At 44.7% G+C, this 72,089-nt stretch overlaps 2 protein-coding genes across 2 annotated transcripts; one reads left to right on the plus strand and one right to left on the minus strand.

Annotated features, from left to right (window-relative positions):
* Positions 1-2,800: 2,800 nt before the first annotated feature.
* LOC147898487 (uncharacterized) lies at positions 2,801-54,796 on the plus strand. Its single transcript, XM_087379630.1, has 4 exons — positions 2,801-2,919; positions 40,699-40,770; positions 40,934-41,134; positions 54,197-54,796. Exons 3-4 carry the CDS (start codon positions 40,964-40,966, stop codon positions 54,596-54,598), a joined length of 573 nt encoding a protein of 190 aa, XP_087235756.1. The 5' UTR covers positions 2,801-2,919; positions 40,699-40,770; positions 40,934-40,963; the 3' UTR covers positions 54,599-54,796.
* LOC147898488 (uncharacterized) lies at positions 9,095-11,659 on the minus strand. The gene is made up of 5 exons (XM_087379182.1): positions 10,829-11,659; positions 10,633-10,685; positions 10,268-10,498; positions 9,599-10,106; positions 9,095-9,481 (listed from the first exon to the last, which is right to left on the minus strand). The coding sequence occupies exons 1-5, from the start codon at positions 11,657-11,659 to the stop codon at positions 9,095-9,097; spliced, it is 2,010 nt and encodes a 669-aa protein (XP_087235308.1).
* Positions 54,797-72,089: the final 17,293 nt, after the last annotated feature.

Below are 72,089 nucleotides of genomic sequence, written 5' to 3' on the forward strand. Positions count from 1 at the left end.
GCCCCCATGCATCCTGGAGACTCAAGGCAAGAGCCTCTATAATTGGCTTCCATCTCAAGACCCCCCATAGCATCAATTGTTGCCTTAAGAACAATGTGAAAAGCAAGAGCTAATTAAGACAAAGAATCGGTATCTTGATTGACTTTCACAATAGAGTAGATAGACATGTACGTCCCTATCATTCACATGTACAAAATCATTGGTCTTTAGTACTTATAATTTGTAATTTTGATTTATCTCAATAATCCCATTAATTTAATGTATTTAGCAGATTCCCTAAGCCAAATGCTAATGGTTAATGAATTGAGTTTTACTCGATTCCAAAATGACCTAGAGTGGTGAAAAGGAAAACATGATTTTGATCCTCACTATTTTAAAATATGGAAAGCAGTTATGAGGAGGGATCCAACAAGTGAGGAGCTTTCATTGAGGAGTCACATGGAAATGGTGGCACTTCACAGGTTGGTGATATAGGAATCAAGTGGAAAAAATATAGAATTGAAGATGGCTACCAGCTCTACAAGGTTAGAGTATGTGTCCTAGATAATAATGACATTGGGCACCAAATTTTTTTTGTGTGTCACGATAGTACGAGTGTTGGATACCCGAGAATTCAGGATGAGCATGTGCTTTTAAAGAGGCAATTCTTTTGGCCTAGAATAGATAAGGGCATCCAAGATTACGTATTAAATTTCCAAAAATGTTAGGTGAAGGTAGGAGGCTCCTACATCCCTTGGAGATTCCATCTGGCAAATGGGAAAGTATCTCCATAGAACTTATTGTTGGATTACCTAGGATATAGAGGGGGCACGACTCTCTGTGGGTACTTGTGGATCGGTTGACCAAGATGGCTAACTTTATTCCAACTAGTCAAGAGGTTAAAACTCCAAAATTGCAAGGCTATTTATGAAGCATATCTATAGGTTGTATGGGCTACCATCTAGTATTATTAGTGATCAGGATAGCAAATTTAATAACCATGTTTGGAGGGTTGTGTCCATGAGGTTGGAAACTACTTTGAATATGAGTACCATGGATTATCCATAGAGAGTGATGATTAAACTGGAAGGGTCAATCAGGTCATTGAGCATATGCTTGGAGCATTTGTAAGTAAACAACAAACAACAAACTAATTGGCAATAGTATTTGCCCATATTAGAATTTGCATATAATATTACCAAGCATTCACCTATATGTTTTAGTCCAATCATGAGGATGTATGGATTTCAACCTAGAACCCCAATTGTGGTGGAACTAAAAAAAGAGAAGATTCAATTGTCCAAAGGCTTTCTTGAGGACATGAATCAAATGCTTAAATTAGCTAAAGATAGCATTAGAAAGGCTCACTATAGAGCAAGAAGTTATGGAAACCCACATCGTAGAAGGTTGGAGTTTGAAGTAAATGAGAAAGGCTATCTTAGGGTGCCTGAATCTTCAAAATCCTCAAAGATAGGTAAATGCCCAAAGTGGTCTCCTAGCTAAAGTGGGCCATTCATAATACCTAAGAGAATTGGAGATCTTGCTTACATATCAACCTTACTAGAGGGGCATAGAGTACATCCAGTTTTTCATATGAGTAGGCAAAAAAAGAAATTAGGAGATAATAACAATTCTCATTGGAAATGAAATCCTAGTAGAACTCATTGAGCCTACTACTATACCATATGAAGCATAAAGAATTTTAGATAGGTAAGAAAAAAGAACTAGACACAATATATATCAAGAATTTCTAGCTAAGTGGATAGATAGATCTGCAGATAGTTCAACATGGGAAAGGGTAAGCAATCTCCACAGGAGGTTTCCCAATTTTGTTTTTGAGGACGTAAACCATTCGTAAGGAGAATGGGAATATTACGTTAGCCATAATCACAAAAACCACTTCTTGGTTATGGTGAGGCGAGAAATGGGAGGGCTTGATATAGCACTTGCATTTTAGCGGTGCCTAGAGGGCTTGGGTCTAGGGTCACACCCCTAAGCCCAGGTATTACTGAGGAAGTACAAACGGAGCCCATGGGGCTCTTGTGGTGAGGCCCCTTGAGGGACACATGATGGCAAATGAGGAGGCCATTTTGCAAGTGTTGAGCTAGGGGGGAGACTTTTAGAGAGAACTCCAAGGTGCAAGGAGAGAGAAAGGAATAACAAGAAAGACGGCTCTCTTTCTCAGCAAGCAAGCTGGTTCTCTTGTGAGCTCAAGGTAGGGTGGTTCATGGCAAAGGAGCCCTCTTTGGTAGCTTTTGTAATGTCTTGGAAGAGACCTTGAAATAATTTTTGAAGAGTCTTTAAGATTCCAAGGGCTTTAAAGTGCCAAGATTCCAAGGGCTTTAAAGTGCCCTGATTCCAAGGGCTTTAAAGTGTGCCTTGAAATCTTTGTGTAGAGGGTTAATGAGAAGAATTTTTTTTTGCGGGGGAAATCCAAAATTGTATTAAAAGAAAAAGGAACTTTACATGAAAGGAAAAGCTGACTGCCTTGAATAAAGACAAGATCAGTACATGACATTTACATCCAAACAGAACTTATAGTTCTGAAGGTCTCATTCTTATGACCAAAATGCTGAAGAGTCCTCTTAACATCTTGAACTACTTCAAGCGCTATTTGTCTTTCGACTTAGACTCTTTTGAAAACTAAGTCATTCCGGTACTTCCAAATATATATTTAGCGAGGATTAATGAGAAGGATTCTTCCAAATATTAGCTAGGATTAATGAGAAGGATTTATAGAGGCGTTAAAATGTGGCTTTTAAACTATTGAAAGATATTTATATTGAGCGTGTGTGCATTGTTATAGTATTCATTTTCTGATCCTAAACGTTCAAATGCACTGCAACCAAAGCTTTGTGGGGTAGAAACTGTAGAAGCCTTCCTCCCCCTAGGCATACACTAACATTCTTTCAAGCTTTCCAGTTCCTCCAAGCATTTCTGGTTCGTACCGAGTTTCTCCTTCAGATCTTAGCTTTGCTCATTTATTTCTGTTTGTTTATTAGATTAGCGCTTGTTTCTCACAAATCATTCTTCCTTTTCGCTTGAAAATTTATCGGTTTGCGTCCCGCACAGCAGACTACGTGCTTGACTCCGCTCCTTTCTCCACATTTTTCATCGTTCTAAGGGTGCATCATACACTGAATTTCCGTGGCGCTGCCAATGCGATCGTCCTGCTCTAACGTAGGAGACAAACTTGTGCACGATAAGGCTTCCCTGCATGCTCGACGCAAATGGGTACTTGAGAGCAAAATTTTAGCAGCTCTTGCGGGATTGCGGGGGATGAATAGAATCAGCACTACATTTTCTAGACTTACATTTCAAAAATCTACCCTTGTGTGGTCGTGTCGGCTGCGGACGACTGTAGGCATCCCGTGTGTTAAATACCAAGAAGTAACGAAAGAACGTAAAGCTGCAGGCTAGCCTGTTTTCTTGGAGCTCCATAATATAGTAACCATAAACACAGTTTTTGGATTTTGAGTTTCAGTTTTCAGTTTTTGAGTTTTTGAGTTTGAGCTCTTGAGCTCTTGAGCTTAGCATAGCACTCAGAAAGGGCCCTAGCGCTCTTTGCTTCAGTGCACAGAGGCTTGTATGTGTTTCTTCTCCTGATGTACTTTGTCCCATAGGCCTGTCAGGCCTTCCGAGGACGTTAATGTATCTTTCTTTCTTTCTTTCTCTCTCTCTCATGAGTGAAATTTAGATAGGTAATACATACACAGTGTGATTGATGGACCAAGGCAGCTAAATCTCCATATTAAAAAAGGAGTGTTGCCCAAGAGAGAGAAAGTGAGATGTTGCCGTTTGGATCTATAACTATAGCATCTGCAATGGAGTAGCAGATGTTGGAAAACTGCCATGAACTGCCACTTGTCCGCACGTGAGCACCGGGTACGGGGGGCCCAGTCCCCGCCTCCTAGCCACACAAGCTCCTCACACTCTAGATGAGCTAGCTTGGATGTGAGGAGGGTCTTCCATCAAGGCCATACATCCTCTGTCATTAGCTACCTTTGTCACCGTGCCTTAATCCCCATTTGTCATGTGTCATTGTGCGTGCCAATCTGCTAATATTTTCATCATTCATATAGACAAAAAGGTGCCACGAGGGGGTTAGGACAACACACAAAGGCCCCAAAGGCCCATATTCCAGTACCCCCCATGGTCCAAACACCACGAGTAGACAACTTGACCAACCAAGGCACCAACCAATGCTGAACATACACAAGACCATATCAACCAATCAACACTGACCGCAATTCACTTAGAGCCAGGCAAGTCAAACAGGTGCCACAAGACAAGTCATAGTAATCATCATTCAGGTCGCAGCCAAATCCCCCTAAACAGGCACTGCAGACAAAGCACACACGAGGGCAGTCTTCTTCCGCGAAATGTGTAGTCGCCTATCCATTTTACACAGCGGGCTGCTGCATGTTGGAAAAGTCACCTCCCCATCTGCAAGCCCCCATATGAGTAGAGCATGGGGGAGGTGTACTTAGGGTTAGGGCTGCCGCATGGGCAGCATATTGGCTGCCACGTGGGCTGTATGCAAACATAGAATAGAGAAGAGAGGGGACTGTCACATGGGCAGCAAATAGGCTGCCATGTGGGCAGCAGTCCTCAGATCTGGGTCCCTTTGGAGGCCCGGGACTGTACGGATTTGCCACACGGCTGTTTGGGAGCCTGCAGCAATAGTACGGAGCAGGGGAACTTGTAGTACGGGCCTAGGACAAGTGTCCAGACTCCAGAGGCAAGAGTGGGTCCAGGGACAGAAGGTGCACAGGTGGCAGCCTATTTGGAGCAGATCAGGGCGAGAAAAGGGCCCTGGATCAGGTCGGCCAGGAAGACAAAGGCATGGCCCAGGTGGGCAGTGCCCTTGCCCTTATATAGGGCCCAACCAACACATGGACAGGAGGTCCTAGCTTTGATCTAGCACAGATGTTCAAGCGGGCTGTGTGCCACGGTTTCCCACCTGCTTGGAGAACTACCCCTATTGTACTGATACACAAAGCCGGAGACCCTATGGAGACTGAGAACTACTGTACCCTCATGATTGGTCATACTCTGGCTAAGATTTGTGGATCAGTTTTAGAGAGGGAGCTCAGTAGCCACAAAGAGGCTCAAGGAAAGCAAACACTAGGGTAGGCAGGATTCCAGAGACCACTCTATCCTAGACCACATTTTCACTCTGAGGGCTATCTTTGAGGAGGCGAGGTCCAGACACCAAAAGGTCTACACATGCTTTGTAGAATTTCGGAAGGCTTTTGAGCAGCTTCACTTATCGAGACGAGCCAGTGGAGATAGTGCAGTCCTACACCTATTTAGGAGCAGTCTTTACATGACCCCTTTTCACTATGACACATACCGCCCATGCATGACTCACACGGGGGTGAGGTGCTCTAGCCCGATTGGAGACACAGTGCTTCCAGGCACACTTTTAGGATCCATCCATAACACCGATATACATGGTTCACCCAGTGTGGGCTAAGTCCACGGAAAAACAGCTAGTCCTGCGTTTTACTTCCCTAGTAAGCGAGAAGATACAAGATACAACCAGTATATCCAATGCTCTCCTACTATGTGAGCCACACCCTTATCTTACGATTCTTAACATGCAACTCGTCGGCCCCCCTTGGAACCCCCCGGTGACAATCCTAGGGGAGGCATTGCCCTCCCTACACCTTCATAGAATGGGTATAAACACGCTTGGGTCTAAAGCATGACTAAAGACAACCTCTGAAAAAGAAAGAAAAAAGGCTCCAAATACAACATTCACTTCCATGACTAGGTTTGCATTGGGCTCTATCTGATTGAGATGCAATAACACAGAGACACACTATTGCGACATATCAGAGAGCAGCACGAGGTGACTGCGCCACAGGATACTAAGGCAGACCGAGCACAAAGACATGTCACAGATTTTTATGCATTTGAGTCAGCTCCAGGACACAATGGGGTGGAGGACGAGGAGTTAGCTGATATGAGGGTAGTATGGATCAGTAGAGAGAGCCAACACGACGCAGAGACCATACACGAGACGGAGAGTGACCAAGGCACATACGATTGAGGTCCGGCCTATCTCAGCTCTCCTCAGAGGGGACGCCTATCTCAGCTCTCCTCAGAGGGGACCGTCAGAGATGAGGCGTCACTCTTGAAATAGCCCATTTGTTCCAGAGATTGAGGCGGCCACGTCCTCTACCATAGCGCCAGATTGCTCGATAGATGCAGATTTTTCGCAGCCCATTAGAGAGCCACTACGGTGTTGGGTTTCGGCTTTTGAGTCTTAGCTTTTAGTTTGTATTTGAGTTTTGTTTGAGCTCTTGAGCTCTTTAGCTTAGCATAGCACTTAGTAAGGGCCCTAGCGCGCCCTTTACTTCAGCCCTTTGAGGATTGTACAAGTTATTTTCGCTTGTTGTACTTTGTCCCATAGGCCCGCGAGGCCTCTTGAGGACGTTAATATATCTTCCTTTTCTTTCTCTCTCTCATACTAGAGATGCTTGGCGGCCTTCATCCAGGAGGCTATCCAACATAGGGAGGGTTACTCAGGGCACATAGGCGAGACCAAGGTAACAAAGCCAGAATCCACTTAGAGCATGATGACCAAGTTTTTCCAGCCAGATAGCACCAAATAGCAGGACTCACAAAGATGACGTCTGTGAGGACCCAAGCCAGAGATACATTAGACTTGCCAGCGGATTGAGGAATAGACCAAATTAGGAGACCTTCCCTCCATGCTCATCAGACTTGAGACTTGACCTAAAGGAGTGAGTAGCACTTGTTTGCCGCCGTAGGGCTATATCCACGAGACCATAGCGGACCACACATGTCAACAGCCGCAGCGCTCTATCACAGGTTTCATGCCATCACAATTACCTCACACATCGACAACCCCTTTTAGGGTTGACGTGCCTGCTAGCTCTCGTCCTCTCCATGAGCTTGGGGAGTTTTCTCCCAATGTATGGATGCTATTATGATCATGATTATGGTTTTCTTTTGTATTCGTCGTGGGTGTTGTTACCCTCTTAGTGGGTCCACCCCTTAGCTCATTGTATCAGTTTCTTTTAGTCTCATAGACCCTTTGGTCTTTCGAAGAATTTTAATAAAATCTCTCTCTCTCTCTCTCTCTCTCTCTCTCTCTCTCTCTCTCTCCCCCTCTCTCTCATCCGGTTCCATGATGCCCATGCACGGCTTTCGGCTTTACGTCGTAGGTCAGCCTTACGAGACCATCCAGCAATCTCCATGGACGAGGACCTCACTCCACTATAGGTTGAGGAGAGGCGTTTCCTGCTGCAGAAGCAGGATCAGGTCTTCCTCAGCAGAGGGGCTCCAGAGACACCTTGACGCACTACAGTCCTTTTGTGAGTCTCATGATTTGAAGGTCAACTTGGGTAAAACCAAGGTTATGATCGTCAATACATCTCGACTTGTCGCATATGGCGTGGCTCTCTTGTCTTCCTCAGCAGAGGGGCTCCAGAGACACCTTGACGCACTACAGTCCTTTTGTGAGTCTCATGATTTGAAGGTCAACTTGGGTAAAACCAAGGTTATGATCTTCAATACATCTCGACTTGTCATGTGCGATGAGCATTTCACATTTGATGAGTCCCCTGTTGAGGTAGTTTCATCATTCACTTATCTGGGGGTCGTCTTTTCCGGACCCACCTTCACCATGAGACCCGCGATGTAGGCGCGCCTGAGCAGAGGATATGCTTCATTGGCTAGACTAGAGAGACAGTGCTTCCGTTCTCATTTTCGGGATCCACGGACCAAAGGGTTGCTTTTTGACTCCTTGGTCCGCCCTGCAGGGATGTATGGCAGCCCATGCTGGGGGCCAGATTTGTCGGATATAGAGTGGGCCAGGGTGGAGCGGCTACAGGTTCTCATGTTATCACGGATGATTTGTGGTAAGCCATCTGTCCCTCATCAGATCAATCGGGCGGGCGGAGTTTGGGTCACCCCCATTACAGCTAGATGCTGCATTTCAAGTAATTACATATTTGTACTGAGTTAGGGGGTATGGGGATTACACATTCGGGTGTAGCAGGATACCATGGCTAGCACTGTCCTCTTCTATGGCACTTGCAGTAGGGGGAGATCAGAGGTGTTGGTATGCACGCACAGAGAGATGGTTTGCAGGACTAGGGCTCCACATGGACAGACTACCTCCTCTCCAGTACAGCATGGACGCTCCTTTCTCTCCCCTCCTATCACACGAGGTCAACCAGGTTATCCGTGAGGATCTACTACAGCTACACACATTCTGGACTTGGTTTGGCCCGAGTGATCTTCCAGTGAAGATGAGGTTCTACAGAGATCACTTCCTGCATATCACAGTGGAGGGTTTCATTGATCCGCCAGGATACACACAGATTCACCTACCCCACTCGCTGAGGATCTCCCTTGGGCAATTCCGGGTCTCTTCACACAGACTTCGTATGGAGAGCGGCCAAGTAGAGCGGTTACCTAGGGAGAGGTGCATATGCACACTATGTGACATGTAGGAGGTTGAGACCATAGTTTGGAAACGTTTGCAAACGTTTGAAAATTTTTCCAAACGTGTTTCGACCTGAAATTTTCCCTAGGGGTATATTTTACTAAAAAAAATATGCCTACTATATAAATACACATTCCTAGGACCTAAAATGCATGATTTCATGCACTAATGGCACCCAAAACACTGAGGAACATAGAGCAACAATTATGAACTGGAATTGTGAGCCCAAGAATTTGAAAAGCAACAATTATGAACTGGAAAGCAAGTTTGGTAACTGCCAACAATGTGTAACATCATACATGTAACAAGATACTACCCTGATTCCTCCTACTTACAAGTTACATATACACATGATAATATAGAACTTAGAAGGTTCAAGGTGAAACTTGAAAGCCTAAAAGCAATTTAGTAAAACATAATTCAAGTTTGAGTCAAAACAACTTACATAAAAGTTTGAAAACAAGCCAAACTCCAATGCCCATAGCTCAAGGCTAAAGCCATGAGTCATGGGTCATAACTTATTAAAGTTTTAAGTTTGAAATACCAAGTTCAAGCATTGATAAAATGACCACAATAGTTATAGAACTTCAGAGTTTCAACTTGCTACTCACTAGACTCTCGAGGCTACACTTAAGCTACATCTACATTGAACATTCTATGATCTAAATCTAAGTCTATGTAGCTGCTAGCACTAAGTGTAGATTCTAGGTCTGCACTCCATGATGCCTCAGGTGTCTGTAGCAATGTCTTCAACAGCCTCCTCGTCATCCACCTCGTCCTCTGATGAAGCCTTGCTTTCGCTGGAGCCATCCTCATCACTGCCATTAGGAGCTGCAGCCCACTCCCTCCAACCCCACCTTCTGAAGTTGCAGCCCCAGGCTGTACCCTGCTGCGTGCTCTTGTGTGTGGGCCATGCTGCAATATCTCCTCGTACAACTGGGCATAGATGTCCAGCTCCTCTTGTGGAATGTCAGATATAGTGGGGGCCTTGTCTATGTCCACCGTATCAGGATCAACCTACAAATCCAAGCTTCTGGAGGTGATTTTTGATGAAAAGTTAACTCAAGACTGATTACTCATTGCTGAAAATACAAAATTAAGAATATAACAAATTGCATGCAGCATACTACATACCTGCATTGGCTCTTTCAAGCCTTTAAACTTGCTCAAGAGACGCAAGTTGCTATTAGCAAAAATTAGCCTTTCCAATTGAGCCGAGGAAAGGCGGTTTCTCTTTTTGGTGTGAAACAATGCCCACGTGCTCCAATTTCTCTCACAAGCTGCAGCAGTGCAATCTTGTGAAAGAACCCTCATAGCAATACGCCTCAAAGTAGGAGTTGATCCTCTATACTTCTCCCACCAAGACACAGGATGAAGCTGCGTGTCTCGAACCCTCGCAGTGGCTCTCCCAAAAGTCAAGCTAGAATTGCGAAACACCAACAACTCATCCTCTAGTTTCCTGATAAGTTCAGTGTTCCCCTTAGAAATACGATCTATGCAGGCATTAAAACCTGAATTCAGCTCCTCATCAATGTATTGCTCCTCAGACCTCCACAATGGATGCAATACATTGGCAACTGCATGTATTGGTTTGTGAAACCAATTCCACCTGCTCTCCCAAATGTCTCTAATCTGCTCAATCCTGAAATATTCAGATTTGACAAACCCAAATGGTCATGAATCATTCTATGATTCTAGAATCTGAATTCTGAGTTCTAAGACCTGGCAAGTTATATCATAGGGCAGAAAATAAAGTTTGTAGCTGAAGGTTGGAGCCTAAGAGAGAAGACATTCCACACTTACCTTTCAGGGGATAATGTCCTGTTGTTGTTGATGCTTCTCCCAATTCTGTCCATGAATTCATGCAACAAGCCCAAAGTTGAGCCCTCTCGATCTGTCAATCGAAGGACACAAAAAATCGGCTTCAAAGCAACCACAAGTGTAGCAGCATCATCCCAAAAGCTCTGTCCCATCACTATGTGTGTAAATGCAAGAGCCTTGGGTTTATCATGATCCTCCCAAGCCATCCACTCTCTAGATACAACAGTGCGAAGCAAGCCATCATGCACTCTAATCAGCCCCTCTAATACAATGCACATATAGGCAAAGCGTGTTTGTGGAGGCTTGAATAACTCAAGGTCATTGTTAGCTCTATACATAGCCAACACCTTAGGCTTCTTTGTGACAAATCAGACCAAGGCACGAGCTGTGTCCATAAGCCCTGACACCCAATCCAAATTACCCACATCCTCAATCAGAAAATCCAAGCAATGGGCTGCACATGGGCTCCATACGATATGTGGGAACTCCTCCTCAAATCATTCTGCCCATTGACACACAATTATTTGCATTATCTGTTATTACTTGTATCACATTATTCTTGCCAACATCCAAGATTGCCTGCTTTATGTGACGGAAATTAAACTCCCCCGTGATACTTACACCTGGCCCTGAAGCATCAACAGCACGCAAGAAAGTAGTGCCCTTGCAGCATGACACCAAAATGTTAATAACATGTCTCTTCCTCACATCACTCCACCCATCAGATAGGATGCTGCAACCATACTTTGCCCAAGCCTCCTTTATGGGCTGCAATTCTGCATGCACAAGATCTACCTCCTCCAATTCCTTAGTGCGCAAGGCCTCACAGGTAGGGCCCTCCCACTCCTCACCAATGCGAGAGATGGCTCTCACCATGCGCCTCCATTGTGGAGTTTTGGCAACATGAAAAGGCAATTTGCATTGATAAAATGTCATCCGTATCTCCCGACGAGCTTGCTTCTTGTAGACACCTCTCATTGACTTCTTATTGTTCAGCTGTTCCATTTTTCCTCCTACAAGATGTGCTGGTTGTGCATCAGTACCCTGAACAGCACCCTGAAAAGAGGAGCTTCCATGCTTCTGCCTTGCCCTCTTCTGAGTACCACCTACTGCTTCAATTTCTTCGCTGCTCTCTTGAGCTTCATTGGCATGGACTGCAGCTTGAAGTTCAAAGCTATGTGCCACTTCTGGTGGCACTTGCTTGCAAACTTCAACTCCCTTTGCTTTTGTACCTCCCAAATGTGCCTTGATATGCTGCACACCTCCACCAAATTCCAGCCCGCAATAGTTGCAAACCATGCGCTTTATCCCTGAAGTGCCATAGGAGCCCACAACAGTCACGTGGCTCCAAGTTGCATCACGTTGTCTGCCCATTGCACAAGGGGAAGAGACTCCGAGAGAGAGAGAGAGAGAGAGAGAGAGAGAGAGAGAGCTCTCAGCTAGCACAGACAAGTCCTCGAAAAATGGTCGTACAATTGCCCATACGGTGAACGTACAGCCTATATTTGGCTGCAATCAATGAGCCCCCAAATAGATTAGCTGCTACCATAAGCAACCTGCAAAGCATGAATGAAAGTACAAGACAAGTCTTGACTCACGAGAATGAGAGGTCAAGGCGGCGTGCTTGCGTAGGACGTACGGCTGTACGGGGAGTACGGACGTATGGACGATGGGGATTGAGGGCTGCAAGGAACGTACGGATGGAGTATGGACGTACGGTTGGGGGATTTCCAGCAACGCGTGATGGCGACACCTACTTCGATTGTTTTGATGCAAATAGGGCCGAAATATGACCTTAGGGCCTTTTGCCCCAAAAACCACAATTAAAAAAATGCGTTTTTTATTTCCAAACGTTTGGCAACGTTTCAAAAAATAAAAAACGCGTTTCATTGCAACTATGGTTGAGACAGAGGAGCACTTTATCTTCAGGTGTCTTGTTTACTATGAGATCTGAGGGCGTTTCTACTGCCTCTTCAGAGATAGTTATGGGATGTTGGCCCATGTCCTCTCCTACCCAGACCAGCGATGCTTCGCTGGTTTCATTCATGAGATGCTCAGACACCGCGATAGGATACTCCGAGCACGGAGACAGGAGCAGCCTTCTCCCTTGACTGATACCTCTCAGAGCTCTATCACGGAGTTCTTTCAGCCAGATCACATAGACTCCCTCGAGGCGAGACCCCGACTCGGAGCCTGTGACCCGGAGCCTGTGACCCGACAGTTCAGACAGAGGGTTGACTCACAGATCACACTTGGGGACATCCCCTCCTTGTTTAGAGTCGGAGCCCGACCGACGGGGGTCACAGTGGCCTTGGTTAGACTCAGAGCTACGACCAGGAGACGTACTAGGACTGCACCCTTGAGGGGGCGACATCGTTTAATTGCTGACCTCATGCCTCCACTTCCACAGCCTCATACATCCTGATGTCCTGTTGCTGACGACGACGACGATGATGATGATGATGATGATGGTTATGGTGATGCCGACAATGATGCTGAGATGGATATATATAGTCGGGATATGACTATGTTGTACTTAGGACTTAGTATTGCCATTTTGCATTTTTTTGCATTCTGCATTGGTATATATGCTAGTTTAGTAGCTCCACTACCACAGCTCATTGTATCAGGTTTTTCACAGTCTCATAGACCCATCGGTCTTCCGAAGACTTTAATAAACTTTCTTTTTCTTTCTTTCTCTCTCTCTCTCTCTCTCTCTCTCTCTCTCTCTCTCTCTCTCTCGCTCGCTCTCCTCAGCCTCTTATAGATGTGTAATATCAATTTCTTTCGTTCTTTCTTCTTTCTCTTTCCCCCTTACTCTTACTTCCCTCTTTTGTTCTATCCCTTTTTCTACATCTTCCCCATCCCCATCCCCCTATTTTACAAGTGGGAGGATGTCAAAAAGCCCTCCATCCTCCATGTTTTTCTCCCTTATTGGTTCGATTTTCCATCCGTCCCTGTTCGTTGCTGTGAGCTCCTCTTCTTGAGGCTAGAGAGGCTGAATTAGTGAAGGTGATTGCATTTTGAGAGGCGGATGAGGAGAAAGACTATTTGATGTGAGGTTGAGGTCGAAATGGGGGCGGGGCAGTCTGCTTGCCTTTGCTCTTCCTGCCTTGGCCCTTGTGGTGTTATTTGAGGGCAGCATCTTTGTGGGGGGAGGGGAGGTGCCAAGAGAGAGAGAGAGAGAGAGAGAGAGAGAGAGAGAGAGAGAGAGAACGAAAGAAAGAAAGAGTTATTACCGTCTACAAGGGCAAAATGGCCAAGTATGAATACGATATGAGGAAGAAAACCCTGTATAGGGGAACTAGAGGTGTCTATCGGACCCCTCAAATGTAAATGGGACCCTCATGTTAGTGTTATTCATCTCTATCTAGGGAGTGAGGGCTTCTATGGGTGTGCCCGCCCAAAGAGAGGTGGAGCCATTTTCATCCTTTCTCAGTGTATTTCTAGGAGGGGCTCTAGCTAGGGTGCATTACCAGGGTTAGAGGCTGAGTTGCAAGGCTTAGTTTAAGCTGGTATAGGCCTTAGTTTGGGGCTAGTTAGAGGCAAGTTATGGGCTGGTTTGGGACCCTAACCAGGGTTGGGTCATCCGAACATACCAGGTTGGGTTTAATTGATCAGAATAGGTCAGTTGGGTCAGTTGGGTCAAGTTGGCCACATCCTGCCCCTATATATTGGGCTATTTTCCCCTGGTCTTTGTACAGCTCTTGGGCAGTCTCGTGCAGAGTCTCTAGCAGTTCCTGGACTGTTGTGCACGGTCCAGCCCTATAGTTGTTTGGCCAGAGTAAGGCACAGTTGCTTACCTCAGTTTGGACTGTACCTAGGTGCAGTTCCAGCTTGGAGTTGTATAGTTTGTAGGTGCAGTTCAGCCTCTACCACGAGAGTTCGGAGGTCCAGTCCTACCTCAGTTTGCAATCCACCAGTGGCGCAGTTTTGCCCTGGTGTTGTGATTATTCTTTGGAGGTTTTCTCGGCAGTACATGCAGAGTTTTCTTTGTATAACCATGTGCAGTCCATTCTTATATTCCACCGCAGTTTGACACGGTATCAGAGCTTTAGGCTGACTCTAAGATATTGTCGCCGCCCGTGCCCCACCCACCCTTTACTACATCGTGCTTGGATGAAACCATTGCCTGTGTCTTGTAAAGTCTCATCCATTGTGCATGTAAGAAATCCTAGATTTACTATATTTAGAAATGTGCTAAGGAACAGGAAAGAGACTGAGATAGCAGAGAACAAGGAATAATTGTATTGCTTAAATGTCTGTAGGGTAGATGATATGTCATCCATACAATTGGGCCTCTCTTATATAGAGAGTGAAGAGTCACACATGAAAAGGTGTGTACTCCAAAGGGTATGTGCATGAAGAGGTGTGTACCCCTTGTGAAGGGTGTGACCCTTGATGAGAGGGTACATTACAATAGGAATGTCTCTTCATTAGAATGTCTCTTGTGAAGGGTTATGCCTCATTAGGAAGTGTCCCGTCGAAAGGGCATACCCTTCCACAAGTGTCCATTCATTAAACCATCCATAAGTCTAGAAAGAGAAAGGAATACGTCACAGATCGTGACATCCCCTCCCACTCAAAAGAAGACCTTGGTGGAGATAATGAACTGATGTAGAAAATATCATGGTAGATGCTGAAAATACTGCTGTAAAAGATCAGGGTACTGCTGTAAGTCTTCATCAGACTGCCAAGTAGCGTCGGAGTCGTCCAGATCTCGCCAAAGAACAAGGAATTCCATGATAAGTCGATGTCGAGTCTCTCGCTGTCGATGGTCCAGAATACGCTCAGGAATAAGGAGAACATAATTGTCTTCGATTTCTGGGACATAATCACCTGCAGGAGGAACTGCTTCATCGCTTGGAATGTACGTCTTTAGCCAAGAAATATGAAATGTTGGATGGATTTTACCCCATGATGGTGGTAATTCCAATTTGTAACTTAAAGGTGAATTTTTCTTGACGATCCGGAAAGGTCCATAGTATCTTGGTCGCAACTTAGGAAACACAGACTTAACCGTCTTATAGCGATGTGGGGCTACAAATAATAGCACCATGTCACCAGTGTTAAATTCCAGGTGACGTCTATGTTTGTTGGCAGACCGTTGATACCGCTCTTGCGCTTTTCGCATATGATCCCTGACTTGCAGTAGAATGTCTTGCATTTCTTGAACCAGTTGATCAGCTAGGGCCACTCGATGTTGAAGTACAAAATTTGTTGGTACAATCGGAGTGTGTCCATAAGCTGCTTGGAATGGAGTCATGCTGATGGCACTATGGAAAGAGTTATTATAAGCAAACTCAAGGAGTGGTAGATACTCTTCCCAGGCTGCGAGGCGTGACTGAACATAATGTCGAAGCATTTCTTCCAGAACTTGGTTGACTCTTTCAGTCTGGCCATCTGATTCTGGGTGGTAAGCTGAACTGAACAGTAGAGTTGTACCCAAAGATTCAAAGAGTGAAATCTAGAAGTGACTGGTAAACTTAGGATCTCTGTCGGATATGATATTCTTGGGTAATCCATGGTGTCGGAAGATGTGTTGTATAAAGAGTTTGGCTATGTCCGGGGCCTGTGCACTGCTTTTGCAAGCAACAAAGTGTGCCATTTTGGACAAGCGATCAACAATTACCATAATCTGAGTATTACCTTTGGAGGATCGTGGTAGTGTTGTAATGAAATCCATGGAAATACTTTCCCACCTTTCAGTTGGAATTGGAAGAGGCTGAAGAAGTCCTGTTGGAAGTCGTCGACTTGCTTTCATTTGTTGACATGATAAGCAAGATGTAACCATTTTGATGACATCGCTTTTCATCTGAGGCCAGTAGTATGTTGCACTGAGTAACCGATAAGTCTTATTGATGCCTGGATGGGCAGCATAAGGAACTACATGATGCTCTTTTAACAAAAGACGTCGAACATCCTTGTCATGTGGTACACAGACGCGATCTTGATAATACAGAAGGTCGTCCGTATAAGAATAGGATGAGAAAATCTTCTGTTCGGAAGTCGAAGGTTGATCTTTTGAAAGAACCTGTACTGCTGTGCCGAAGTCTTTATCATTGAAATACTTTCCTTTGAATGAATTCGGAACATCCACAGATAATGTAGAGATTACCATGGCTGATGCTAGAGGTAACCTACTGAGAGCATCTGCAACTACATTGCGTAGTACTCAATGGTCATGTGAAAGTTGGCCAGAAACTCAACCCAGCGTGCTTGTCGAGCGTTCATGACTGGCTGAGTAAAGATATACTTTAAAGAGTGATGGTCTGTTTTGACCACAGAGTCGGCACCCATGAGATAATGTTTCCAAGAGCGATAAGCATGTACAACAGCAAGAAACTCCTTATCATAGACTGGATATCGGGTTTGGATATCAGAATGTTTATGGCTATCAAAAGCAATAACTCTGCCTTCTTGCATCAAGACTGCTCCAGTAGCGATGTCGGAAGCGTCGGTCATGACCTCAAATGGAAGGTTGGGGTCAGCAATAGCCATAACTGGTGTGGTAGTGAGGGCTTGCTTGAGTTGTTGGAAACTATACTCTGTTTCGGGAAGCCACTGAAAAATTGCTGTGCTTTTCAATAATTCGGACATAGGAGCTGCGATTTCGGAAAACTGATAGACCTTTGTGTGGTAGAAGTTTGCCAATCCGAGAAAAGAGCGGACATCATGAACATTCTTAGGAATAGGCCAGTTTCGGATTACCTCGACCTTCTTGGGATCCACAGAGATACCTTGAGCTGAAATAACATGTCCCAAATATTCAAGTTGGGTCTTGAAGAACTGACTCTTCTCAATGTTGATGTAGAGAGAATTTGCGCGGAGAACTTCAAAAACTTGGTGTAGATGTTGTTTGTGCTCATGTAGTGATCTGCTGAAAACGAGGATGTCATCGAGGTAAACGATGATGAACTTATCGAGGAAAGGCCTGAAGATGTTCATTAATGTCATGAATGTGGCCGGGGCATTGTTTAACCCAAAAGGCATGACCAAACATTCATAGTGTCCATACTTTGTTCGAAAAGCTGTCTTGTATTCATCACCTTCTCGTATGCGAATTTGATGATAACCTGAACGAAGATCAATCTTGGAGAATTGTGTTGCATGTAGAAGTTGATCGAAGAGGTCATCAATGCGAGGCAATGGATACTTGTTTTTGATAGTGAGCTTGTTGAGGGCTCGGTAGTCGCTGCAGAGGCGCATAGACTTGTTCTTTTTTTCCACAAGTAGTATAGGAGATCCGAAAGGACTGCGACTGGGCCGAATGTGACCTTTGTCGAGTAGTTCGGTGACCTGTCTTTGGATTTCTTCATTTTGAGTGTAAGAAACCCGATAAGGAGGTTTCGACGGTGGATTACTGCCTGGAATAAGTTCGATTGGGTGATCCACTGGTCGTCGAGGTGGTAACTGCTTTGGCAATTCCTGTGGAAAAATATCCAGGTAAGGCTGGAAAAAAGGTTGGTTGAGGTACTCAGGAGGATCCTTTGTTGGTGTCTCCTCTACTGCCGTAACCAACAGAAGTGAAGTCTTTGCTTGGCGTTTACGAACCCACTTCTTTACTTGTAGGGCAGAGGCAACTGGGGTTGAAGGAGAGTCCCTAGAACGAGTTAGCTCAATAAGTTTTCCCTGGTGGACAAACTGGATAGTATGGCTGCGAAAGCTGATTGATGGATCATAATCGTATAGCCACTGTTGTCCGAGTATGACATCGTACCGAGAAAGAGGCATGATGTCGAAGTTCAACTTGTCCGTATAATGTTGGATGCGAAAAGACAAGTTTTTGATCCTGGTATTGCACAAGAAAGTCGTTCCATTTGCGAGTTCAATCTGATAGTCCATGAGACTAGGACTAGTGGTCAACCGAAGTTTATCGACCACAGAACTGGCTAGGAAATTATGAGAACAGCCACTGTCGATGAGGATGGTGACCGTTGTTCCACGAATCGATCCTTGAACACAAAGTACTTGAGTAGCCAGGGAAGGTTCGGGGTTGCTGGCAAGGCTCAGGTGGATGGTATTCGCCATTCGAACAGCTTTGCCTTTCTTGTCTTGTGCTGAGGTAGCATCTTCTTTTTGGGAAGTGCTAGGTTCCATATTGGAATTTTGCTTTGGTCGCTTGGGACAATTGAACCATCTATGGTCGCCGGTACAGATGGTACAAAGTCCTTTTGAGCTGGAGTTGTTCTTCTTGTCAGTGGCCGCACCTTTATGTTGGGGATGTCGGGAATGACTTTTTGAAGAAGAAGAAACACGATCCTTGGGGGAGTGCTTCTGTTGGAATCCAGCAAATGATTTCTGAGGCTTCTGGGGATCTTGAGACTGTCGCTGACCTTGATTACCGAAGTTTTTTCGAAACCTGGTGTTATCTTGAGGGCGAGCACCTTTGGCCATAGGAGAGTTCTGTGTGCGATTAGCACTCTGCTTCCCTGTGTTTAGGAAATCTGTAATGCGCTCTGCGTAAGCAATAGCGCCATCTGTGGTGGTGATGTTTGCTTTAAGAACATCAATGCGTAACGAGGGATATAGGCCTGAGATGAAAGCATGAAGACGATCATCCTCAGTTAAACCATCAATCTCAAGCACCAATGTGGTGAACTGGGAGATGTAGGAAGACAGGGAGCCCGTTTGCTCCAACTGTCGGAGTTTTGAACGTGCTTGGAAGTCCGCATTGGCAGGTATAAACTGCTTATGGAGCACGTGTTCAAAACGTTCCCATGTTAACACACTTTTTCCGTCCTTTAAGCGTCTTTGCCACCATAGAAATGCTTGAGGGAGGCTGCCAAAGCGATCTTTTTGCCTTCCGTGAGGTCAACAGTGTCAAAATACATGCGCATTTCGAGCCATTGGTCAACTGTTCGGCGATTGCATTGACCAGTGTAGGCTTCCGGAAGTTTGACGTCAAGTCTTTTAGTTTTGGAAGCTTGAAGTAATCGGTAGAGGGCACGTAGTTCAGTGTTTTCTACCTCTGGTGGGAAAGAGTCCGCATCGTCGTCGGGTTGCGTCACGTCATCATCTGTATGTGCTGGACTTCGAGAATCTTGGAGTTGTTGAACTTTTTGAACCAAGTCGGAGATGCTGTCCTGAAGCTGAGATATTTGAAGTTGCAATAGTGAGTCACTTTGGACGTTGCCTTCAGGGGTCTTTTTGGGACTTGATTCTTTAATCTCTGGAGAGGCTTCACGCGAGCGGTGCGACATGTCGGAAATCCCTGTGAGAAAAGCGCGAACTTGCGCTCTAGTTTGTACCATTCGTGGAAGAGGATTCGGGCTGCTCCCTGAGGTTGCTCATATTGGAGGGTGCAGGCGAGGCAGGATGGAACCACCTGTGGAAATCTGGTAAGGGAGGTCTTGTCGGAGGTAACACTGGAGATTCTGAAAATGGTGTTACTGCTCGTGATAGGACAGGGGTAGGTAGCAGAGTCCACGGATCTGAAAAAGGGTAAGGAGCTGCTGTCGGAAGAGGAGGATATCCAGGAGAGGGAGTGGGAGCTGAAGGAGGTGGAGAGTACCCTGGAGATGCCGAAGGTGAAGGGTAAAATTCTCTCCAAAAATGAACAGCAAACTCCTGAGGAATATCGTGTTCCGGATATCTTCGTGTCTCGTGGAACACAACCTGTACTGTGCTGAGGAAATAATGTAATTGAGGTGCCTCACGCAGAAGGTAGAGGATGTGATCCAAGTCACTCGGAGGGCACGTGACACAGAAGACCCAAGATGCAAAGGCTCCAAAATGGGCTGGCTGTGCAATTTGAACACGATATTGTGTAGTAGCTGATGCCTGAGGTGTCCTTGAAAGGCCGGGTGAATTACCAGGGGTTTCCATGCTTTAATGTGGATTCTTTCATTTGCTGTAATTTGTTAAAGAGAATCCTTAAAAAGCAGATTGGAAAGACTCCACCTGGCAATACTTTAATCTGCCAAGTTATTGCGTAGAAGAAGGCTGCAAATCGTTGTCCGGAGGTCCATGTTGCAGTGTTTTACGAGGAGAGAACGAGGCTTGTCTGGTCCGGGCTGTCAACAGGCTGTCTTCATCGCGCGAATAGTTGCAACTGGTGCTGAATTGGCAGGGCGAAAATGGCGAAACAAGGACTGCGGGCTGACAATGGCGGGGCGCGGAGCATTGCCCAGGCTGGACTGCGCAGGAAAGGAAAGGGCTGTCGAGGCCAAACGGAATGTGCAGGCCTGGTCAAAGACTGTGCAGGAGGGGGGGGCTGGCTTGCGCAGGCTGTACGGCAGGTTGTACGGCAGGCTGTACGGCAGGCTTGCGCAGGCTTGCGCAGGGCAAGGGCTGACACAGGCTACCGGCTGGTCCGTACGGTGCAGGCTGTACGGCCGTATGGCGAGGGCATGCGCAGGGTTGTACGGTCAGGACTGCGCAGGCTGTACGGCAAATCTGTACGGCTGACGCAGGTGTTGCGCAGGGCTGGCCAAAAATTCGTACGTTGCAGTTTTGTGGGGAAAAGGCTGCGACGATTCGTTGGGCTGCCTAATGGGTTAGTTGCCCCAAAAAATTAATTTGGGGGTTTAGTTAACCCTAGGGTAGCTAGGGTAAACCAAGGGGTAGGGGATGGGTTTAATTTTTTTTCCCTTTTTTACCCCTCTAGGTACCCTTTTGTAGGTACTTGGGGCCTAGGAGGTGTGCCTATTCGAAGGGGTGTGACCCTTGGAATAGGTGCACCCGTTCATGAGGGGATATGTCCCTATGGTTAAAAGGGGTGCGACCCTGCATGAATAGGTATGTCCATTTGCCCACGATGGGGTATGTCTTATGAGTGAGGAGTCGAGACTCGTCACCAAAAGGTGTGTCCCACGGTGGAAAAGGTGCGTCCCTTGGTTTTGGGACAGCCCAAGCACTTGAAAAGACACGATTTTGGTCGTGTCCATTCACATCAACTTGTGATGTGAGGGGGATGGAGAGGCCAGGATGACTTTAGGCCGGGTAGGCGTTTAAAAATTTTACGCTCATCCTCTCCATCTCTTCCATGCACAATGTGCACGGATGTCCTTCTAGTGGCAAAAATGTATCAGATCAGCGCTAGAAGGTGGGGGGCATTTCCTACAGGCAGGAGCGAATTTTGCTCTGATACCACTGTAAGAAATCCTAGATCTACTATATTTAGAAATGTGCTAAGGAACAGGAAAGAGACTGAGATAGCAGAGAACAAGGAATAATTGTATTGCTTAAATGTCTGTAGGGTAGATGATATGTCATCCATACAATTGGGCCTCTCTTATATAGAGAGTGAAGAGTCACACATGAAAAGGTGTGTACTCCAAAGGGTATGTGCATGAAGAGGTGTGTACCCCTTGTGAAGGGTGTGACCCTTGATGAGAGGGTACATTACAATAGGAATGTCTCTTCATTAGAATGTCTCTTGTGAAGGGTTATGCCTCATTAGGAAGTGTCCCGTCGAAAGGGCAAGTGTCCCGTCGAAAGGGCATACCCTTCCACAAGTGTCCATTCATTAAACCATCCATAAGTCTAGAAAGAGAAAGGAATACGTCACAGATCGTGACAATGCATGGATGCAACCCTTGCACATGTAACATCAGAACCCTAATTCTTGTAAAGTCTGATCCAGGAGAGCGTACGAAGCAGATGTAAGTTGCTGTTGGTTTCTCAAGGCGTGGACAGCACGGGAAGAAGGTGCCCAGAAGGTGTTCTGAAGGCTACTTTGCTGTAGAAGGTGTGCTATAGGCATGGACAGCTTGGGAGAAGGAGATCCTTGTAAAGAGGCGTCACTAAAGCAACATCTTCTTTCTCTCTTTGTTCCTAGCCACCCTTCCTTCTCTTTGTTGCCAACCACCCTCCCTTCTCTTCTTTCCCACCCACCCTCCCTTTCACAAGAGCAAGGCTATGTGAGATCCCTATTTTACCCACATTCCTGACAGGCCCTTAGTTGCACGAAAGTGATTATGGAGTGTGGAGAGTGATGATGGAGTCAGTGCTGCAATCATACGACTTTGCTAATTTTATTCTTGTTGGAGTTTTGAGGCCCGATCTGGAGGAGGAGGATCTTAGCATCCTTTAGTGGAAGGAGTTGGAGACTTTGGCTGAGTTTTGGGATCGGGTCAATGCCCACGTTTGTCCTTTCACGTTCCTCAATTGTTCCCCTCAAGTGATCAACCATGTGAATCACTTCATGTTGGCAAGGAGTATTTGGGAGCATCTTGCGTCTCTCTACAACAAGGTCTCCCAAAGGAAGCGTGTCTCATTTGGAAGTCCAGATGTGAATGTTGAATTTTGCAAAGTTAGCTACAGTGCAGGAGCACATCAACAAGTTGCAGGCTCTTCAGCAAGAGGTCCTTCAAGCAAGAGAGGAGATCTCTTTGAAGGACATGGCCATTACTTTGCTGTCTCATCTTTCCGGACAGTATTCAATGTTTTACTCATCTCTGATTATGAGTGGGAGACTGAACACTCTTATGTGGGAAGGGTTGGGGCCGATGGTGTTTGACCTAGAGGAGCGGTTTGACAACCGTCTGCGAGGTGAAAGCCTTGACCGCCGTGCAGGCAACATGGTGGAGCAACAACAGTAAAGGTAAACAAAAGTCTTTTGATAAGAAGTCTGGTGTGGACCGCAAGGCGCAATTGGTCGTGTGTGGCGAGAAGAATCACTATTGGAGAGGTTCCCTTGGTGATGCGAGCAGGGTACGGGTTCGTTAGCATCAGCGGTGACAACCCCAGTATTCGTACATATGGAGATTGTGGACACATGAGTTTTATCTTCTTCAAGTTGAGAGGGGGCTAGTCACATCGTTGGTGAGTCTCAAGAGTGGATTGTAGACAATGGTGCTTCCGGGCACATGACACATTCTTGAGAAAAGATCTAGGACCTTCGGTGGCGGTCAGGTGATATATGCATTGGTGATAATTCAATTGTACCAGTTGAAGGTGAGGGCAGGTTGAAGATAATTCCCAATGGCAGAGGGGGGAAGCATAGCTCCTAGGTTCTGTATGTTCCAACTCTTGGTTACCACCTGTTGTCAGTGCATGACGTGTGCGATATCGGCAAGCTCGTGGAGTTTGAAGAAGAGTCAAGAGTCAGTACAAGGAATAGGTCGGGAAGTTTGGAAGGAGTAGTTGAATACAGAATCTACAAACTCCCTGTGCTCTCTTCTCTAAGTGATATTCATCTAAGTGACTTGTGGCATTCCCGTGTTGATGGAGTGGGAGTTGAGTTGTAAAGCATTAGCGACTCCGACTAGGGAGGTGATCTCGTCAAGAGGAGTCCGACAATAGAGACCAGTTGTGCCTGTGATCAAGGAGCTATCTCATGGAGTGGCCAGAAGCAGTCGGCCTTGCATCCCTGAAGGCTGAGAACCAAGTTGCTAGTGGAGCTGTGGACGAGATCGTGTGGTTATGACAACTACTTGGTGAGGAGGCAAGTTCGAACGGAGGACATGACGCTTCTTCAATTGCTCTGTCAATACTCCATAGGAGCTAAGAGGGGGTGTTAGATGTATTCATCTCCTTTGTTGGTTAGGGAGTGAGGGCGTCTATGTGGGTGTGCTTGTCTAGAGAGAGGTGTAGCATTTGTTGGCATTTCTTTACCTTTATGTAAAGCTTCGTAGGGGGGTGTGATAAGCCTTGCTAAGGATTGGTGAGAATGCACTTGTCGGGTGGCAATGCAAGAGGCTACGAGGGATTCATGCAACTTCTCCTCTTTGTCTCTCCTAGGTGGTGTATGTTTTCTGGCTAATGAGAGTCTTTGAAGGTCACGATGGAGCCTCTTGGCTATTGCCTGACTCGTTTGGGCAGTGACTTTTCATCATTTCTCGAGGACGGTTTCTCTTCTATAAGAGTAGTCGGTTATGGTGGTGCCTGCTAGTCTTTGAGTGTGTCTTGCAGTGAGCTTTTAGTGGTCGTCTTCATGTCTATGTTTGCTATGACAAGCCTAGTGAGGATGAGCAGCAGTCCGGGTTTTGTTTGAGTCTTTGAGCATCTTAACGCCGGAGTTGTTTGGCGTCTATATCTATGTCAACGACTTTAGGATATCTTCATTTATGCAATATTTTATGCGAGGTTTTCTATGAGGTCTCTAAATTGAAATGTGGTTGATATCCAATAGTAGTATGAGGGCAATTTTGGTCAGAGAGGAAGATGGATAGTTGGTGGAAGATTGGCAGCTTAAGGCTAGTTGAGTCGACCGTGGTCAAATTTGATGGGAAGGATTTTCCCTCCTGGCAACTCTCTGTCAGGTTGCCTCCCATGTAGAATGTACTTTGGGGAGTTAAGTCAGGATCTGAAAAGAAACCGGCAAACAATCAAGGCCGCGAGCTCAAAAAAATCCAATTTTAGGAGCTTGAAAACGAGAAGGCTTTCAGTGTTTTAGGTCGAGATCTTGGAGTGGATCACTTCCACCATGTGGATGTCTCTAGGTCGGCTGCTCAAAATTGGTAGATGCTTGAAACACTTTTTTGTACAAAAGTAAAGAATTCAACGATTGTCCTAAAACAAGAACTATTTGGGCTACACATGGGAGACAATGAGTCCCTAGGAACACATCTCAATCGGATGCAGTCTTTGATGAAACAACTACAGTTGCTCAGGTTGAGAGTGAATGACGATGCCCCGAAGGCAATCCTACTGACGAGTTTACCCCCAAGATATTCTAAGCACATCACCATCCTCAATGTAAACTCGGATTCTTTGGATTTTCATGATGTTGTTTCCATGCTGGTAAGTGAGAAGGCTAGGTCCCAAGCATTTGTTTCTTTGAGGTATGCTGTAATTCGTGAAAGACAAGGGAAAGGTGAAAAGCACTAGCAATAAGAAGAATAAGCTTACCTGTAAGGATTGTGGAAGAGAAGGGCATGCTGAGAAGTTCTGCTACAAGCGAGCGTATGATATGAAGAGCAAAGAATCAAGCATGAAGGCATGCATTGTGGAGGAGTCAACTTTGCTGGACTCGTGGAGACAAAGACACTGGTGACCAACCTTGAGGATGACTATGCTTTTTAGTTCGAGACTCTTCGAGTTCGATGTTTTGTGTGGATGGGGACAATGATTTAGTTTGATGCTCTTTTCAAGCTTGCCTTACAGCTAATCCTCTGTGGAAAGCTACATTTTCTCATCTTGTAGTCTTTTCCCCCCTACTTGGTTGAAGGGGGTATTGTTGGCATTTCTTTACTTTTATGTAAACATTCATAGGGGGGTGTTATAAGCCTTGCTAAGGTTTGGTGATATTGCCACTTGTCGAGTGGCCATGCAAGAGGCTACGATGGCTATGCCTTTTAGAAGGCAGTGCTTTATGCAGCTTCTTCTCTTTGCCTTCCCGGGCAGTGTCTGTTCTCTAGCTAATGAGAAAGAGTGTGTCTTGTAGTGAGCTTTAGTGCTGGTCTTTATGTCTATCTAAGCTGCGACAAGCCTTGTGAGCATATCAGAGGTATGCTGGGGATAACAGGCTGATGACTCCCAAGAGCTCTTATCGACGGAGTCGTTTGGCACCTGGATGTCGACTCATCACATCTTGGGGTTGAAATGAGCAGCAGTTTGGTCTTTGTCTGAGTCTTTGAGCATATTAATACAAGAGTTTTCCGGTGTCTATATCTGTGTCACGACTTTCTGATATCTTCATTTTATGCGAGGTTTTCTATGAGGTATTTAAAGTGAAATGTGGTTGATATCCAACAGCATTTTCATCCTTTCTAAGTTAGCCAGGGTCCAGTTGAGGCCAATTATAGGCAAGTTATGGGCTGGTTTGGGACTGTGACCAGGGTCAGGTCAACTGACCTGACCAGGGTCGGGTTAGCCGACCAGACCAGGGTTGGTTAACCGACCATGCCAGGTTGGTTGGGTAGACCAGGTCAGCAGACCTGGTCGGCCACATCATTTAGCCCCCTGCCCCTATATATACGGCTATTTTGCCCTGGTCTTCGTATAGTTCTTGGGTAATCATTTTTAGAAATGACAACTGTAAACTACTCGGTGCTTTCTATTAATTCAGACAACAGATTTTGCAGAGGCATTTGAATGAAATGATTGCGAGTTGCCAAACACATATACTTGAACTTAAGAGATTGCAATTAAGCTGGAATTAAGACTTATACAGGTTAAACACAAAGTGACATCATTGGAAATTGCAATATGATTGAGGGGCCAAGACGGGCCCCTCCCCTTATCCAGGCTCACTTTATTCTTGAAAATGGAGATACAAGACCAAGGTGCAATGCACCTTCCAAATTGATGAACTCAGTGAAAACCTAGGACCTAGATACAAGACTCAAGAGCATATGTGCAAGGTAGACAACAAAAAGGAGGGCTCCAAGCTAAGGTTTCAACTCTTGGCTTGCCCAATCCACAAGGAAGAAGCTTGCAACAATCACCACTTACATCCAACATTAGAGGCAAGCACTAGTTTCTAGAAAGATAGTAGAAACAACATGAAATAGTGCTGTAAATGAGATAAACTTGACAATACCGGCTCCCTTCGTGACTTGACCCTTTTGTAAATGAAGTCCTTGATGCCTTTGAAGCTACCTTGGGTGAGGAGAGTGTGGAAATGGGGTTGGAATGAGAACAGCTTAGAAAAACAGCCTGTAGGCTAGAGAGAGAGAGCCTTTATGGAGTGATAGCTGTAGAGAGAGAGTGCCTATGCTGATCCCAAGGGAGGGGATGTAAGAGAGGAGTTGCTGCTGTTCCAAAGGTGCACAGAAAGGCAGATTTCTGCAAGGGGAATGGGCTGGAACAGTAGAGAGAGAAATTCTGCAGTGGAGAGAGAAAGACTGCAGCAGGAGAGAGAAAGGGGCTGTCGCTGATCCAGGCTAGGAGAAGGAGAGAGGATGCTGCTGCTGTTCCAGAAGAGCTGAGAGGGGGCAGATTTTTGGAGAGGAGGGGCTGGAACTGTAGAGAGAGAATGTGCTGCTGTAGAGAGAGAAAGTGCTGCTGAGGTGAGAGAATGGCCTGGGGAGAAGCTGGCTGCACCCAAGGAGCTGGAGATGTTCAGCTGCATCATCCAAAAGGAGGGAGAAGAAAAGTGACGAATTTTCCATGTAGGGAATGAAGGGGAGAGGCCTTCTTTTATAGGCTCAGCTCCCCCCCCAGGCTTAGAGTGGAAGGTGGACACTTGTCCCAGATTTTTGGTGGGCTGCAGTCCCAAAGAGGACAGCCCACAACCTGCCCCAAATCTGGTACACTTGGCCTACATGCCCGCCATGCATGTTGCTACATGTGTGGGATAGGTGAACTGACCTGCCAGCTCAGATTCCATGTGGCAGTCTGCCACGTGTCACTCCCAAAAACCCTAAAATTTTAAAGTTGTCAGAATTCAATTCTGATTGCACCCACGGGTTCCTAACAGCTTGGACTATCTATTGACGTACTCTAAGGTCATAATTGAGCCATACTGAGCTCATTTGTTTGTCGTCTTATCTTGTATCTCCATTACTCTATCTCCATTACTCTTGGCATGTTGCCAGGCCCACACCCAAAGCTCAGGGAACATTCTCTTGAATGGTTCCTAGGTCAGTATGCAATCTGTGCATTTGATTGGTCCCATGTTTGGATACTCAGGTGGGGTGTGGTTTCCAGATGTCCCTCTCAAAGAGAGGCCATCACTCTTGTGGGTCACTAATGCCCATAACCCCAAGCAAGGGGGTCGACCCTCAAATGCTAGACCTAGTCCCCATTGTCCGTAACTAAACAGTAGGAAAACATTTCATTTTCTAATAAGCATACTATTGAAAAACAAAAAGAAATAGTACCAAGCAAGTGGATACATGTTGAAGCAGGATGACATTCCCTCCGTCTTTAATTCGGTTGTCCTCAACTGAAATGCTTCCTCATAAGCATCCAGGATTTCAGGACACTCCTGAAATGTAGCTCTGTTCACCCATTGGGCATCGGTGGATGGGAGCCCTCTGAACTTCAAAATGTACATCTTCAAGTTGTGCCTCGACGTCTCGTAGTGAAGTTATGCATAATAATTTGCTCTGGGATCAATAAGATCTCAGTGTCCTCTACTTCAGATGCAATGTCCAGTGTGGGCTCCTGAGGTGGTTCCCTAATGAAGGGTTTCACCAAGCTTACAGGGAAGACATCGTGGATCTTCCAATGCTCTGGAAGTCTCAATCGGACTGAGACATCATAACGTGCAACACCTGAAAAGGACCATAATATCGAAAGGATAGCTTGAAGTAGATGCACTTTTTGCCTACTTTGGTTTTTAGCCGGGCTTTCTCAAATTTCAATAAGACCCATTGGCCTTCTTTCACTGCAAACGCCCTCCGTCTTTTATTTGTAGCTGCTCTTTGTTTCTCCTGTGCCTTTTGAATGGCTGCTCGAACCGTGGCATAAGCAGAGTCATAATCCTCCACGAATTGATCAGCGGAAAAGATTTTCTCTTTTGTTTGCATGAGTGGAGTTGGTAAAGATATACAATTTCGAAAGGAGCTTTTCCAGTGGAGGAATGAATTGTGTTGTTATAAGCAAACTCCACAAGAGGAAGGAATTTCTCCCAAAAGGTTTGCTGGTCATGCACATAAAATTTCAGCAAATCCAAGAGTGTACTATTCGTAACTTCAGTTTGGCCATCCGTTTGAGGATGAAAAGCTGAGGAGAAACTTAGAAGAGTTCCAAGATTCTCAAACAAAGCCTGCCAGAAGTTACTAGTGAACTTTGAGTCTCTATCTGATACTATAGACTTGGGCATGCCATGGTGTCTAAAGATGTGTCTAATAAATAAATGGGCAGCTTCAGGTGCCTTGAGATTCTTTCTGCAAGGAATGAAGTGGGCTTGCTTGCTGAATCGATCTACTATCACCCAAATCATGTCATGATTTTGATTGGTCCTGGGAATTCGTGTAATGAAGTCCATGGTGATGTGTTCCCATGGTCTCTCAGGAATGGGTAGGGGTTGAAGTAAACCCTTGGGTTTTCCTCTCTCATACTTAGCTTTTTGACATGCGAGACAAGCTGAAATGTAGGCAGCAGTGTCCTTTTTCATGTTAGGCCAGTAGAAAAATTTATCCATGGCTGAAAAAGTGGCCACAATACCCCTATGACCAGCATAGGGTGGGTTATGGCTTTCCTCCATCACTTTAGATCTAAGCTGTTTGTGATACATAGTTTGTTCTCCATGAATAAATAGCCATCCTTGATGTGGTAGGCATGATGGGTGCCTCCATCTTTCAAATGTGTCAGCATCTCCCTCATAGAATTCTTTGAGGGCTGTTAGCTCATCATGATAGGGAACTGAAACTGTTAAAATATAAGATCAACCTCATAGAATTCTTTGAGGGCTGTTAGCTCATCATGATAGGGAACTGAAACTGTTAAAATATAAGATCAAAAAATCAAGTTCTCCATCCAAAAGTTCTTTGAACCTAAACATACTGGATAGATTAAGCCATGCTGTATAGTCACCGGCATAGTGGCCTCCACAAAATCCATCATGATAATGCTTCAATACCTTAGGTACTTCATCTGCATCAATGGCCCGTCTTAGTATCCCATCCAGGCCTTGACGGTACAACACCCCATCCAAGAGAGTGTAGCGCCTACTATCTCTATGGATTTTCTTTCTCTCATAGCATGGTGAAGCCGTGGTCTACGAGAAAGGGCATCAGCCACTACATTCTCTTTTCCAGGAGTATATTGTATCTGAAAATGAAATGATTGCAGAAAGGTAGACCATTTCATATGTCTCTCTCTGATCAGAGGTTGAGTTAGAAAATATTTAAGACTTTCATGATCAGTTTTTACAAGAAAATCTATCCTAAAAGATAATGTTTCCAAAGTTTGAGAGCATGAATTACAGCTAAGAGTTCTTTTTCATAGGTATCATATTGAAGTTCAGCATCTTTTAGCCGTCGGCTTTCAAAGGCCACAGCATGACCATCCTGGGTAAGAGAAGCCCCAAGGCAATCGCCACTGGCATCAGCTGCTACTAGGAATGGTTTCCTTAAGTCAGGAATGATAAGTACAGGAGCTGTAGTTAGGGCATGCTTTAGAGCATTAAAAGATTCCTTTTCTTTTTGGGTCCATGTGAACTTCAGATTTTTCTTAGTGAGATCATGTAGAGGAGCTGCAAGTTCAGCAAAATGCCAAATAAACCTTCGGTAATATGAGCATAGGCCTAGAAAAGATCTTACCTCATGGGCATTCTTAAAGTCAGGCCACTCTACAATTGTCTGTATCTTGGCTGGGTCCATACGGACACCTTCTCGTGAGATAATGTGACCAAGATAGGGAATCTCAGGAAGAAAGAACTCACTTTTCTTCTCATTGATGTGAAGAGCATTTTCAGCTAAGATTTGAAATACAAGCTTTAGATGCTCCTTATGCTCTTCCTCATTCTTGCTGAAAATGAGGATTTCATCAAAGAAGACGGCAGTGAACTGTCTATAGTTCCTGAACAACCGTTCCATCAGCGGATTGAACGTGGCTGGGGCATTGGTAAGGCCAAATGGCATTACCATATATTCATACAGCCCAAATGTGGTTCGGAAGGTTGTTTTATGAATGTCCTCAGGTACAACTCGTACCTGATGGTAGCCACTCTTAAGATCTATGTGGCTGAAAATTTCAAATCCTCCTAAACGATCAAAGATATCGTCTATACGAGGAATCGGGAAACGATTCTTAACCGTCTGTTTGTTTAAGGCTCTATAGTCTATGCACATCCTGAAGGTTTTATCCTTCTTTTGGACTAGTAAGATAGGAGAGCAAAAAGGAGAACTACTGGGTTGGATCAATCCTTTGTTGACACATCCCAGCACTCCTGAAACCTCTGATTTGCAAACAAACACAAGAACACACCGTGAGAAACTGAGCAGGCTGCTCACCACCCAACCATGACATCTACGGGATGTGATCCCGAATCAGGAGATGTCCCCTCCGAGCCACGAGTTGAGCTACTGGCACGAACTCCCAACCAGATCCAATCCAGCCTGGTGTCCCATACCACCAGGTGGTGCTGTGAAGCCTGGGATCTGCTTTTGGGCCTTGGGCTACGCTAAGATGCAGGCGCGCGTCCGCGACTCAATCCAGGATCAGACCTAGCACTTGGGAACGAAACTTGCTCCCATCGGCTCACTGACTCACTAAGAACTGAACCCCTGGGCCCCTTATATAGACTCGGGCCCCAAGTGCCAAAAATAGCGAAGACCTATAACTGGTTCGTACCCTTGCCACTCAACCCGAGAATCAAGCCTGCCTAGCTCTAAGCCTCCCTAGGCTACCTGAGCTAGTCTTGTGTACCCAGTACACATCAGATACCAATCCATGCACATGACATACTTCCCCTCCTCTAAGAACTCACTCTTGAGTTAGCTAAAAAACCCGGAAATGTTCTTTGGAGGTTTTGTAATGTCTCCCATGTTGCATCCTCCTCAACACGATCCTTCCACTTGATCTTGTATTCCGTGATAGATCGATTACGAATCTGTCTGTCACGAAATTCAAGAATACACTCAGGTTCGTGTGGAATAAAAGTCAAATCTGTAACTTCTATTATCTCTTGAGGAGAAACAAGTTGATCATCCGCACCCAAGACTTCTTTCAGTCTACTAACATGAAAGACTGGATGTACTTTAACATCAGGAGGCAATTCTAGTCGATATGCAACTGGTCCAATTCTTTTAATGACCTTGAACGGACCGCAGTATCTGGGGGATAACTTCGGAACCAAACCAGTACTTAGGCTCTTGGATTCCTTAGGAATTCGTAAATATACCATCGTTCCTTCAGAGAACTCTCTAGGTGAACGATGTCTATTAGCATAAAATCTGTCCCGATCTTGGGCACTTCTAATAGACTCCTTGGCAAACTGCAACATTTCCTGCATGTCTTGCAAGAAGTTCTTAGTAGCATCATTTTGAATTCCTTTTAACCCAACCATAACTGGTGACTTAGGTTGAAACCCGTACATAAGCATAAAAGGACTGTAACCAGTACTCGAATGCTTTGCACTGTTGTAAGCAAATTCTATCATAGGTAGATAATCTTCCCATGAAGACTGTCTCTTAGATACATATGCCCGAAGCATATCTTCAACCAATTGGTTAACCTTCTCTGTACTGCCATCGGATTGTGCATGATCTGAGGAACTCATACTTAGAGTAGTTTCTAACTTCTCAAAAACAAGTGTCCAAAAGTTACTTGTAAACTTTGAGTCCCTGTCACTGACTATGTCAGATGGCAAACCATACAGCTTAAACAAGTGGTCCACAAACTCGTGAGCCAGTTGAACAGCTGAAATAGTTGTTCTAGTAGGTAAGAATCTAGCCATTTTTGTCAGACAGTCGACTATGACCCAAATGGAGTCAGGACCCTTGCGCGTTCGAGGCAAACCAGTAATAAAATCCATGGAAATACTTTCCCATTTATTAGCTGGAATGTGTAATGGCTGTAATAAACCCGCGCTTCTAAGGCGTTCTGCCTTAGTAACCTGACAAACCCGGCAACCTACTACATAGTTCTCAATAAATGCACGCATCTTAGGCCAATAAAAGGTATGCTTCACAAGAGACAGAGTCCGATGTATACTCGGATGTCCAGCACTAGGAGCATCATGACACTCCCAGAGAATCTTGGATCTAAGTTCCAGAACATCTGGCATACAAATCTTTCCATTCCGGAACAACAAGCCGTTGCTAATCATCCACTGACCTCCCGCCGCCTGTATCGTAGGTGGCACAATCCCTGAGTCCTGGTCAACCATGGAGCTCCCATCCTGGACTCTCTGCCAATAAGAACTGAAATGACTATCAGTTGCGTATAGCCCTCTCAAGGATTGAAATAGGTCTGAGGATATTTTCGTAAATAATCACGCACAGACTTCCGTAGAAATACCGTAAATCCTAGGAAAGAACGAAGTTGTTTCACAGTCTGAGGGATAGGCCATTCTAAAACCTTCTGGATACGATCCAGATCAATGCTAATACCTTCAGAAGAAATCTTGTGTCCTAAGTAAATGATCTCCTTCATAAAGAAGTCACATTTACTCATCTTGGCATAGAGCTTATGTTGTCTTAGAATAACTAAGACAATCCGGAGGTGTGCTATGTGATCCTCAAGCGTTTGGCTATATACCAAGATGTCATCTAAGAACACTACAACGAATTTGCCCAGAAAATCTCGGAACAAATCGTTCATCATTTGCTGGAAGGTGGCAGGAGCATTGGTCAAACCAAAAGGTAATACAAGAAACTCGTAGTGACCATACCTAGTTCGGAATGCGGTTCTATCTATGTGTTTAGCATAGATACGGATTTGGTGATAACCCGTACGCAAATCAATCTTAGTGAAATACTTCGCTCCGGCCAAACGGTCTATCAGATCATCGGAACAAGGTAGAGGGTATCGATTCTTAATTGTCACTTTATTCAATCGTTTATAATCTATACACATTCTCCATGTAGAATCTTTCTTCTTTCTTAAGAGGACAGGTGCTCCCCAAGGTGATTTACTTGGGCGAATATAGCCCATATTCAGGTAATCCTGTAGCTGTGTAGCTAGCTCATCCTCCTCAAGCTGGCTCATCCTATATGGTGGTACACTAATAGGTTGAGCCCCTGGTACTAAGTCTATGCGATGATCTACTGCCCGTTCTGGAGGTAAACCTTCCGGCAGTTGAGCAGGGAATACATCCTTGAAACTATCTAACAACATTCTCAATTCACGGTGTTCAAACACACTTAAATCATTCTTGTTATTTACAGAGACAACAAATGAAGAAAGCGGAATCAAAACACACTGATAGACATCATAATGAGAAGTGTTTAATATATTCCGAAGCTGCATCACAGATACAGTAGGTCCCTGAGAAGAGGGAATATTATCACACTGAATACAAAATTGGGTGTCCTTATCCACAAAAGAAAGGGTATGCTCTGTCCATCCAATCCGAATATTGTGGGTTTTAAACCACTCTATTCCGATTAACAAGTCCACATGCTCCAAGTGCATAACATAGCACGTAAGAGCCCCTGTGTATGCTTGAATCTGGATAGGAAGCGCTTCAATCTTGCGATCCCAAAACTGCTTCCCAGCTGGAAGCTGCACCTCATAGGTGTGATCGCTAGGTATCGTGGACAGCCCCATCTTCTGCACAAATTTGTAATTAACAAAGTTGTGAGAGCTGCCCGGGTCAAAGAGAATGTGAACCCTTTGGTCCCTAACTTCTCCATAAACTCGGAAAAGATCATGGGAACCAAATAACGAAGTATTGAAAGTGCAATTACAAGAAAGAGGGCAGGTAATGACATTTACAGAAATACCTGTCATCGAAACCTGGTTCGCTCCCTTGGCTTTGGTACCCGGACCCGCCTGGAGCTTCGGTCCCAGCGCTTGGTTTTGATTCTTGCACTTTGGACACTCATTCTTGGTGTGGCCCCGCTCCTCGCAGTAGAAGCAACGTCCTTCCTTCTTAAGCTTCAAGGTACGAAGGAAACGGGCTCGACCATTCTTTGCCTGAGTCAAGTGTTTCTTGGAGGCGTTGTCTATAGACTTCGTCTCCCCGGTACCAGTCGTAGACTGGAAAAACTTCCGTTTGTTCTTCCCACTCGTGTCGGAAACTGTAGTTGCCTTTGCACCGGCCATGGTATCATCATAAATACGCGCGTAATTCATGGCCTCTTGCAATGTTGTACATTTGTTGTTCTTGATCTGCAACTTGTACGAATCTGGCAAACCATCCTCAAAGAAACCTAACAAGGTCACTGGATCCATCTTTGTGGCCCTGGTCTGCAGATCTCGAAACCTTTGAAGATAAACTTCAAACGACAAGTTCAGCTTAGACATATCGAGGGCTTTAAGCTTGCCTACGATATCATAGTCGTCCTCCTTCTTCAGGAACTCCTTCCTGAAGACCCCTTCGAAATCTATCCATGTTACCGGCTTAGGTTGGAGTTCCTTCCACCATAACAAAGCCTTTCTTGACATGAAGCCAGCTGCAAGCTGTATTTTCTTTTCATCTGGGTACGGGTGGAACTGGAAGTGTACCTGCCACTTGTGCAACCAAGTGTCGACAACCTCCTTGGTTCGAGACTTTTGATCTCCGGGAAAAGGGTCTGGAGTAATGTTCGGACCTAACACTGAAGCCATGGCATCCACATGCGTGAGTGCCTGCACAGTGCTAGTCAGAAGGGTGAGAGTCGTCTGAATCCCTTGGAGTTGCTGTGTCAACCCCGTTTGATTCGCATTAACCTGCTCAAATTTTCCATCTAGAGCAGTGGTGAATTCACTGAAGGCTTTCTTTGTAATCAGATCGTCGTAAAGACCTTGGTCTTCCTCAGCAGGGTAGTCCAAATCCTGATCTCCCATGGCAAACTCAGGATTTACAGAATCAGCCATGTCTGAAATCTGATCTGAAAAGAGTAGTAAACTGAGAGAAATAACTGGGGGAATCGAAGCTGGAAGGAGTGTGGAGCAGAGAAAAAAAACCGTCCCAAGAAGAGGTGACGAAAGAAGAGGAGCTGGCCGAAAGAAGATGCTGGAAACTGACGATCAGCTGGCGTAGGTGATCCCGTGGTCTCTCCTTGCTGGTTTCGGTGCAGGCTGCAGTGTACGGAAGTCTGCTGCAGACCGTATTGTACGGAGATCCCCCCCGCAGGCTGTACGGAATGTGACGCAGGCTGTACGGAAGCTGACGCAGGTTGTACGGATATCTAGCGCAGGCTGTATGGTAACCTGTCGCAGGCTGTACGGTAACCTGTCGCAGGCTGTACGGTAACCTGACGCAGGCTATGGCCGTTCCTAGATGGCGAAATCTAGTAGGTGTGTAAGAAGGTCTTCTTGCGCACTCTAGCTGAGGCTATGGCTGAGCTTGGGACCCTGCCAGGCTATAAAGGAGATGGTGCAGCTAATCTAGGAAGCTATGCTTCCTAGAAAAGCTCACCCTCCCAAACTTGGAGGGTGGTGCTTTTTTCGAAAAAAGCAGCTCCTCCAACAGTATGGCCGCACCCTGCTCCAGGGTGCTTTTTTCGAAAAAAGCAGCTCCTCCAACAGTATGGCCGCACCCTGCTCCAGCCCCTGGCGCACCTCCGTGCCTGGCCGAATTCCTTTCCAGCCTATGGCGCACCTCTCAGCCACTCGCACCTGCGTCACCCTGATTAGCAAACGGAATCTCCTCGCCTACCACTCAGCTCTTCTCACACCTCTCCTACCTGCATCTCCACTCTCCCCTAGCTACGCCTCAACCCTCTCTCACTTTTCCCTTCAGCAATTTCGAAATCAAGACTCTCCTTCTTCCTACCTTTTCCCTAGATCCTGACCTCATCCGATAACCCATGAACCAACAAGATCTTGCAGCAACAAATTTCGAAATTAGGGCATACCTGAAGGAAGAAATCGTCCAAAATTTTCACATCAGAAGTTCCTACCTCAGGAGTTGGCTCTGATACCAGCTGACACATCCCAGCACTCCTGAAACCTCTGATCTGCAAACAAACACAAGAACACACTGTGAGAAACTGAGCAGGCTGCTCACCACCCAACCATGACATCTATGGGATGTGATCCTGAATCAGGAGATGTCCCCTCCGAGCCACGAGCTGAGCTACTGGCACGAACTCCCAACCAGATCCAATCCAGCCTGGTGTCTTATACCACCAGGTGGTGCTGTGAAGCCTGGGATCTGCTTCTGGGCCTTGGGCTACGCTAAGATGCAGGCGCGCGTCCGCGACCCAATCCAGGATCAGACCTAGCACTTGGGAACGAAACTTGCTCCCATCGGCTCACTGACTCACTGAGAACTGAACCCCTGGGCCCCTTATATAGACTCGGGCCCCAAGCGCCAAAAATAGCGAAGACCTATAACTGGTTCGTACCCTTGCCACTCAACCCGAGAATCAAGCCTGCCTAGCTCTAAGCCTCCCCAGGCTACCTGAGCTAGTTTTGTGTACCCAGTACACATCAGATACCAATCCATGCACATGACACTTGTCCAAGAGTTCTTGGACTTGCTTGAAGATTTCATCTTGTTGAGATTGACTAACTCTATATGGGGGTCTATTTGGAGGTGAAGACGCTGGAACTATGTCAATTTTGTGATCCTCTGGTCTCTCAGGAGGGAGGTGACTAGGAAGTTCCTGAGAGAAGCAACTAGAGAATTCCTGAAGGAAATCTAATCTTTCTTTTGTGAGAGGATCTGACTTTTCTTCACTTGGTTGCTTATCGCGTACAAACACTAGAAAAGAACATACTCCTTTCTTAAGCAAATTGGGAGATCGTGCATGACTTACCATAGGAATGGTGTTTCCTGAAACTCCCGTTGTAATGCTCACATCTCTACCCTTATGTTGGAGGGTTAGAATATTCTTCACATAATCGATTCGGGGGTTGACTTGCTTATGCCAGGGCATGCCGAGAATTACATCTGATTGGACACTTGTCCCAGATTTTTGGTGGGCTGCAGTCCCAAAGAGGACAGCCCACAACTTGCCCCAAATCTACCAGATTTGGGGCGAGACACTTGGCCTGCATGCCCTGCCACTTGCCATGCATGCTGCCACATGTGTGGGACAGGTGAACGGACCTGCCAGCTCAGATTCCATGTGGCAGTCTGCCTCATGTCTTCCCAAAAACCCTAAAATTTCAAAGTTGTCAAAATTCAATTCTGATCGCACCCACAGGTTCCTAACAGCTTGGTATCTATTGATGTACTCTAAGGTCATAATTGAGCCATACTGAGCTCATTTGTTTGTCATCTTATCTTGTATCTCCATTACTCTTGGCATGCTGCCAAGCCCACACCCAAAGCTCAGGGAACAATCTCTTGAATGGTTCCTAGGTCAGTATGCAATCTGTGCATTTGATTGGTCCGATTGGTCCCATGTTTGGGTACTCAGGTGGGGTGTGGTTTCCAGATGTCCCTCTTAAAGAGAGGCCATCACTCTTGTGGGTCACTAATGCCCATAACCCCAAGCAAGGGGGTCCACCCTCAAATGCTAGACCTAGTCCCCATTGTCCGTAACTAAACAGTAGGAAAACATTTCATTTCTTAATAAGCATACTATTGAAAACAAAAAGAAATAGTACCAAGCAAGTGGATACATGTTGAAGCAGGATGACAACAACAAAGGGTACCGGCTGCGGAAGACTGATAGACAACCCAGGAATTCACACAGAAGTGTGTAACTACGGAATCCAAAACTTCTTTACTTTTTTTACTCAACAATGTCAACATACATATGCGCAAGTCAGTAAATAGACAATGCTCCAACGGAGATATAGAACCAACAAAATTCATTTTTGTCCAAAAGGACAATATATAAAAGGAGTCAAGAGTCCCACTAAATCGTGATCCTCTGTCCTTTCTCCATGGCACTTCTAGATCCCTAAGCCTATGCTCCTCGTTGAGCTTCTGTAGACTTTAGTCACCGTGCCTTGATCCCTGCTTTTTGCTGCGCTGGACGACAAGGGTGCAGCCCCTTCCTGCAGCCTCCTCTAGACCTCCTGGATGTAGGCCCAATTGCTGCTGATCAGCTGCTCCAGTCTGCTGGTGAATTGCTGCTGCTGGGGATACATTATAAGCCCAAGTGGCTCTCCTTTTATAGAGGGGCTGGTAGCCCACCAAACAGGCCGACCCAACCAACCTTCCCCAACTGACCCAGGAGGGGAAATAGGCCAACAGGCAGGCCCTGCTGACCTGGTTGACCTATCATATCTGCATGGGAAATTCTTCACCTTGTGACTCGTTTCTAAGCCTGGTATGCTGCAATCCTTTTGTGCTTAGCTCAATAGTTGACATGTTTTCAATCTTGGCCACATGGTGTGCCTGTTTGATTGAGTTTTTCAACATTTGGATCAATCTTTTTTGAAAAGGACATTTCAAACTTGCTGGTACCTCTTGAATTAAGGGCCACAGTATTTATAAGAGCCAAATGATGCGTCTCACTGTAATAAGTTCCAGTTTTGCAGCTCTAAATTTCATGTTTGTGAATTCCTCTTCAATTGTTTTACTTACAAGGAGGGCTGGCATGAATGACCTGATATACAGGGCTTCTTAAACAACACGGTAGTCAATTCGCGGTTCTCCTTGTTAAGTGCATATTTCTGTTTGTTAATTTCTTGAACAAGCAGTCCTGGACTAAAATATGTGCATAATGGGCATTTATTCTGCATTAAAGGATTAATTTGTGATTGGTTCTCACCTGTTGGGGTTATTGATGTTGATCTCGTTAGTTTGTTCTGTGATCTCAAACTTTGCAAAGTATCTTTTCTCTACAGACCATAGCTTTATTTTGGAATAGCGTTGTATTGCCATGGAGTTCTCTTTTGCGTTTTTCAAATAATGTGTTTCTGTTGAGCTCCACCTGCGAGCCAATAAGTGAGGAGTGCATCAGGGGGGTGGGCCATAGGACAATAGAATGGGTCATAGGGCTGCCACATGGGCAGCACATGGGCTGCCATGTGGGCAGCAGAGAAAGGGAAGTCCCTGGCAGAGGAAGCCTCCATGGAGGACAGATCTGGGAGAGACATTTCCAGAGGCTGTCCACAGATGGAAACGGAAGACCTGTGCAGAGTTTCCAGCAAGCAAGGGCTACTTGGCCAGGGCAATGACCTCAGCAGGGCACGGAATCTGTACGGAAGGTTGTGGACAGGTGTATGACCCTTTGTAGCAGTTTCGGAGGTTTGGAAGAGCCCGGCAAGAGGCCGAAGAGAGCCAAGAAGAGGTGCAGCAGAATTGCGTATGTTTTGGCAACCATATGGGCCTGGTTTTGGGCAGAGAACTGGGCTGGATCAGCCTGGGCCACTGGTTGGATGCCACGTGGCCAGGTAGGCCAGCAAATGCCTCCAAATAGAGCCCTGAAGGGCATTTATAGAGCCCCCCTCCAGTTGGCTGGGGGGGGGGATTCAAGTTGGCCAGGAAGACCCTGGCTGGTCGGCTATTTTAGAAGGGGTTCAGCCCCTATAAAAGGGGGCGTTTGGGCCTCCATAAGGCATCACTTGCAGCAGCACACTCAGAGCAGGAAGGAGCAGCAAAAGGGTACCCTTTGGCCTACATCCAGGAGGTGAAGGAGGTCTACAAGAAGTTGCAGACTTAGCTCAAGAGAGGCTGCCCACATAGGCTGACTACCTGGGCAGTAAGATGGAAGGATCGGACAGAGAGTCTACACAAGCTTAGAGGAGCATGCAGGCTCAGAGATCTAGAGGTGCCAGGCAGATAGTATGTGGACTTTTGGTAAGATCGGAGGACCAGGGTTTGGTGGCATTCCGCATCTCTTTTGTAGTGTTTGGTTTTGGACTGATGGAAATATATCGTTGTGGCTTCTATATTTGTTTTGGATACATTGTCTATTTACTGGCTTGGACACACATCTATGATTGTGAAGTACACACAAGTTAAGAAGTTTGATTCTGTAGTTAAACACGTCTGCGTGTAATTCTTGGGCTCATCTATTAGTCTTCCGCTGTGGGATACCCTCTGGTGGGATTTTCATTTCTAACAGTTTCCTCTGCAGACATGATTTTTTGTTTCAGGACAAGGAAATGAATATTCTTTAAACTTAGACAACCTGCTAAAACTGGCAAAGGTGAGAATACAAGGAGCAGATGACATTGTAGCTTCTGCACATAGTTCGAGTTCAAGGCAGCTGTTTGCTACTCATGCTGATAAATAGAATCTTGCTTTCAAGCATTCAAATCTGTTAGGAACCCAACATGATGATTTCTTAATGATTTTGATGTTTCTTCCAGTGATTCCAAACTTTTCAACTGAGGGCAAACATGGGTGCAGTTGTCAATATCATCCCCTGCAATCCCTATACTCTGTGGCAAAAACAAGATTCATCTTACCCTCAGGCTCTCCCCCACAAACAAAGTTCTCTCTCATGGACTGCATGCTTTGAAACCCCAGAGCTTACTAGTCTGACAACCTTTGGAAGCAATAAAATCCAGGTATGCTTTACTTCATTGCCATTTTCTGGTTTTTATCTTATTCGGTACAGTCGTTGGCATGTTTGTTTGGAATTGATCTTCTTGAAATGTGCAAGCAGAAGGTCCATAATTTAGTCATGGGAATGCAGTGATTTATCTGGCGTGTTGAATATATTGATGCTGTGAATCTTTTCTCTCTTTCCCTTTGTTTGTGGGTTGCCACTTTGCTTTCAATCTTGCTTGCCAGGCAGCCTTCGGTTCCAGTCCTCACTAGGTTAGTTTGAAATCATTATAGATCTGGTGTCTAATGACTTTCATTTTGTTGGAGTCCTTGGTCTAATATAGTTTTTGGTGAGATTGGATATTTGTGCTCTTTCTGGAATTCGCACGGGGAATAAAGACAGCAAAGCATAGACATAGAGATTCTATTGAATGCAAAGAATCTCACATAGAAAGGAACTTGGACACAATGGGACATAAGAAACCCTAGATGGGATACCTGCCTTTTTATAAGGTATTAGGGTATCCTCATTCTTAGGGTTATCTCATAATTCACCACCAAGCAACCATGCATGAGTCCCAAATTTGTCATGTCAAATGACCTGCAAAGATGACCCGTAACTAGTAATCAGAATATCATCCACATATGAAACCCCCTCTGAAGGAAACATGCATCTATTCTGCTATACGATGCCCTGGGTGCTTGTTTTTGATTATAAAGAGCCTTTTTTAGTTTGCACGCAAGCTGTTCTCCTCTTCCTGTACAAAGCCCTCAGCCTATTGCACATAAACCTCCTCTTCCAGATAACCATCCAGAATGCTGATTTCAGATCCATCTGAAAATTGGCCAGTTCTTGTGTGTCGCAATAGAGCAACCTGTTCTGAATAATCAAAACATTCAATGAGTTTATAACCTTTGCAACAAGCCTTACTTTGTCAGGATCCATCTTGATCCTGTAAACCTATTTAGTGCCTATTACTGTTTTACTGTGTGGTAACTCACATAACTCCCCTGTTTGATGGAGTTATATTCAGATTCCATGGCATCATGCTATCCTTGGCTTTTGAACGCTTCTGTAAAATGACACAGGTTCTTGCCTGTCCAATTGTATCTCTCTTACAAATGATGCATGATGCATTTCATCTGTAAAAGCTACATTGGAATAACTAGAATTATCTCTCAATGGTGTTGTTCACTCTCTGAGATGTTCTAGAGTTTCTTGTATTTCAGAAATTTGTAGTAAGTCCATTTTCCATTTTCCAAGCTTCTTTTCTTGGGAGGTCCTCCTCAACCATATTTTACTTACTCTTACCTTGCTGTTCTTCTGTTTTTTTTTGGTGTTTCTAGAGTTTCTTGTATTTCAGAAATTTTTAGTAAGTCCATCTACCATTTTGCAAGCTTCTTTTCTTGGGAGGTCCTCCTCAACCATATTTTACTCACTCTTACCTTGCTATCTTATGCTTTTTTTTTTTTTTTTGGGCTTGCCTTTACCCTTGTCATGTTGTTTGGGGTGTTCAAACTCAACCTCTTGCTGTCTGGGTGAAAACTCCTGTTTCACTTTGTTGTGACCCATCGGCTGTAGTGGAGGGTATCCCTTTGTTCTGCCTTCCTTTTCACGTAGCAATGAGCTAATTGCTTTTTCTGAAGATCAACCTTGACATTGACCCTTGGTCTGGCAAGAGGGGCTCAAATGGCAGCACCTTCGACTCCCAATACTGTTAAGGTTTTGCTCTCTTTGGAGGATAAGCAACAGGTTCAAAGTGCAGTGGAAGGACAGGGCCCTGGTAGGTCGGATTGTTGGGCTCACCCCCCCGAGGCGACAGATTCGGGATTGGCTTCAGGCGAGTTTAGCCCTAGGGGATGACCACATCCAGGAGGTCACCATCTATGGGAGAGGGGTCTTCCTTCTCCAGCTGAGCTCTCCAGAGACCACCTTGTCACTTGTGGAGCAGAGCCCTATCTTCCTTGGTCCTCATCTGTTCTTCCTCCTCCCTTGGTACCATGGCTTCACAGTGGCGAACATGGACACGACTCACCACGTACCTCGCTTCTTGATGACGCTCCGCTTCTCGAGGCTCCCGAAGGAGTATAGATCCATTCTCTAGTCTATCGGATGATGTTTTGGTACGGTGCTGGAGTCTCCTCCTCCCTCGGTAGCCACAGTGGTCGCAGATGATGGGGTCCCCAAGCTCAGAGTGGTTGTGGACACCCCCGAGACGCTTCTTGAGGAGATCCTTTTGGAGACCTTGGATGGAGGCGAACTACGTCAGAGAGTTGAGGTCTCTAGGCTTCCAAGCCAGTGCCTCCGATGCAGACAGATGGGACACTTAGCTTGGGACTGCATGAGAGGCGAGGGTAGGGATCCTCCTCAACCTAGGCAGAAGCACAGGGCTCCCTCAGCCCAGGCAGGGGTAGAGGGCTCCCCAGCATTGGGCCAGGCAGTTAGATCATCAGCAGCACTCGCAAACACCTTGGGTCGACCCTCTCAGGGGACTTGGACCAAGGTTGAACACAAGAAGCCCAGCAAGGCAGCCCTCAAGCGTCGCAGGTATCAGGCTAGGGTCAGAGAGCGCGAGGAAGCCTGATCGGCGATCCTTGAGCCTCAGGAGAAGCTAGCAGAGGTTGCCCCTATGGAGCAAGAGGAGGAGACCTTCTTCGATCTCCCGACTGAGCCGCAGGCGCGAGCAGAGCAGAGCGCCCAGGTCCCTTCGCAGCAAGAGCTTGGAGCCACCGCTAAGCAGGTCTCGGTGGACCCTCCATCAGGGCCGCCCCTCCCCTCCTGACCCCAGTCCCCCCGCCCCCCCAGTCCCCTCCCCTAGTCACCCGTACCACCCGCCCCCTCCCCTTCTTCTTGCCCGCCTCCCCACCCTGCCTCCAAGACTGTAGCCCCCTCCGTTACCCATCCCCCTTCTCTCTCCAGACCCGTGTCTTTAGGCAAGGGGGTGCCAGAGTCCTTTCCCTTGCAGCAGGTCTCGGGCCCCTCTTCCCAGGCGCAACCTAGTCTAGGTGCATCCTCCTCAATGCCGCAGAGCTCAGGCGGTTCGTTTTCGCATCTTCCATGTGCCAAGCCTCATCCAGGACAGCCTCTACCTAGAGAGTTTTGGCGACTAGGACCGTGAAACTATATTGACAACATCTTTACTTTCTGGGAGGCACTGGTGGATTGGGCCAGATAGGAGTCTCAGCCTCTTGCGATTTTGCTTTTGGATTTTGAGAAGGCCTATGACAGAGTGGAGTTGTCTTTCTTGGAGGGCACCATGCAGAGGCTTGGCTTCTCGGATCGTTGGATCAGGGGTGTCTCAGCCCTTTATGTAGGTAGTTCGAGCCAGATACTTATTGGTGGCACACGGGAAAGCCTTTTCGCTTTCCTGCTCGGCTCGACAGGGATGCCCCCTTGCTCCTTTCTTATTCCTCTTTGTGGCCGAGGCCCTAGGGTATTTTCTGAGGTCTCAGTCGGCGGGACTCACGGGGATGAGGCTCCCGATTCGGCAAGAGGAGCTTTTGGACTCAAAGTTTGCAGATGACACAACCCTTTTTGTAGAGGGCGCAGCTCGGAGCTTGGATGCAGTTAGGGAGGCCTTGGCAGTGTATTGTCTAGCCTCAGGCTCTAGGATCAATTGGACCAAATCAGTCGGCTTGCTCGCAACGATAAAGGAGGTACAGGATATCCAGGATTGGGGCTCAGCACCAGGCTTCCGGTGGATTCCGAGGGGGCTGACAGCGAGATACCTTCGCTGCGAGCTTGGCAGTGATAATTCAGTAGAGCAGCAGATCTCCCCGGTTTTAGAGAGTGTTCGGTGCAAGCTTTTGTATTGGAGCTCGGCCAAACTCTTTCTTGCAGGAAGGGCCTTGGTGGCTAACCAGGTCCTCCTTGCTACCGCTTGGTACATAGCCTCGTGCTGGTGGTTTCACAGAGATGCATGGGACAGCTGAGGCGCCTGGTGCGCAATTTCCTTTGGGCAGGATCGGATGGCACATGTAACACCCAAGCCAGGGTAGCCTGGTAGACAGTGATCCTGCCCTAGGCCCAGGGAGGATTGGGCATCATTGATCCGGAGATGCAGAGCAGAGCCTTGTTGGGCAAGTTGGTAGTGAGGGGCCTCACTCTAGGTACAGAGCCTTGGAAGCTTCTTTTGCAGCGCGGTCTCCTTTGGAACACCCCTCGCACGGGTGTCACAATATTGATATCATTGTGTTCAGCTTGATTAGGAGATCACAAGTCCTCAACAAATTTCTGGAAATTTCATGATTTGAGCCAGCATTGCTCAAGTTTTTATGGCGCTACGAGTTTCACAATTTTGCTACGATTTGGACATTGACTGCACCAAGTATTGATTTTTCTGCATATTCTGAGTTGTCTCAGCTGCTGCAAGTCTTGCAACAAATTTGAGGTCCATCAGAGGTCAATTGCCCCTTCAGATACCTCAAAATTGGTTCCAGCAGGTTCATTTTTTGGCTATCAGCAGTTATGGTTGCACTGAAAGTTGGCGCTTTTGAGTTTTTTCTGCTAATCTGCTCTACTCTATGCCATTCAAACCTGAACCGAACACTTTGCTGGAGTATTGAGCCCTAATTCAGTCAAATTGGGCAAATTGTGAACTGTCCAGTCAGAAATTGCCACGTGGCAATGAATCTACTGCCCTGGCCAGCTAGAATTCTCTGTTCAGACAGTAATTGTCTAAACAGTCTTCTATACAGTGCTTCTATTTAGTGTTTATCAGAGAATCGGCTGTTCAAGCAGTTTTAAGTCCTACACAGTGTTTCTAAACAGCTTGATATACACAGACTGCAAACAGTGCTTTTACAAAGGATCTGGCAGTAAATCCTTGTTCAAACAGTGTTTCTAAGCTTCCAACAGAGAGCAAACAGTGCTTTGACAGTGTTTTGGGCAGAAATCACTGTCTATTAGTGGATTTATTTGTCCTAAACAATGTTTTTATATAAGATTCATTGGGATCACACCATGCCTGCAAGGAGGCCTGGAAGCCATAACAGGAAGCATCAGATGGGGGACCTTGATCCCATTTCAGAGGATGATGCTGTGATGGATTCTATTAGACTGGGCATTGGCTTCAGTGAGGGGTCCAGGATGATGGCACTGAAATTGTGGCAGTGCATACAAGAGCTCACTGAAGGCACTTCAAACGTTCAAGCAACTCATGTCCAGGAGCAAAACACTAATGGAAATCTAGATCCTTTCCTACAGGCACTCAAAGAGATGACCATGGAGATTAGGGCTAATGGTCTGAGAATGCAGAATTGGCTACCATGAACAGGAAGTTGGATCAGCTCAGAAGGAGCAGGGTTCATGAGGGGAAAAAGCCTACGGAGCAGGTCATAGAGGATGACTCAGATTTTGAAATTGACATCATTACTAAGCCTATTGCAGACCCTCATGGTTTCATGTCGTCAACAAGGAAGGCCTACCATTCTAATGGTGGAACTACTCATAGGGCAAGACGCCACCAAGGAGTAATGTTCCCAAGGGTGCTAGCCCTGAGGTGGATGGTTTAGTTCAAAGATATTGTTGTAACAGCTCATTCATCTCTTAGTCCTCAACCATGACTTCCTTTGTGTCCTTAGATTTGGAAAGATGGAGGGCATAGATTTCACAAACATTCTTGAGGTCTCTTGCTAACTTTCTTGAAGAAATGACAGCCAATTTAGGTGCCTCATTGCCCTTAAAAAGTATCTCCTTACTTTATGGAAGAATCTTATATACATGTGCTTGAAATCCATGGTAATCTCTCCAGGTGCTCTCAGCCATTCAAAGCCTAGAACAATGTCTATAGGCCCCATATCCAAAGCAAATAAGTCTCCTTGGAAAGTATAATCTGGTGACAGATGTATTTGGGTGGCCTGACAACAGTACCTATTGTGAGCATGCTCCCCGTTAGCCACTTGTACTTGCAAGCCATGATCAATCTCTGTAGAATGCAACCTGACTGCTTGGACAGACTTGAAATTTATGAAGTTGTGGATGCTCCCACTATCCACCAAGATATGAACAGTTCTGCCGTTTATTTCCCCTTTTAGTCTGAGTGTTTGGGCACTTTGAGCTCCCATGGATGCCTCTAAAGGGATGCTTTATAGATCAGATCGGGTGTCCCAAATAGGTTATCATCATCAACACTAGAATTCCCATCTGAATCTCTGCAAACATCCATGTAATCATCAATAACCTCAACCCTCCATTGCTGGGATATCCTTGGATGCTTAGATTGGAAGTCACCATTAGCCATGGTGCCACATGCGATGGACCCACTAGGGTCATATGGGCAGGGGCCCATGATTAGACTCAGCATCTCCTCAAGGGGTTGTCACCCTCACACTCATGGAATTCAGTCTCTGTTGCAAGGTCATCTGGAATAGGATATCCTCAATCTCTATGATCATGCTCAGTTTAGCTCTTCCCTTAGCCTTGCACACACCTCTATGCTCTGGTGTCCATTTCCCCCCACATAGATAGCATAGATTTTTCTCTTTTCTATCCTCCATGATGGCCTGGGATAACTGTTTGAACACTTTATGTTTCTTGTCCTTTGGGTCCTCCTTGGGGCTGGCCTATTTGAAGGCTTTGCTTCCTCAGCCTTATAGGACTTGAAGTTTCCCACCTGGCTGCCATAAGCTAAGGGGTATCTAGGAATGAAGTTACTGTTGTAGAAGATACCACTTGTTTGGGCACCATTGGAGGGCTATCCTTGCTCACTGGTTTGCTGTCCATGTATCCAATGTCCACACCCTTCTCCTTCAGAATGTACTTAGGTTCATAGAGCTCAGCCAATCTGATGGCCTTCCTTAGAGTGCTAGGATCCTGGGCTGACACATTGGCTGCTATACTTGGATGGATGAACTTGAGCAGCCTACTCCTATCATTAATCCCATGGGCAAATAAAGATAGCTTCCAGAACCTTTTTATATAGTTTCTGACTGAACCCTCCTGAGTTAGTTCATACCATTCACACACCAACTCATCTCTGGCAAGGGGAGATGCGGTCGGGAACATTTGCTCTTTGAAATCCTCCCAAGTGTGGACGTGCCTCTGCACTTGTTGGAGTCCACCAAATGTGGGCATAATCCTCCAAGTGTAGCACAATAAATGTACCTCTTCTTCGGTCACTCAGCTGCCTCTCATGGATGAGGAAGGCCATATTCAATGCATACCTGAGGGGATCATTGGATTTAGAGACTACATCCTTAGAAACAAATCCTACATTGAATACTACATCAAAATGGAGGGGATTACCACATGATGAGTTCTCATGGCGGTCCTTTTCCATAGTGGATCAATATGCTTACTTGCTCAGCTGATGTTGGGACCATTTATGATCATTTCCAGCTATGAGGAGCTACTGAGACTTTGCCTGCTCTACCTACTGCTCCACCATCAACCTTGCTGCAGCTCAGCATGTATCAGTGGAGGATGTTGGACAGCTGCAACAGTGATTACTCACTGCTACACACCTGCTATGATCAGATATGAGTTCTCTCTTCATACTATGGTTGTATTCCTTGTTAAATCCCACCAGAGGGTATCCTGCAATGGAAGACTAATAGATGGGCCCTGGAATTACACATGGAAGTGTTTCACTATGAAATCAAGCTTCATCAACACGTGTACTTCACAACCATTCATGTGAGTGCAAGCCAGCAAATAGACTGTGTTGAAAGACAAATATCATGAGATTGAAACTGCACTATGTTGTGTTTTTAGAGGATGAGTATGGGCATGTTCCTGGACTCATCTAGGTATATCTGTTGAGAGAAAAATATAGAAGAAATACTTATATATTTCCGTGCGTCCAAAACCGGACACAATACAATACCAAAATGTCCTCCTACTATATGCTTGGCACCTCTAGATCTTTGAGCGCGCGTGCCCCTTTGAGCTTATGTGGACCGTTTGTCCAAAGGAGCCTGTCTGGAAAGCCTGCCTAGATGGGCTGCCACTCTAGCTTAGTCTGCAGCTTCTTTTGGGTCACCTGTAGCTCCTGAGTATAGGCCCAAGGTTGCTTGAGTGCTGCTCCTATCTGCTGTCTTGAGGGCTGCTCCAAGTGATGAGTAATGAGGCACCTAGGGCCCCCTTTTATAGGGCCTGCTTGCCCCCTCCTACTGGCCGACTTTCTGCCCCCTACCAGCCGACTCAAACATGCCTCCACCGACCCCTCTTGTGCAGCCTATAAGGCTCCCCTTGGGGGCATTCCTCCAGCCTTTGGCTGGCCTTGCCTGGCCACGTGGCAGGCTGCCACTGGCCCAGGAAGGGCTCCCCATATTCTAGCCTGTTTTATGGATTCATTACCAGCCCATAGGGTCTCCTTATCTTGCTGCCTCTGTCCCAACTCGGCTCAGTTGTGTTCCAGGCCCTAGAAGGCTTCCAACCAGTCCATACTGAGGTTTCCTTGCACATGCTTGTCCTCTCCATCCATGGACAGCCCTGTGGCAGTCTTGCACCACTGCCGCCCACCATGGTGGACCTGATCTGCGAGGTATCTCCTCTCTCTCTTTGCTGCCCATATGGCAGCCCATGTGTTGCCCATGTGGCACCCCCATGTCTATTCCTATTCTAAGGTCCACCCCCCCGATGCATTCCTCGTATGGGGGCTCAAAAGTGGGGAGGTGACCCAATCCTATTCCAATATTCCCTTGTTGCAACTCCCTTGCAAATTTGATGGCAAATTTTGTTTTGGGCAGGGTGGACTACAAAGGTGAAATTTACTCGGTACTTTTTAGTTTACACAGCCTTTAAATGGCTTGTAAATAAGAATTATTTAAGTAAGGGAATCCTAAAGTCGCCACATGGCATCCTAGGTTGGCTATCCCATAAGCATAGGTGTATTTTGTCTTGGCCTATACCTATAAAAGGAGGCCCTTGCTGTTTCTTGTACTTACCTTTCACATCCATTCATAAAATGCAATCTAGGACTTGTACTTACCTTTCACATCCATTCATAAAAGCCTCCTTGTGCTCTTGGCTTATTTGAACTGACCTGAACTAGGACTACCCTCCTATCCTAGGAACTCTATTCCTAGCCTGTTGCTTGTGCAGCCCATCACAAGCTGAAGTTCTACACTTGAATCCAGGTACTTTGATGATTAACACATGGATTTCTACTGTTTACATGCTGTTCTATACATCTACATTCAATTGCTTTCATTTCCACATACCTAGTTGTGAAACTAAACCTAAACTAGCATGCTGTAGGCTAGCTTAGCTACGGGTGGTTGTATGAATAATGACCGCAGGTACCAAAGCACCTCTGCTGATCACACCGCCTCCACAAGAATTCTTGAAACCACCTATCCCGGAGCCTCCACCACTAGAACCTTTCTTTGCCGACATAGCTCCTAGAAATCACTTGAGCAACCAAACAATCAACTCTTTTGTAGCAACCAAATAGACTCTGTACACACCTAACCAAACCTGAGTCACCCTCCTTCACGCAAGAGTACAATCCTCCAGTCGTGGATGTTGATTCCCTAGAGCCTTGAATCAAGGTCATCCTTCAGCAAGGTCCTTGCCTTCAAGCTTCACCCCTTGTGCGCCTCCTTCTGGGCTCTGATGCCATGTTAGAAATAACCACAACAGAGGGTATACACAGAGGAAAATAGATAGAATAGCCCAGGAACTCACACAGGGTGTTAGGGACGGAATTTCAAAACTTATTTACTTTGTGTGCTCGATATATAAGTGAAAGTCAGTAAATACACAATGGTCCAAGAGAGAGATAGAACCAACAAAATATATTTCCGTCCAATGGACAAAATACAAAAGGAGTCCAGAGTCCCACCAGGGCGTGGTCCTTCGTCCTTACCAAAAAGATGCTGTCCTACTACCTCCGGGGCACTTCTAGATCCCTAAGCCTGCATGCTCCTCATTGAGCTTCAGTTGGCCTTGTCACTGTGAATTGATCCCTGCACCTTGCTGCCCTGGAAGACATCCAAGGGTGCAGACCTTTGAGCTCTTTCTGCAGCTCTCAGCTCCCACTGGATCCAGATGGCCCAGATCTATGCTGCTCTGCTGCTCCAGTCTGCTCTTTGATTGCTGGCAGCTGCTTCCAATGGATAAATTATGAGCCTCCAAGGGTTCCCTTTTATAGTCCCTGAAGGGCCCCAGAAGTGGGCGACCCAGCAGCCTGACCCACCGACCAGATCTGGTGTGTAAATCGACCCACCAGCCCCCTTGCATGGGTCTGTGGGGACCCGACTTGGGTGTGTTGGCTGGCCGACCTGGTTGGGCCCTATATAAGGACAAGGGGACTGCCCATTGCAGCTCTTTTCCTTGCTTTACCTGGCCCACAGACTCCCCTGCTTGTGTCTCCTCCTGGCTGACTTGATCCAGGGCTTGTGCAAGACCTAGATCTCCTCCAAACATGCCGCCATCTGTGCGCCTTCTGTCCCGGGTTATCGTTGACCTGCTCCTGCCATTAGACACTTGTCCTATGCTCGCACCATAGGCTTCTCTGCTCTGTACTGTTTCTGCAGGCTCCTAAAGTCCCGCGTGGCATTCTGTACACCTATAGGATTCCTTGACAGCCCTATCACTGCCAGGTCTTTCACTAGAGTGCTGGCCACATGGCAGCCCATATACTGCCCATGTGGCAGTCCCCTCTCTCTACTTTTCCCTCTGAATTTTCTACCCACATGGCAGCCTAGGTGCTGCCCATATGGTAGCCACATTAACCCTAAGTACACCTCTGCCATGCTCTCCTCACATGGGGGCTTGCAAATGGGGAGGTGACTTTTCCAACAGGTCTTTTGCAATCGGATGAAAGGAACATGCAGGGTCCTCAAGCCAAACAAAAGAAGCATGCAAGTGAGTGTAAGAGGTATCTGGAGTTTATAGAGGAGATCCACTTATGAGTCAATGCAAGTTGATATGCATCCTTGACGTGTAACAAAAACACCAAGTTGGCCCATAGATATGAGGACTTGTATAGGATCGTTTGGAGAGTTACGGATGTAGTTGGAGATATGCCCCACTTTAGAAATCCATGATGTGTTTCATGTCTCTCTACTGGAACTATACTTGGGTCGAAATGTGCAATTCTTTTTTAAGCTGACGCTTATGGGTGAGAAGGGCAACATCCTCTATATTCGGAGCAAATCATGGGCTTCACAGATCATGTTATTCGTAACAAGATCTATGTAGAATATCTCTCAAATGGATGTGGCTACCTGAAGATGAGGAATCATGGCAGCTTGAGAGCATTGTGTAGGAATACTCCCCCATCTTGGAATGTTAATGAGCAACATTTTCCTCCAAGATGCACTCTATGGATAGCCACCACATCTACTGTCAGGATAAATTGTTTTGGGAAGGCTTGGCCACAATAAAGGGAAAAACTATGCTTAGGTAGTGGGTAAGCAATAGGGCGAGAATTAGCTAGAGAGGGCTAAATTGGAGGATTTAAGGTAGGACTATAAAAGCCCCATCTCCACTCATTTGGGCTCATGTATTGATTTGGCCCCTTATCAACTCAAGCCTTGAGCTCTCTCTTTCAGCCTCAACAATTGTATAGTAGAGGTCGCTTCAAATTGGGTTCCATTTTCATGGTCAGAGGAGGCTAGACACAAAACCGTGGGTATAGCGTTGCTTTGTGGATTTTTGGAAAGCCTTTGAGTTAGTACCACATGCTCATATCATGGCACGACTCCACGAGCTATAGGTATTTCAGATGATGTTATCTTGGGAGTCTTGGCTTTGTAATGTGGACTTGCTTACGGAAAATAGATGAAATGAAGCAGAAGAACTCATGCATGAAAGACACCAGAGATCTTCGTAACTATGGTACACTGCTTTATTTATAATGCTGGCATAAATGCCCTAACTACTGTTGTACATGAGTGCCAAATCGGCATACAAAACTGAGCTCAGAAAATTCTTCTTACTGTGTGGGAGATGGAGTTATGCTGCTGAAACAGACCACCAGACCTCGACCATATGCTGGCCAAACCCCGGCTGAAGTGCTGCAGACAACCTCCCCTTAGGATCATGACTTGGTACGGCTGATGGGCTGCTGCTGTTCGGCGCACTTAGGGGCGGGCTGGGGGTGGCACAAGGGCTGGATCTGCTGCTGGAGGCTGGGTACTGAATGCCAAAAGAGAGGGCAAGGCCCCCCTTATATAGGGGGCCGTAGGGTCTGACTTCACCAGCCCAACCAGTTCCACCAGCCAGTCGGCTGGTTGGCTGGCTGGTAGGGCTCTATTTAGCAGTCCTGGTAGGGGCCAAGGCTGCCTATAAAAGGCGCCTTCCCCAGCCCACTTCCTACACTTGGTGCTGCCCTTTGGGACCTTAAAACCTTGCAAATATGCTGCGTTGAGTGCTGTGAGATGATGAGTGTGCAGGCAGTTGTCACTGCCACCTGTGCCTGGCACTGGTGCATGTGACATAATGAGCGAGTCACAGTTGATATTTTAGCTTGCATAGGGAGTTTAGTCCTCTGTATCATGTGGTTTTTACCTTCTGCCCATGAATATGATCTCTACAATTGAAGCCAAGTTGAAGCCAAGTTTATAGCCAGTTGCAAAATTGTAGGAAGCTCTTCCCTAACCAAAGACCTGTTATCTTCTCTCAAACAATGTGCACTAAACGACTCACAGAAATTGGAGAAGGCATTAGGATCTTCGCATTGATCTGCCAAAGCTTCCTCAGATCCTTGCATAGTCATTTGGCTCCTAATTTGTTAACTTTGCATGGTCTTTACATAAGTTAAAAGTTTGTTTTGGCCCTTAGTTTTTGTAGGAGTGAGGAAAGCATGCATACTACAGGTCTGTACTTGTGGATTCTGAAAACTTGGGATGCTTGTAATTTCCTGTTGGTTCATTTGTTGGCTTGCATGTGGCTGATTTCATTTTCATTATTTGAGAGTAGAAACTTGCCCTAGTAATCGGAGGTTTGAATCTTCATCTTGTTTATTATGAAGCTCCATTTTGTGCCTAGCATCCTTATTTACTTAGTTATTAGTCACAGTGGATATATATTGCATTTGAATTGTTCAATTCAATCACTCTTTAAGTCAGCAAAGAAAAGAAGGGGAGAGATGTGTTAGCTCCCTATCTGACAAAACCATATTGGTGAACAGCATTCTTCAACTTTGATTCAAGCTGCATGGACGAGACGCTCAAGCGGCCAGCCTCCGGTCAAACCAAACAAGAAATCATGGGGCCAAAGAGTGGATAAATACATGAGACCATTTGTCTTGGACATCTTGATATCCAGAAGGTATGTAAGTGCAAAAGTAATGCATAGAGTTACTAGCAAAGTTGTGTCAGTGGTAACAACCAATGCCAAAGACCTTCGGAATTCATTGCCATCATTGATAGATGTACATGCATGCAAAACTGTTGGAGAGCTCCTTGCTGAGCGTTCAAAGGATGCAGATGTTTTTGCAGTGACATATGAACCTCGAAAAAATGAGAAAATAGAGGGGAAGCTTGCTATTATACTTGAGACTATCACTGCAAATGGCATAGCTATCATATAGCATTCTATGTAATAGTCCTGAAATGCAGAGCGCTCTCATGTTTTTCACCTTTCTGTTAAATATGTTTAGAGTAATTTTCATCTTTTTGCACATTATCTGCATCATTAAACTTCCCCCATGTGCTCCAAACAAAGGGCCATTGGAAGTGCCATATGGCTAAGAAGCGAGCTGTTACATAATAGGGCTGGGTAAGGATTTTGTCATTTTTGTTGCAGCTGTAATAATTTTGGATGAAATTCAGTGAACATATTTCGTGTGATAATTTTAATAAATAGGTAATACGGATTTTTAAATTCTGGTATGTGGCGGATCTGTGCCTATGCCTAAGTTTAAAAAAAGTGGATGGTGTGCCTACGTGAGTGATTATCTGTAAATGTGCGTTGAGTGCCTGGCTGAGTGCTTGCGTGTGGGCTTGGGCTTGGGGTGTCCTTGATTGGCATGGCTGTGGGCATGCACATGCATGTGAGTGTAGCAGCCTACATGGGAGTGCCTGTGTGTGTGTGCCTGTGCATATGCGTGGGGGGCACATGCATATGCATGTCCCCCATGCTGATGGTGGATGTAGACACGAAGGTTTATTAATGTCTATGAAAGATAAAAAAGGCCTATGAATCTGAATACATCATGATACAGAGAGTTAAGTTTGATACAGAAAGTCCACACTTGAGGTTGCGCCGAATACATAAGTTGGGGGGAATGAGTTCTCCATGAGATGTCTGGTGGGTATAAGTGCCTCACACAGCAAAGTCCGCTCTCAAAACAAAACAAAACATCATGAAAATACACCCCCGTGGAGGGTAACTGGAGGTGTCTAGTTAAACATAAATGAAATAATTGAAGTATCTGAGGTATAATGCTAATGCTGGAAACATTGAAGATACTGAAGATGCACTCTATTCCTAATCATGTCTAGGATCTGGTGGGATCTCGTATCTCTAAAAGACGTTTGAAATCTACAATTGTCGTCCCTACCCTGTGTCTTGCATGTGGGAGAGGTGTGCTGGAGTCTGCTGCAAAATGGGTTGATGATGAGGAGCAGAAACACTTCACATTGGCTTTATCACGAGGGATTGAAGATGTGAATGAGCTTGGCAAGGTACCAACTGGAGCCCCATGCCTTGGGAGCATGTTTGAGGTCTATATTTGCTGCCCTCTGGCCTGCTCATTAAGTTTGACTCTCGGGCTCTGAGAGATGACCTGTCTCCACGAGGCTGCAAGTAGGGTATACCTTGGATAGGACGTTTGCTCGTTTTGTCCTCATGCGGGTCTGGCATGTAAGAGGAGCTAGATCGGGATCTTGTGAGTAAAAGAGGAGGCATTTTGTGTGTACATGCTGAAAGCAATCGTCTCTCCAATCTTGCTAGTGACACATGTTCTTTGGTCAGCCTAGCTCAAGCTGCCGGATTCAAGTCTTGTGAAAGTGTACCTAGGTACATGTAGGATGTGACAATTCAGACGTTTGCTCCCATGAAGGTGAACAACCTGTGAACAAAATGAGAGCAAGAGTGAGCAAGAGAGTGAGCTGAACGTAAGTCTGCTGAATAGTGGACTGAAATGAAGTGTGTACAAAAGAGAAATGGGGGGTTTTGTCTAAGTGACAAAACTGTATCTTATCCACTAACTATAGTAAGGGATTAGACTGTGGTTAGGGGGAAAAACCTCAATGAGGGAAAAGTGCCCTTAACCCACTTATTACATTACATTGGCCACTGCCTAGAATATGATAATAATTCTAACACCCTCTTGCAGTGCCAATGTGGTGTATAAGGTAGTGATCAATCACCAAATGGAGATAAGTTTAGGGCACTGCGAAATGCCTCAAACTTCTCACATGGAAGTGCTTTGGTGAAGATGTTTGCAACATTGTCATGTGTTGACACATAGATCATATTGATCTTCCTGCATGCAACTTCTCTTTGACATAATGATAATGAACCTCAATGTGCTTCGTGCAAGCATGAAACACAGGATTCTTTGCCACTAGTATAGCACTCTGACTATTAGTGAGAATTGGAGAAGGACCCTCTAATAAGAGACGAAGATCAGTGAATAAACGTCACATCCAAACACATTCAATTGTCGTTGTGAAAGCTGCCCTGTACTCAGCTTCACATGTGGAAGTAGCCATTGTAGATTGCTTCTTGCTTAGCCAAGAAATGCAAGCTTTGCTAAAAAAGAAACAATTACCATTAGTGGATTGCTGGGTTTCATAATCTTCAGCCCAATCTGAATCACTGTAAGCATGCATCTGCAAGTCACTCCCTTGGACATCAAGCCATACGACTTTGTGCCTTGCAAATAACGGAAGATGTGTTTTACAGCCTGCCAATGTGTTGTCTTTGGGTTGTCTTTGGGTTGTGCATATACCTGCTTACCTGAGATACTGCATATTGAATATCGGGCCTAGTATTGCACAAATAAATGAGGCATCCAACAGCCTGGTTGTAAAGTGCGACATCCATTGATTCACTTGCATCATATTGGTATGTAGGAGCAAAAGTCTCCTCATAATCTATGTCCTTCTGTGCATAGCCTTTGGCAACCAACCTTGCCTTGTACCTGTCAATGGATCCATCTGGCTTCCTTTTCACTTTAAAAACCCACTTGGTACCAATGGCATGCTTACTTGGTGGCAAATCCACAACGTCCCAAGTCTGATTTTTTTAAATGGACTGATTTTTCTGAATGGACTGTAATTCATTGTGCATGGCATGCATCCAATGCACATTATCCTTTGCTTCTTCAAACGAGTCAGGTTCTTTTTCATCAAGAAGAGTACCTGCATAAGCTGTCTCAATTGAAAGAGCTCCCCTTGCGTGCCTTACTGTACTATGAGTTTTGCCAGGCAATGGGATTTCAAGCCTACTCTCCCTGAGAGTCTGTAGCAACCAATTCGGGACTGTTTTGCTTGCGTGTATCTCTTGAATCTCTTGCCTGATAACTTCATCCACACCCTGTGAAGGTACAAAATAAGCCTGTGGTTGAATCGGGGCATGTGGATGAGGAGGAGGTTGCTGTAAATTTTGATTTTCAGCATGAGCCTCAGGTGGGGAACCAAATGCTATAAGAAGCATTCCCTCAAAAACATCATCTGAAGAAGTTGGAATAGTAAATTCAGCATGTGTATGTGCTGAATTTTGTGAAAATTTAACATCTCTACTCACAAAAATCTTGTGAGAAGCAGGATTGTAGAGACGATAGCCTTTGCTTTGTGCATTGTACCCAACAAAAATGCATTTAAGTGCCTTATATGACAACTTATGTCGAAGCTCCACATGCACGTGGGCATATGCAACACAACCAAAAATTTTGAAGTAATCCACTGAAGGCTTTTTCCCATGCCATGCCTCATAGGGAGTGATTGTCTTCAAAGCCTTTGTGGGAGCTCGATTCAAAACATAGTTTGCACACACGAGGCCTTCGAGCCAAAACCTGTGAGGCAACTTTTTACTAGTAAGCATGCATCTATCCATCTCCATAAGAGTGCGATTCTTGCGCTCAGCTTTGCCATTTTGCTGAGGTGTGAGCCTCACTGTAAGCTGATGCGTAATGCCTTTCTCCTCAAAAAATTCCTCAAAACTCATGAGACATATACTCCCCCCTCTATCTGTGCGAAGTGTCTGCACCTTGAGTTCTGTCTCATTCTCAACCATAGCCACAAAGTGTTTGAAATGCATCACACTTCTGATTTTGCCTTAAGACCATGGACCCAAGTGTAATTGGTGAAGTCATCTATGAATGTAACATAATAGAGATAACCACCAAAAGTAGTTGTCCTCATGGGACGGCAGACATCACTGTGAATGAGCTGTAATTTATGTGTAGCTCTCACTGCATCATCCTTCTTAAAAGGAAATCTATGCATCTTGCCAAGGATGCAACCCTCACATGCATGAGGAGGAGGCAATGCATCAACCATAGCATGCTTCTGAAGTGCCATTAAGTTGCCATAGCTCATGTGCCCATAACTAGCATGCCATAATTTCACATTCTGCATCGTAGCAATGGGAGTGCTCACTGAAAGTGCAAGATCGGATCTTTTCTCATATATATCAAGCTGAAAAAGACCCCGATACAAAGTGCCAAACAACATCAAAGCATAGTCATTCTCTTTGTCTCTTACTGCACACTTAGCATCATCGAATATAACCTGAAAGCCTCCTCTATTGAGAGAGGACACTGAAAGCAAATTCTTCTTTATACCTGGCATATAGAGAACATTTGAAATTTTGGAATCTTTGCCATCAGTGGATGTGAGGATAATGTCCCCCACTCCACACACTGAATAAGATGAATTATTTGCACAAGTCAGCTTCTTTTTAGTAGGTGGAGGATGCAGAGATGGAAAGAGGCTCTTCTTAGAAGTGATGTGCTTAGAAGCACCACTATCAAAATACCAAGTATTCAGTGTGTCATTGACAGTGTGAGAGCATGTATCCTTTGAAGGATCATAACTGCAAGTCAAGAAAGCATAAGGATCATCCTCAATAGTGGCTGTAGCATCTGAACTACCCACTGAAGAATCTGAAATGCAAGACAAAAAGGCATAGTCCTCTTCCACAAAGTTGGTTGTAACATCTCCCCCATCATGTGCATGAGGAGCTGATGCATCTGACACAACCATACCTTAATCCCTTTTCTTTTCTTTAGCTATGCGCTTCTTGCATTCACCAATATAATGACTTGGCTTTTTGCAGTAGTGATAAAATGCCCTTCTTTTTAGGCTTATATGCATCACCCTTAGCCTTATAAGAGGGTTGTCCTGAATCAGCTTTATGCTGATGTGCGGGTTGATTGGCATGTTGCTTTTGCTCCCCTATTCCTTTGGGCTTAAACTTACAAAGAATGGCATGCTCGTTGCCAGCTCGTGTTACCACATTTCTTCACGTCTACTCTTCTTGCAACAGAAGTCCTATCAACTCGTGAAAAGAGAGAGGATTGTTGCCCCCCCTCAATGACAAATTCAGTGAGGTGTGGGAACCAGGATAGGACTCAGGAAGAGAATTCAGAGTGGTGGTAATCATCTCTGAATCCGGAATAACTTCATTAATATTCAGCAATTGCTCCCTCAAATCCTGAAGTTTTGTGAGGTGAGTATTCATGGAATCATCTCCCTCATCCATATGCGTATGAGAAAGCTCTCTCTTCAGGAAGGAAACTTTGGCATCATTTCTTGCTGCAAACATACTCTCTAATATCTCCCAAGCTGCCTTTGAGTCTTGCATGATCGAATCTGAGGAATAATGAACCTCTTGACAGAAAGAGAAATCACAGATAGAGCTTGTGCATCCCTAGAATCCCATCTTTTCTGCTCTGCTGTGGGAGCCATTGGAGCAGCAACTCCAATTACTTGTGCTACATTTTGACCTCTACCCCTGCCTCCAGTTGTAAGAGTGACAGGTGTAGCCACAAAATCTAGCCTTGCTTCATCTCCATTGACATAATCCCAAAGATGTTTGCCAACCAAGATGTTGCGAACCATAAAACTCCACAAGAAGTAGTTGGTGCCATCCAACTTATCCTCCCGTGTGAGGACTCCAAACAACTCATTGGGGTTGTTTTGAGCCATTTTTGCTAGATAAACTAAAAAACACAACAGACTGAACAAGTAAAATCCCTTCCTGGGATGCAAAATGCACAACCAAAGTCTGCCAAAGAAAATTTGCCCACAGTGACAAATTTTGTCACAGCCTAGCAAAGGCTCGAAATGCACCACAATGCTCTGCAAATGCCCAAAAATTTTCAAAGAAAATCTGCAAAAAATGGCAAAAGTCAACAAATTGACTTAGACTGAGAGTCCAGAACTGCTTACAAATCTCGCAAATGGCCTTTAAACTGCAAATTGCATCCAAAATGCAAAAGCCCCAAACTTTTACGAGAAATTACACCTGAAAGGAGCAAATCAACCAAAAGCCCCAAATTTTACAATTATATACAAAAATTGAAAAAGCCCCAAATTTTGCCTCAAGATTACAAGCAGAACCAAAAAGCCCCAAATTTATTTTTGGAGCAGGTTCTGCATCCTGGCTGCAACAACATGCCCCAAATGCGCTCCGAGAATATAAGCCAAACAGTGGCTATCTGCAAGAATGTCTGCCAAAAAACACACCAAATGTGTACTGAGCTGGTACAATAGTACGGACGGCACCCTCGAATGCACAGCAAATGTACAGTGAGCTGACGCTTAGCTTGTACTGACAGTACGAAAATGTAGGAGCTGTACGGAATGCGGGAGCTGGGTGTATGGAATGCAGGAGCTGTACGGAATGTCATCAGTTGGAATGCTGTGGGTGTACGAACATTCTACAATAGTACAGCGCTGATGTGTACGGTCGTATGGCGATGCAGTACGGTTGACTGTAGTACGTACGTAAGAATTATACGACACAAGTGTACAGCATGTACGATGCAGGTGTACGATGCATTAGATTACTTTGGTACGGCTCTGTACAGACGAAATTGTATAGCCTCATGCATAAGTACGAAATCCATACTGATGTACAAATGGCGGCAGATCTTGAGCAGGGAACTTGCGGATTGGAAGCGGGAGGTCGAGCAGGGTGAACCTGCTCTGATACCAAATGTGAACAAAATGAGAGCAAGAGTGAGCAAGAGAGTGAGCTGAACGTAAGTATGCTGAATAGTGGATTGAAATGAAGTGTGTACAAAAGAGACGTGAGGAGTTTTGTCTAAGTGACAAAACCCTATCTTATCCCACTAACCATAGTTAGAGATTAGACTGTGGTTAGGGGGAAAAACCTCAATGAGGGAAACGTGCCCCTAACCCACTTATTACATTACATTGGCCACTGCCTAGAATATGATAATAATCCTAACACAACTTGCATCGAAGATGGGCATCACTAGCATTGAAGATTATAATCTTGGTCTTGCCAAGCTTGACCTTTTTGGCTTGATTGTCACAGAATGCTTGTAAGGCACTAGATAGCTCTATAGACCTATTGTTGTGTTTGAGATTTGGACAACATCTTCTCCATAGAGCAGGATACGGATTAGAGTCTCCGCTATTGGTGAACCATGCTTTCCCAATGTGTCCACAAAGGATGCTAAGCTCATCAATGTAAAGATCGAAGGGAATGGGGGATAATGGGCATCCTTACTTCACATCGATGGTGCTGCTCACCTCCTTAGACATGCCCTATGTATTACATACTTTACATGTGGCCTTCTCATAAAGTGCCATGACTGCCCAAATAGCATCATTTGAAATCTCGAACACTCGAAGTTGTTAGATGGAGGGGGCTTTGTGGGACTCAGTCAATGGGACTCAGTCAAATGTCTTGTGGAAGTCCACAAAACAACAATAAACTCTTTGCCTTTCATGTCTAGCCTCCTCAATAATAGCTCTCATAGTGAAGATGTGATCTAATGTCCTGCCTGGATTCTAATTTGATTGAGGCAGAGTATGGCATAAGGGACTAAGAATATTGTTACAAAGAGTGTGAAAACGAACATGTAATGTGAGAGATGCTCTAGTCCTTGTTGCTAGTAATCCTTGGTGTTTATTTTTTTTTGAGCATCCACGATTGGGTGATGAAAGTGGCCATTGCATTCTTGAAGCCTTATCGTGAGAGAGAATGTTTAAGTTTGTCATGTTGAACAAGCAGAGGGTGAAATATTCCTTGTATAAAAGATTTTAGAGATAGAAAGATCTATTGATGTTTGCAGGAGACCTCATGGGCACTTACTACATCGATTCGGGGGAGTGCACAGGGAGAACTATTCAAAGGACATATTGCTTTGTTGCCTTTGTGCATGTCAATCCTATCTTGCACTGTTGTTAATGGTACGAACAAGCAGAGGGTGAAATCTTCCTTGTATGGAAGATTTTAGAGAGAGAAAGGGTGAAATCTTCCTTGTATGGAAGATTTTAGAGAGAAAGAAAGATCTATTGATGTTTGCGGGAGATGGTAGACCTCACGGGCACTAACATCGATTCGGGGGAGTGCACAGGGAGAACTATTCAAAGGACATATTGCTTTGTTGCCTTTGTGCATGTCAATCTTATCTTGCAATGTCAGTGGTACGAATCTTTCTAATGAACGCCATTGATGTTGAGAGTCTACTCTAGGTTGGCAGATCGATGTGTTATTTTTTATGGTATCAATATTTCTTGTTGTGGGTGCTTTATCCCAAGGTCCAAACACATGCTACAAAATCTCTTAGTTGCCTTTGTGCATGCCAATATCCTACGTTGCATTATTAATGGTGCGAACCTTTCTAAATGAACGCAACTGATGTTGAGACTTGGGGTTGGTGGGTGTGCATCAATATTTCTTGTTGTGGGTTCTTTGAAAGGCAGTACATCATGATAAAATCAAAGTATGGGATACACATATTATCTATCCAATGTTGTTAACATAGCTAAATTGTAACATAATAATAAAACTGTATGGCACCCAAGTGTAGCACAGCTAAAGGTGTACTATGTATGGCATACAACTTAAAACTACATAAGTTAAAACCACATGCTTTATAGGGAAATCAAAGAAACCAATGTTCAATATATTGTGTCACAAGATATGTTTTCCAATACAACGTGATCACAATGTCCCAATGCCCAATATGGTCCTTGGACTGATTCGTACAAGCAAATGCCTTGTGATAGAGGCACATCCCTAGCACCTAGGTCCAATATAGTCTACATTAAAGGAAGAGAAAGAGAGAGGGAGGAGAAGGGTTCACTATGTAAACTCCTATATAATATATAAGGCCAAGTGTCTAGTTAAAATGCACCCATATTTTAATTTGACATGTCTTTCTATAATAGCTCAACCCCCCATCACGAAGTGCACACATTTCACAATCGTGGGAGGGGGGGTTTAGTATAAAGAGATCTCCCATACCACTTGTGATGAAAACCTCCTACCACATATTTTGGATGTTTTTTCAAGTGAACAAATAAACCCCTTGTGTATGTATACTTTGTTGAGATATCGAGCTCCACTCGTGATATGCCAGGGTGACCGTTGTGCATTTATGTCACCGACTTGTTAGCTGCAGATGCGGTTGGTACACTGCCCATGAATAATAGCTGGATGACAACTATCCTTATCTACTCTAGTTCGTGGCTCAGTTAGTATGCCACCTTAGTTAGCTGAGTTTGGTTTGAGACCCACATATAGGGTTCTTCTATTTCCTTGTACTAGAGTTCTTTTGGCTTACACAACTAAGAAGAGGAAAACTGTTTTCAGCCTCCACCTTTGTGTGTATTCCCCCATTGTGTATGTGAGAAAGCCGCAAGTGAGACTCCTTCCTTCTCTCCCACTATCTTCACATGGCATCAGAGCCTGGTTCGTGGTAAGGAGCTCAAGAAAGCAAACCAAGTTCGCGGTGTCCTGGTAAGAGGACCAGTGTTGCTTTCCTTTTTCGAGTTTGGGAGCAAATCTCTGCAAGTAGCACAGCCGGAAAGTGCAAGAGTGCATTGTCTCAGATTGAGACGCCCTTCGCGGTGTGGCGAGAGGGCAATATATACTGCGGTGAGGGCAAAGCCTCTCGGTGACTTTATTTTTCTGATTCGAGGCCATTTCGGGGCCCGTTTTGGTGGCGGAAGATTTTCGCAGGCACTGAGAAAAAGGCCTTGTTTTTGCTGTGCGACCACTGCTCTGTAGGTCGCTGAAAAGTTGCCGCAGAAATTGCATCGTATGCCTGTGCGTAGAGATATTGGGAGTTACAGAATCATCCTTATTGCCTGTTGATGCAAAATCGTCACTAGGAAGTGACTGTGTGGTCAAGTACCACTTTCGTCAGTTTTGCAGATTTGCCCTTGTGAGGCAGAAGCTGTGTTTTTTGCAGTGATAGAATATTTTGCAGTGTTCTGTAATGGCGACTGATTCTCTTTCACAGATTGTCATTGAAAAGCTTGACAAGAACAACTTCCAAGCATGGAAGTTTAGAATGGCGAATTTCCTTATGGGAAAAGGCTATTGGGAGTTCATTACAGGAAATGAAGAAGAACTAGTTCTTCCTAATGTTCCCAATCAACAGGAAATGCAGGCATTCAAAGGATGGCATGAGAGAGCCAGAAAAGTTATGTACTGGCTGTCTATCAGTATTTCGGACTCTATGATTGTGCATATTCAGGATGCAAGTACGCTAAAGGAGGCATGGGATACTTTGGCAAAAATGTACAGCACAAATACGCAAGCCAGGAAAATGCAGCTCAAGTAGGAGTTGCACAATGTGCAGAGAGAAAATATGAGCATCAATGAATGTTGAATGCTACTATTGTGGTAAAATGGGTCATATGGCTAAAGACTGCTACAAAAAGCAGAATGACATTATGAATGGAAAATTGCAGCAAGGCAATTATGCATCTTCTAGTAGACAGGGTGATGACAGAAATGAGCATCTATTTATGGCGCAGCACATGACCATTTCTGTGACAAGTGCAGAAGAAAGAAATGATGTGTGGTATGTTGACTCAGGTGCGTCAAACCACATGACAGGTCATGCAGAATGGATGCAGGATGCAAGGAAAATAGAAAGACTAGGATTTGTGGAGACTGGTGATGATACTACACATCTTATTGTGCAGATTGGTAAAATTCCTTTGTCTATGCAGGATGGGAAAAAGAAATACCTGTTTGATGTATTTCATGTCCCGAACATCACCAAGAACCTGGTTTCTATTGGTCAAATGCTTGAGCAGGGCTTGCAGGTCAGATCTAATCCTCATGGATGCTTTGTTGAGGATATGAAAAATAACGGTCACTTGATAGCAAAAGGAAAGAAGAAGGGCAGGATGTTTACATTGGATGCGAACATGCCTGAATTGAGTGCAGCAATGTTTGCACATGGGACCGGTGTAGTTGCAAATATTGATATCTGGCATAAACGCATTGGTTATGTTAATGTACAATGACTTAAATCAATGCAGGCCCAAAATATTGTTGCAGGATTGCCTAAATTCAAGGTTGTGAAAATGCATAAGGTATGTGAAGCCTGTCAATTTGGAAAACAGCCAAGGAAACCATTTCCTAGGCATGTTCAAGAGAGTAAGAAGCCATTGGAATTAATTCACTGTGATGTGTGGACTACTAAAGCTGCATCTATTGGAGGCTATCATTATTTTGTCACTTTTATTGATGACTATAGCAAAAAAGTTTGGGTGTATTTTATGAAAAAGAAAAGTGAAGTCTTTGGGCATCTCAAAGCTTTTAAAGCTATGGTTGAAAAAGAAACAGGCCTACAAATAAAATGCCTAAGGTCAGATAGAGGGGGAGAGTACCTCTCAAATGAGTTTGCAAGGTTCTTACAGGAGCATGGCATAAAGCAGCAATATTCATGCAGTCATACCCCACAGCAAAATGGACTTGCAGAAAGGAAAAATAGGCATATTGGAGAGGTATCTCGGGCCATGCTAAATGAAAAAGACCTACCAGATTATTATTGGGCTGAAGCAGTTGCTACAACAGTTTACATAATGAACAGAACTCCCACTGCACGAATACATGGCATGACGCCAGAGCAGATGTATACTAGTAGGAAACCAGATATTTCTCATTTGAAAATTTTTGGTTGCATTGCCTATGTTCATGTGCCAGATGAGTTGAGGTCCAAGTTGGATCCAAAAGCTGAGAAGTGCATCTTTATTGGTTATTCTCTGCAGCAGAAAGGGTATAGATGCTATAACCCTTCTACTCGTAAGTTTACAGTGAGCAGAGATGTTGTTTTTGATGAGATGAGCAGCTGGTATAAACCAGTAGATGTGATTGATGATGTAGATGCACAAAATGGTAATGCTGCATAGAATTCACAGCAGCAATCACAAAATATTAGTGGACCTGCAGTGTCCTCTAGCAGTGGTTCACATACTTCGCCATGGACAGGCAGATTGAGATCAGGAGAATCTCCTCAAAGCAATGCAGATAGTGATATGCAGGTATCACGAAAAGAAAAAGAGAAGGTAGATCAGCCCATGTTTGATGTGAATGCAGGTCACTCTTATGTGGATGGTGAATCCAGTGGCTCAGAACAGAGCATTGATGATGAGTTGGGTATTCCTTCTGTTGTTACACCTGGAGTAAGGAAGACCAGGGATGTTTTGAGAGCACCTGGAAGTGAGCCTATTTTGCGCAGGTCTACCAGAGCTAGGTATCCTGTGGATAGGCTGAAATATGATGGATTTACAGCCATTCACTATGCCTATATGGTCAAAGTGATACAGGAACCAGAACCCACTTCTTTTGAGCAAGCCATGGGAAAAGAAAAATGGGAGAAAGCCATGGATGAAGAAATGGATGCCTTGGAAGCAAATGCTACATGGGAATTGGTGCCTTTGCCTAAAGACACGAATGCAATTGGCTGTAAGTGGGTTTATAAGGTGAAGCACAATGCAGATCGTTCTGTGAACAGATACAAGGCAAGATTAGTTGTCAAGGGGTATGCACAGACATATGGCGTTGATTATGAAGAAACATTCAGTCCACTTGCAAGGATGGCAACCGTAAGAGCAGTCATTGCTATGGCTGCATCAAAGGGATGGTCTTTACATCAGATGGATGTAAAGAATGCCTTCTTGCATGGTGATTTGCAAGAAGAGGTCTTTATGGAGCAGCCACCAGGTTATGTTCATGCTGTTCATCCTGAGTTTGTTTGCAGGTTGAAGAAAGCCTTGTATGGCTTAAAGCAAGCACCTAGAGCATGGTTTGACAAGATTGGCTTTCAGATTTCCAAGGCAGATTTCTCACTTTATGTGAGAAAAACAGAGAGAGGTATTATGGTGCTTGTCATTTATGTTGATGATTTGATCATCATAGGTGATAGTGATGAAGATATCCTTCATGTGAAAATGCTATTGAAGCATAAGTTTGAGATGAAGGATTTGGGAGAGCTGTGTTATTTCTTGGGCATTGAGGTGATTAGATCACCAAGTGGGATACGGCTCTTGCAAAGGTAGTATGGATTGGACATGCTGCTGTAAGCCTATTTTCAATTTTTTGGAGCAGAATGTGAAGTTGAGCGCAGATGCAGGTGAGCTTCTGGAAGACCCTACTATGTACAGACACATAGTAGGAAGTTTGATTTATATGACTATTACCAGGCCAGATTTGAGCTATGCTGTTGGATTGGTAAGTCAGTTTATGCAGGCTCCAAGGAAATCGCATTTGGATGCGGCTAGACGCATACTCAGGTATGTGAAGTCCACATTGCAGTATGGACTATTTTATGAGGCTGGGATTCAGATACAGTTGCATGGATACACTGATGCTGATTGGGCGGGTAGTATTTCTGATAGACGATCTACCAGTGGATATGTGTTCTCTTTTTGGAGTGCTGCAGTCACTTGGAGCAGCAAGAAACAGCTTACAGTTGCCTCGTCGAGCACAGAGGCTGAGTATAGGGGTGCAGCAATGGCTGCATGTGAGGTAGCTTGGTTGCATAAGCTACTTTATGATATGCATCAGTCTACAGATGGGCCAGTAGTCATTTATTATGACAACATGAGCAGTATACACTTGGCAAATAACCCAGTCTATCATGCTAGAGCAAAGCACATTGAGGTGCATTATCACTATGTGCGGGAGAAGGTTTTACTAGGTCTTATTGATCTAGTTTATGTCAGCACAGAGGATCAGGTAGCTGACATATTCATGAAGGCATTGGGTGCAGAGAAGCTGTGCAAGTTTAGAGACCTGCTTGGTGTGCAAGAATTGGGATTGAGCTCAAGGGGGAGTGTTGAGATATCGAGCTCCACTTGTGATATGCCAGGGAGACCGTTGTGCACCGACTTGTTAGCTGCAGATGCGGTTGGTACATTGCCCATGAATAATAGCTAGATGACAGCTATCCTTATCTACTCTAGTTCGTGGCTCGGTTAGTATGCCACCTTAGTTAGCTGAGTTTGGTTTGAGACCCACATATAGGGTTCTTCTATTTCTTTGTACTAGAGTTCTTTTCGCTTACACAGCTAAGAAGAGGAAAACTGTTTTCAGCCTCCACCTTTGTGTGTATTCCCCCATTGTGTATGTGAGAAAGCCGCAAGTGAGACTCCTTCCTTCTCTCCCACTATCTTCACATACTTGCTATGAAATATGGCATTTAAAACGCCCTCTTGTTAAGAGTGGATCAAGTGTTGAACTTTTCTAGTTCCCACAAGCAAGGTTTTAGAGAGTATACATTGGTCATGCACCCTATCCCCTCTAGTCTTGGTTTCATTGTACTTGCTTCCTTGCATGGAAAGAAAGGTGGCAAGAGAGATACTACATGTGAGTACCAACTTGAAAGTAGTAAGTACAAACAATGCTACAATGTCACAGTTGTTGCAACAAATGATCCAAATATAGATAGAGGGTCAAGTGAGACAAACAATGTTGAATACATAATCCATTTATAACACAATGTGTCGTACTTGAAACACGCTATCCAAAATCTTATAGTGTCAAGTAGGACCATGATGAAACTATAACACAAAATCCAAATAGGATTTGGTGCCAACTATATGACATAAAAACATACAAGCAATTTCACAATTCAAAACTTAGACTAGAATGCACTACTCTAAAGAGTTGAGTGTCAGCCTAAGTCTTAAATAACTTAAAAGGAGAAAGTCTAAACATATATAAAACTCATATTGTAGTACATAACTCTTGAGAGAGTTGAGTGCGAGCCTCGGTCCTACATAACTTAAAACACAAATCACATTTAATATTAAAGAACTATGGAAACAAATTCAAAGTCTAACTCAGACTGGACACATAACTTTTGAGAGAGTTGAGTGCCAAATTGAGCCTTATCTTAAAAGGCATATAGCATCTCAAATTAAAGGACTATACAACAACAACTAAAATTTGACTTAGACTATAACACACAACTCTCAAGATACATGAGTGCTAGTTTGAGTCTCTAAGAAAGGAAAAAAGCTAAAATATATAACCTAAAAAAGTTGAAAGTAGTATTATGTGCAAGGGAGGGAGTGTATGCTAATGGGAGAGGAAAGCTAGGTGTAGAGCTAGGCGATTGTATTCATAAGAATAATAAAATCACATGGGTTTTTTCAATATATGCTTCACTTTAGTCATATAAATAAAAGTTTTTTCATATGAATAAGGATTTATTTGTACGAAAAAATTATTTATACGAATATTTTGTTGCGTATGTTTTAAATACTAATATGCATTTTAAATCTTTTCTTTTAGCTTAAAAAGTTTGGACAAATTAATGCAACTTAGGCTATTTGACCATTATGCTCACATGGAAGATGTCGCAACCTACCATGTACATGTGTGATGCCAATCAATTAAATATGGAGAATGGGCTATAAAATGGATGCCCTTCCTTTGATGCGACATGTTCCTCCTACCAATGTCAAGACTACGTACTCTTTGGTACACATCTGCTTCAATACAAGGCCAATCACTTCCCATACTCTCTCTCTCTCTCTCTCTCTCTCTCTCTGGGCCTCCTCACCTTGTCTCTCACAAATGGAGTTGCCATCCCTCTTATATTTTAAATATACTCGATGAGGTACCTCTCACCCTATTTTATACATATACCTTATCCATCCCCCTCCAATTGTAAATACCGACATACAATCTCCCTAATTACCCATGTAGAATTCCTTGATCACCCTTGTGAGTTGACCATCTGCAAGTGCTAGTCATAATGAGCCACCATGAAAGGTGCATGGGGCCTATTTCCAAGGCTTTGTTGCACCTCTACAATGCCATAGTTCCCCAGCCCCCTCCACACGCATGCATGCATGTGCGCCTGCATGTACACACATACACACACACACACACACACCACACACACACGTATATTATCCGACTATGAATTATTATTTTATGTACCCTCGTGAAATCTCCCCTTTACACTCTCTTTTTAACCACCCCACACAACAAGCACACTAATCCTCCCATAACTCCTCTAATCCCTTCTCAACCCATGCACTCATTTGCTTCTTACTCCACTTGTGACTTATTTTTTCTTTTAAATGATCTAAGAAACCATATGGTTGTCTATATTCGCTTCTTACTCCACTTGTGACTTAAACTTTTTTTTAAATTATCTAAGAAACCATATGGTTGTCTATATTCCTAGGTAAAGCGATAACAAGCCGGGGAAAATAGGCATTACTTGTCTACCCAAACATAACTATGATGTTCTAACACATAGTTTATTTGGATAGTGGTAGGTAAGCACGCGCACACACACACACACACACACACACACACACACACACACACACACACACACTCCCCATTTTCACTTTATAGTATCGTACCCCTTGATCTTTTCTTTAGGCTTTCAAGTTTTACTTCTTTCTTTAATTAATTTATACATTTTAATCTCTAACTCATTGCTTTTTTTTGTTATCTCTTATCTTGTTAAATTAATGGTTAACCTTATGTATAACTATAAACATTTATATATTACACTACGTTCATCTTAAACCTTCCCCCTCAATTTTAATCTTTTATCCTTATGTAGATAATTTTTTCCATTGCTATATTTAAAATTAATTTATATTAGATTGTCTTATTTATTTATCATCTTGTTTCTTTAATATATGCCTCCTAGCTTAATGAGTTAATAGCATTACTTTCTTTTGGACCTAGTTGTTTATTTATCTTCATTACCCATTTGGTCAGGTGCTCTATCTCTGTACTCATAGATTATGTTCTATAGTCTCTAATTATTCAACTTGCATTAAACCTTGCATGCTTATTTGATTTTAGATAGTATATCATCTAAGGTTGTGGAATACCCCCCTATTTGACTTTAAAAAAAAAAATCATCTTTTAAAGGTGTGGACTACCTACCCCCTTGCATTTTTTTCTCTCACTTAAGATGGGTAATTATCCCTTGGTATGTCTTAATTGATAGTTTAGGTTTTCATTAATGGGTGTGGATTACCGCTTGTATTGTTTCTCACAGATTGGTTGTGGACTAACCCCCTTTGTATATGTTCTATAACGCAAAGGTAATTTAAAATTTTCATAGAACCTATTATACTTAGCGCCTGTGACATGTTATTGTTTAAGTCTTTCTAAAAATTCTTTGAACATTCGATCATCTAGCGGCTCCACAACAACCCCATCCTTTGCTAGCATCATATCCATCATAAGGTCTTGTGCCACAGACACCTTGATATTTTTGCATGAGGAATTTCCATTCAACCTAACACGCGTTCCTCTACTTGCATTTCCTTTGCTTGACTTCTACATTTTTCAACTAGATATTCATGGAAACCCACATGCACTGCACATCTCGTCGTCTTCACTCGTTCATGGGGAAAGAAATAACATATAATAGCACTGCATAGGCAAACACACTTTGGTATTGCATCACAATGCTTGCACACAAGTGACCCCAAAGTTGGATCAATGGGACCAGGTAGAGGAGGCCTCATAAGCTTTCCTTTCCACTGTGCATCATTTAAAACTCCCATTCGTTTAAGGAAAGGACAATCCAAATTACAACATCTTAAATAACCTGAACATCTACTCACCCTCACAACACCATT

This window comes from Dipteris shenzhenensis, chromosome 9, assembly GCF_047967505.1.
Source record: "Dipteris shenzhenensis isolate YYH24624 ecotype China chromosome 9, Dip_SZ_1.0, whole genome shotgun sequence".
NCBI lineage: Eukaryota > Viridiplantae > Streptophyta > Polypodiopsida > Gleicheniales > Dipteridaceae > Dipteris > Dipteris shenzhenensis.

Coding starts and splice junctions, on each gene's coding strand:
- LOC147898488 (XM_087379182.1), bottom strand. CDS start 11,659: ATGGGCAGACAACGTGATGCAACTTGGAGCCACGTGACTGTTGTGGGC. Junction 10,686..10,828: donor GCAAGAATAATGTGATACAA/GTAATAACAGAT, acceptor ATTGGGTGTCAG/GGCTTATGGACACAGCTCGT. Junction 10,499..10,632: donor TTGTCACAAAGAAGCCTAAG/GTGTTGGCTATG, acceptor TGTTGTATCTAG/AGAGTGGATGGCTTGGGAGG.
- LOC147898487 (XM_087379630.1), top strand. CDS start 40,964: ATGGGTGCAGTTGTCAATATCATCCCCTGCAATCCCTATACTCTGTGG. Junction 41,135..54,196: donor TTGGAAGCAATAAAATCCAG/GTATGCTTTACT, acceptor ATTGGTGAACAG/CATTCTTCAACTTTGATTCA.